Source organism: Arachis ipaensis, chromosome B9, assembly GCF_059453495.1.
Source record: "Arachis ipaensis isolate K30076 ecotype BB chromosome B9, ASM5945349v1, whole genome shotgun sequence".
NCBI classification, from domain to species: domain Eukaryota; kingdom Viridiplantae; phylum Streptophyta; class Magnoliopsida; order Fabales; family Fabaceae; genus Arachis; species Arachis ipaensis.
In genome coordinates this window covers 50058486-50130574 of record NC_142444.1, presented here as the reverse complement: position 1 = coordinate 50130574, position 72089 = coordinate 50058486, and the positions used below count along the sequence as shown (strand labels likewise).

The 72089-nt window shown below is 35.7% G+C and overlaps 5 protein-coding genes, 1 long non-coding RNA gene and 1 pseudogene across 13 annotated transcripts; 3 read left to right on the top strand and 4 right to left on the bottom strand.

Annotated features, from left to right (window-relative positions):
* The first annotated feature begins 6805 nt into the window (after positions 1 to 6805).
* MED32 (mediator of RNA polymerase II transcription subunit-like protein) lies at positions 6806 to 10579 on the top strand. 5 transcript variants are annotated; one of them, XM_021112786.2, is made up of 6 exons: positions 6854 to 7165; positions 7366 to 7631; positions 8015 to 8093; positions 8275 to 8434; positions 8523 to 8704; positions 9973 to 10579. In XM_021112786.2, exon 6 carries the CDS (start codon positions 9978 to 9980, stop codon positions 10410 to 10412), a length of 435 nt encoding a protein of 144 aa, XP_020968445.1. In that variant the 5' UTR covers positions 6854 to 7165; positions 7366 to 7631; positions 8015 to 8093; positions 8275 to 8434; positions 8523 to 8704; positions 9973 to 9977; the 3' UTR covers positions 10413 to 10579. The 5 variants fall into 5 exon arrangements, with proteins under 5 accessions (XP_088354506.1, XP_088354505.1, XP_020968445.1 ...); XM_088498377.1 differs by lacking the exon at positions 8275 to 8434; XM_088498379.1 differs by lacking the exons at positions 8015 to 8093; positions 8275 to 8434 and having other exon boundaries at positions 6853 to 7165.
* A 10431-nt stretch (positions 10580 to 21010) lies between these two features.
* LOC107618051 (extradiol ring-cleavage dioxygenase pseudogene) lies at positions 21011 to 22532 on the top strand (annotated as a pseudogene).
* Positions 22533 to 30532: 8000 nt separating this feature from the next.
* On the bottom strand, positions 30533 to 32881 carry LOC107615475 (protein FAR1-RELATED SEQUENCE 5-like). The gene has a single exon (XM_088497907.1). The coding sequence runs from the start codon at positions 32777 to 32779 to the stop codon at positions 30533 to 30535; it is 2247 nt and encodes a 748-aa protein (XP_088354033.1). The 5' UTR covers positions 32780 to 32881.
* A 3613-nt stretch (positions 32882 to 36494) lies between these two features.
* Positions 36495 to 39147, top strand: LOC110266572 (uncharacterized). Its single transcript, XR_015899933.1, has 2 exons — positions 36495 to 36913; positions 38345 to 39147. It is a non-coding gene; the product is annotated as an uncharacterized LOC110266572 (long non-coding RNA).
* A 3795-nt stretch (positions 39148 to 42942) lies between these two features.
* On the bottom strand, positions 42943 to 48630 carry LOC107618459 (autophagy-related protein 18h). 4 transcript variants are annotated; one of them, XR_015899406.1, is made up of 9 exons: positions 48074 to 48630; positions 46858 to 47301; positions 46127 to 46567; positions 45568 to 45813; positions 44501 to 45295; positions 44236 to 44411; positions 43997 to 44143; positions 43475 to 43906; positions 42943 to 43351 (listed from the first exon to the last, which is right to left on the bottom strand). XR_015899406.1 is itself a non-coding variant. In XM_016320544.3 (9 exons), the coding sequence occupies exons 1-9, from the start codon at positions 48230 to 48232 to the stop codon at positions 43347 to 43349; spliced, it is 2826 nt and encodes a 941-aa protein (XP_016176030.1). In that variant the 5' UTR covers positions 48233 to 48630; the 3' UTR covers positions 42943 to 43346. The 4 variants fall into 4 exon arrangements, 1 of the variants encoding a protein (XP_016176030.1); XR_002353213.2 differs by having other exon boundaries at positions 43475 to 43875; positions 43997 to 44124; XR_001615240.3 differs by having other exon boundaries at positions 43475 to 43851; positions 43997 to 44124.
* A 14573-nt stretch (positions 48631 to 63203) lies between these two features.
* Positions 63204 to 63754, bottom strand: LOC148544607 (uncharacterized). The gene is made up of 3 exons (XM_088498376.1): positions 63511 to 63754; positions 63358 to 63439; positions 63204 to 63246 (listed from the first exon to the last, which is right to left on the bottom strand). The coding sequence occupies exons 1-3, from the start codon at positions 63752 to 63754 to the stop codon at positions 63204 to 63206; spliced, it is 369 nt and encodes a 122-aa protein (XP_088354502.1).
* A 6936-nt stretch (positions 63755 to 70690) lies between these two features.
* Positions 70691 to 71241, bottom strand: LOC148544606 (uncharacterized). Its single transcript, XM_088498418.1, has 3 exons — positions 70998 to 71241; positions 70845 to 70926; positions 70691 to 70733 (listed from the first exon to the last, which is right to left on the bottom strand). The coding sequence occupies exons 1-3, from the start codon at positions 71239 to 71241 to the stop codon at positions 70691 to 70693; spliced, it is 369 nt and encodes a 122-aa protein (XP_088354544.1).
* Positions 71242 to 72089: the final 848 nt, after the last annotated feature.

The window sequence follows — 72089 nt, the reverse complement described above, 5'->3', positions numbered from 1 at the left end:
TCGGGGGACAGTCTAAGGACAATTCAGACTTGTCGGGTTGGCTGGATAACCGACAGATGAGCCTCATCAGCCATAGGACAGGCATGCATCATATGCATATTACTTGAATTACTTGCTTATGCTTTAATTGGGTGTGCCTAAATGTACTTGACATGTTAAATGTGTATTTGTTACCTGCAGTATTTGTAACCTTCTTGTGCTTGTCTTTATCTGTTTATCTGTTTGTGAAATGCATGATAGAGTTAGAGGTATAGAGGAATGGCAGAATGGGATTTAGATTTAAGGTTAAGTTAAGTTAGGCTTAAATATCCTTAGAAAACCACCTTTTATAGCTCCTGTTTAATACTTTAAGCTCTATAATCTGAGTGTCGGCATTCTAGGATTGCCTTTGGCATTCCCAGGACCTTATATATTATGTGTGTGGCACCTTTACCATACTGAGAACCTCTGGTTCTCATCCCATACTATGTTGTTGTTTTTCAGATGCAGGTTGAGAGGCATCTCGTTAGGCGTCTGGACCCTTGAAGCGAAGTGGTTACTAGGCTATTTTGTTGTACAGTGATGTATATGTATGTACTTAGCTTTCTCTCTGCATAATTTGTTCTTTTTTTATCCTCTTAGAGGTTTATGGAGAGGCAGGACTGTGTACATGTACTTTTGGGTTTCGGATATGTATGTATATAGTAAATATTCTCCGGCCAGTCTTGACTTCGCAGGCTGAGTTAAGAGCTTGTTATTTTGTATCTTTGGCACTCTATTCCTACTTCTGTTATCATATGTTCAATAGTTATGGTTTCCTTAGCACGCAAGTTAACTTATTTCTCGAGCGTTGCGCTTTTATTTCGCAATTTTTATTTCCTCTATCCTTCAAGGCTCCTAGCATATTATAATTCTTCTGCTATTATATATATACATTTTATTTTAGAGGTCGTAATACCACACCACCTATGTTTTATGACTTAAGCGTAAAGCTCTATGTGGTAGGGTGTTACATCGAGTCTAGTGCTTCGAATTCTTAAAAGTATGTTCATGAACAGTTATGTTATATTTATCATACAGTTATCCTAAATAGCATAAAAACACAACTCAGAGTATGTCCAGAAGCATAATTAGTCCATCCTTCAGGTTCTATAAGGACAAACTGCTATGATACCATAATGTAACACCTTACCACATAGAGCTTTATGCTTAAGTCGCAAATCAATGGTAGCGAAGCATTATTACACTTAGACTTAGAGATACATATATAATCATAGAAGGATAATATTAAAACTAGGAGCCCATAAAGAAAACTCGAACATTGTAAGTCGTTACAACACATGCATGTATTAAAGCCAATAAGCATCGTATATAAAAGCTGGAATATAACAACTAAGAAAATACATATTAGAGCTTATACACAATAGGTGCTAGTCTTGACCTGCGAAGAAAGGCCAGCTAAAATTTTACATCACTAGAGAAAATACAAAATAATAAACCTAACTCCCCAATAAAAGGCCTCTAAGAGGAATTAAAGTCATAAACAATACAACTGCAAAAGGGGGAGAAAACTCTAGTATCAAAATAAAATCCCCAAAAAGTAATCCTTTTTGCCTGAATTCTGCACTCTCACCGAGGTGCGTTGCGATCTGTATCTAAAATTAAGATAACAACAACGGGTTAGAACCTGAATGTTCGTAGTAGGGTAACAGTTCCAAATAATGACTACATAAGGAAACATGAACCTTCTAGGCAATCTTGATCTCCAAACTTAATAGGAATTCGAGCCTAGGGTCTTAACTAATCCGTACAGGGTGAACTTGCTAAGGTATGAGTAGTTTAAATATCGCTAGTTTCATCAATTCCCACTTCATCACCACAACTTCAGTCTCAAGTCTTTCAATGAGATCAAACACAAATAATAATTAATACAAAACAATTACAATCAGAGAACAATTATGGCAAGTAGCATAGTTAGCAGTTAAACAGATCATCAAATAGGCAAACTAAGTAATTATGCACATCCAAATAATTGCAAACAAATGCACATGATTCATGCCTGTCTTACTCGCTGTGAGCTCACATGTTGGTTAAACTGCCAGACCTGACACATCCGATAGCTAACCCGGAGATCGTCTTTCTGTCGTGCATCCCCAAGAGAAAAATATCTCATGCATATATAAACTGGTCTTGTAAGGAGAGTATCATGTCACCTTCTCTTAGAGGCTAGCTAATCTGGGTTGCATGCCCAGCCACCCTTACGAACAAAAAGAATGTGGACAGGACAAACCACCATCCCCACATCTCCACTGTAGCACTGAACAAGTGGGACAAAACCACCATCCTTGTCAGGTGCAGGTGTCTCATCAATCACGCAAGCGAGACAAAACTCTCATCCTTGCTAATTTAGTTATAAAATCACATTTATAATCATTCTCAATCCGTGAGCAGGACTATGGCACCATCCTCATTGTGGACGGAATGAACCACCATCTCTACAACATTAATATTTTCTTTAACAAGTTTTTTGGGGAATATTTCAATTTAAGTTCATTAATTCCATTCCCAATCCATTCAAGGTCTTAAAAATGGTTTTCAGACTCCATACGGAGGTCACAGGGGAGTACAGACTTACCAAAAAGGCTTAACAACTCAAATTTAGCGTTTTTTAAAAAATGTCTTCGTGCGCATGCACTGCTCTGTTCGCACACACATGCCTTTGCTTCTAATTAGTGCGCACACAGCACCCTATGCACACGCACACCAGCATAAATTTGATATTGTGCAAAATTTTAGCATTGACGTCCAAAATTCAAAAATTCATAACTTTAGGTACAAAAAATTCATAATTTTCTAGTTCCAAATGCCAAGTTATGGTCCTCCAAAATTGGGAAAAAATCCTCCATAGTGCAGAATTTTTTGCACCACTTAGGCAATCCCCAATTTTACTAATTTGCAACGATTATGTATCAACTTAGCTAAATTCAAGCCTAAATCATACTAGTTTCACCCTTAGTCTCTTCTAGCTCTTCACTCAATAATTCACCAAATATTAATCTTATCTCATTCCTTACACAATTTACCAACTAATATCAATGAAAGCTTAAATGTGCATTCATCAAAGTTCCATTCTCAATAAATTCGCAATTAAGTATCACCAATCTCATTCTCAACAATTTAAGCAATTAACCATTACAAAACTCACTCTCAATAATAGGCAAACATACAAATCAAGCATAAAATTCAACAATAGGCCATCCTAATTTCCACAATCAAAACAAAACAAATTCATTAAACCATCATCAACAATAATAATCCAACAATATCCTCATGTCAACTAGCCTAGAATTTCACATAGCATTACATAACGATTATCTGAAACCGAGACCCGTACCTTAGTTGACGACGGTCCCAACCTCTTGAGCCTTTCTCCTCGGCCAATCCAAGCCTAAGTTAATTCCTCACCAATCCAAGCTTTAACAAATGCTATTTAATCTAATTTTATTCAATTTATACAACGTTCATGCTAGGGTTTTACATAAATTAGAGAAAAATAGAGAGAAAGAGTTTTCTTACCTCATTCCACATGAACATGGGTTAAAAATCCTAGAATTTGAGCTTGAGTTTTTTCTAAAGTATCAAAATCACAATTTCAATCCCTCACACTCCCCAAAACATGAAAATAGTGAGAAATAGAGAAAATGAAAAGAAAATTCAATTGTAAAAAGATCTTGACAAGGGTTGATAGTTGAGGATCACTTTCCTTATTACTAACCACAACATGATAATTACAAAGAGCAAGTCCACTTTGTCATCCCCATCAAGGAGGAAAGTCAAATGAGTTTAATTAATTCTAATCCATAAGTCCGAATAAACTTACTGATTGAATTAGCAAAAAATTAGCGTCAATGAAAATATGACTAATTAAGATCTCCAAATTATCAATCAACTTGGACATTAGTAACTCAAGATCACCCAAGTTACTGACCCAAGCCATGGATACAAAAATCTACTCTAAAACTAAAAGGAGCATTTTATCAAACACTTAGGATGCATAAAAGTAAAACATGACAATTCGCAAGAATAATAAAATCTAAAACTATCAAAATAATAAAACAATAATAGCAACTAAAGCAAACATCAAAGGACATGAAGACATAAAATTGTATTAAATGGAAGTGAAATTCAATAATTATTGATAAACTAAAATAGACAAAATAAAAAAACTAACAAAAGAAACTAGGCAAACTGAGACAATAGAACAAGAAAATGTAAAGAGAACTATACAAGAACAAGAAGTAAAATCTATATTTAAGAAAAGGGGAGTGCTAGGTAAACAATGACCATCTTGAACAACATGAACAACCACCAATCAAATAAAAATACACCATATCTTAATTTAATGCTACTAATTAAATTTAAGATTAATTTACTATTTTAACCCTATTAATTCATATTGTTCACACATTGTTCAAAAATGTTGTTGGTTACCTATACTTTTCCTTAAGAAAATTTAACTTAAAACTACCCAAAATTCTAGAGAGAAGAGAGAGTTTCTTTCTCTAGAATTCTATCCTAAAATATGGTTCTAAACTATTCTATGACTACTTGGTTGATCCTCCCTTAGTCTTACCTTCAAATGCTTCAGAAATGAGTCGGATTGGGACAAAATTGGACCAGAAATCGCGAGCCACCTGTTTATTTAAGCAAATCACGTGTTGCAAATCATGCGTACGCATGAGGGATGCGTACACGCAAATTGGCAATTTTTCAAAAGATGCGTACGCACAAATGGGCAGATTTTCAAAATTTCATTTCTTCATAAATTTTCTACTTTTACAAGCTTTTTCTTCATTTCTTCAAATCATCCTTGTCTTCTAAGTCTAAAATCACTCAACAAATACATCAAGGTATCAAATGAATATACGCGAATTAAATTTAGCAATTCAAGGACCTAAAAAGCATGTTTTTAATCATTAAGTACAATTAGGAGAAATTCACAAAACTATGCTATTTCAATGAATAAATACAAGTTAAATTGATAAATTCCCTTCTTTTCAACCCAAAATTCACCATAAAATATGGTTTTATCAATCTCTCCTCTAATATCCATTAGATAGATTTTTTTTCCTTTGATTTTTCAATCCTTGATGCAAATCCTCATTGAAATTTTTATTTCCTACAACATAGTCAGAACCAAACTCATAGTCAAAATGGTGAGAATTCATAGTAAAAAAGAAAAACAAAAAAAATATTAAGAAACAAAGAGAACAAAATCCTAACTACTAACACAAATAAGCAAACAAACAAAAAGCAAACTATTCACAATATCAACATATAAACAATAACCAATAACAAGCACACATTGTAATTCTCCAACAATGACACCAAAAACTTGATGCAGGCCAGACGTAAATTTAGAATTTTCACAAAGAATTACTTTGTCGATAGTATAGTTCCAAACCAACAAATGACCCGAATAAAAGTTTTATTTGTTTGTCACGAAGTCAAACCAATAAAAATACCGAGAGTATTAGATCTTGGATCATCTCTCAAAGGAATTGCAGTAAGGTGCGCGTATTATCTCTTATGAGAATAAGGGGTTTGAAGAGCAAGGACAAGAAAATAAATTGCAAGAAAGTAAAGATAATGACTAAAGGAAGATAAATGCTAAAAAGACATTCCTAGTAAGAATTGAGAGTCAAGGCTTCCTATTCAAGTCAATGACCACAAACTTGGTGATTACCTAGAGTTAATTCTACTTCGTCATCTCCAACATCGGGAGAAAGTCAAATAGGCATAGTCAGTTTTAATCGAGGTCTTACTCGTAAATGGAAACAAGAACAACTAACAATCCTAAATTACCAATCAATATTGGACATCAACGACTCTCATATATCTAGCTACGACATGATAATTACAAGAGCGAACCCAATTAGTCAACCTCTAATGGTGAGATAAGTCAACCGGGCTTGATCAATCTCAATCCATAGGTCTTACTCATTAATGAAAATGAGATTATTAATTAAAATCTCTAAATTATCAATTAATTTGGACATTAGTGACTCAAGGTCACCTAAATCTTCAATTCCAAGCTAAGAGTGTAAAAATCTACTTTAAAGCTAAACCAAGTATTTTATCAAATACTTGGGGTGCATAAAAGAAAAATATCATAAAATTTCAAGAATTAATAAAATTTAAGACTAATAATTGTAAGAAGACAATGATAGCAACTCAATTAAACAACAAGAAAACATAAAACATCAAATTGTATTAAAAAAAATCAAAATTAACAAGAGTTCATAAAATTAAAAGTGGCAAAATAGAGAAATTAACAAATAAAATTAAGAAAATTAAGGTACTAGAATAAGAAACTATAAAGAGAAGTGAACTAGAATAAGAATCAAAACCTAAACTAAGGAAAAAAATTAAATCTAAAACTCTAATTTCTAGAGAGAAGAGAGAGTTTCTCGGTCTAGAATTCTAACCTAAAACATGGCATTAAAGCTATCCTAATGCTTCCCCCTTGATCTTACTTGAGTCTTGCATCATATACTTCAGAAATGAGTTGGATTAGGCCCAAGAGAGCCTTGAAATCGCGACCCATGTATTTACATAAGTAAATCACGTGTTGACAGTCATCAAAGTTTTGAAAATCGGACTGGACCGACCGTTTCACTTAGATTAATCGAAAATTGGTCAGTTAACCGATCCGGTTCACCTGTAAAACTGCCCTATAAAAGATTGGCGAAAAAACTGGCCGGTTAACCGACAAACCGACCGAATTTTAGCAAATACCGGTTTTCTCTCCAAGCCACGAAACGGCGTGGTTTTGGCCCTGGTTTAAAAAAAAAAAAGGGAAAAATAAGGCTTCAAGTAAAATAACGTTGCTGAGCCACTTTCCTCTTCGTAGAGACTCTCCTAGTCACCTCCGAACCCTAATTTTCTCTTCAACCTTCTTCCTACAAACGCCACCGTCACCTCCAACAACCGCCGGAGCGAAGCGTCACCGTCGCGGATCGAGGCAGCTCTCGCGGATCGAAGCGTCACCGTCACCGTCACCGAAGCATTGGCGCCGTCTGGTCGTCGGCGTGGCGTCGTGGTGGTCGTCGGCTTGTCGTCGTCACCGTCACCGTCACCGAAGCGTTGGTCGTCGTCTGGCTCTGGCCTTCTGTGCTCTCCCGCGGTGAGTACTTCAATCTTTTTAATTTTCAACTAATTTTGTTTATTTGGTGACAAAACTGTATGAATTGGGCAGATTTGAGTTCATGGGTTTTTGGTTTTTTCAATTAAATTTTTATTCAGTGAAGAATTTAGGGCAGATTTGAGTTCTGCAGAGTTCTTCTTCTGAGTTCTTGTTCTGTTTTTCAATTTTTGTTTATTCAGTGAAGAAAAGTAACGCTCCTCGCTCACCCATCTCCCACATCAGAGAAGAGACTTCACCCAAACCCTAGCAACCGCTCACCCTTACCTCGCCGAGTTACTCCCGTCGGCTAGAGGGTGCCGTCGCTGCCGGACTAGCCTCAACCGAGCCTCCCACTTCTTAGGTCGGCATCTCTCACGTGCAAAGAACCCACGGGCACGTTTGTTTTCTCGCCGGCGCTCTTCTCGGCGTTGCGGTGGTTCGTTCTCTCCTTGGCATCTTTCCCTCTGTAAGTTCACTCTCTCCGCCACGGTTTCACAGCTTCTTTAAATCATTTTTCTGAGTTAAATGTTTTCTCATTTTCTGACTGAGTTAATTTTGTTTTTGTTGATTAATCTTTTGAGTTAATTTTTTATTGTTATTAATTTTGCTGAGTTAATAGAGTTGATTGATGTTAATTTTCTGAGTTAGCAAGGGTCTGTTTTTGTTCTGAGTTAATAGGGATCTGTTTGTTTTGAGTTAACAGGGATCCGTTTTTGTTCTGAGTTAATAGAGTTGATTGTTGTTAATTTTCTGACTATTCTTTGTCTTCTCTAACTCATGGTATATTTGTTTCAACTGTATCCTACGATCCGTTATAACATCCTCCGCTTCATTCAATTGCGCTTCAAGCTCTTCAAATTTTTCTTTGCTGATTAATTGACGCTCTCTTTGCTTCGGCTGTCTGCATACAAAGAAAACATTGTTTATGGTACGTTGTCTCTCAAAAACAAAAAAAAAAATGCAATATTTTGAAATTCCTTTTGTTTCTAGGAATTTAGTGGCAATTGAATCGATTTAGTTTAGAAAAATTAAAACCTCTATATTTTACAGACATATGATGTACGTCTTGAAAAATTGTTTTTTTTTTTTTGGGGGGGGGGGGGATGCAGTAATGTCAAAAGAACATGCAGAGATAAATGATGGAATATGTGCATCCAGACTTCACATAGGCCTGAGAGCAAGAGAGAGGCCATCGTGTGTTATATACGCAAGCACAATTGTGCATCGCAAACTAATGCAAACTTGTGCGCAAAGAGAGAAGATAAAAATGTATAGTTACAAATTATTTAATATTCCAGACATAATAATTGATCTATCAAACCAATTCAAATTCTATTATTTTACAACTGCCCCACAGCTGCCTGCCTGCCTGCCCAAGTCCATAGTGTGGACAGTGCCTCATTCCCTTGCCTCACTCCCTTTGATCGTAGTCCGTTTCTTGCCGTCAGCCTCGCCTCTCAACTTCTGTCTCTCTCCGTCTCTCGCCATCCATCTCTCAGCCTCGCCGAGTCGTCATGTTGCCAGATCTGAAACCTACATGTACGTCTTTATCTATTTTAGATTCTCGATTTGGTGTTGATCTGTGATTTTATTTTGTTGAATTCAAATGTCCAGATGTGATTATTGCATCTAAAACACGACCTATTCCACTCTCATTTTATAGTTTAGTTTTTTGTTCTTGAATCCTTTTAAGGTTGGAAGTTGGTTTTGTAAGTAGCTTCATTCTTGTGCGCGATTGTGAATTTCAGTGAGTAATTGTTGGTTTATATTTGGTTTTGCGAGTATATCATCCGTAGGTTACAGAAATTCAACAATGTCAACTTAACATGTGTGGATGGGTACACTAAATACCAATTTTTGCTTCTTCACGCCATGTGCTTTCAAAAAGAATGATGAAGAACGTGTTGAATATACATACATATACAATGTTATGCAAATGTATGCATTGGTCATCATAAAAAAAGGCATGCATGAAAAAAAAGGTGGGAAACAAAATGAAGCCTGGCTTTTAGCATTATAGTAGGATAGGATAGGAGAAAAGCTTGGTCCCTCAGCTCATGAGTTAACTCTTTTGAGGTTGAATTAAATCCACTCGATTCTAATAGGGTGCGTTTGGAATCTAAAGAAGTTGGGATTGATTTGAATTGAATTCATTTTATTTTGTATATCAACATTGATGTTTGGAATAATTGTAAAATAATAAAATTTGAATTGGTTTTATTGATCAATTATGTTTGGAAGATTAAATAATTGTAATTATACGTTTTTATCTTCTCTCTTTGCGCACAAGTTTGCATTAGTTTGCGATGCACAATTGTGCTTGTGTACATAACATGCGATGGCCTCTCTCTTGCTCTTTGGCCTCTGTGAAGTCTGGATGCACATATTCCATCATTTATCTCTGCATGTTATTTTGACATTACTGCATCTCTCTCTCCCCGACAATTTTTCAAGATATACATCATATTTTTGTAAAGTATAGAGATTTTAATTTATCTAAACTAACTCAATTCAATTCCCACTAAATTCCTAGAAACAGAAGGAATTTCAAAATATAAATGATTTAATTCCTCCGAGATTTGTGAAATCAATTCTTTCCTTACTTTTAATAATTCCAAACACATGATTTGATTTAAATTAAATCATTTACACAATTCCGATCACATTCATGGGATATATTTATGGTCCTTAGATGGTGAAACCACCATATGGTGTTGAATTACAGAAATTCTTAATTGGCTAAATATCTGTAATCTCAAGAATGAAGAATCTTATCTTTCATACTTCTCTTTTTAAATCACAAATAGGAACAATGGACAACGTGGTTGATTCTCTAAACAATGCCTATCAAGATTTTATTGCTGCTGCGTCGACTGTGCTTGAAGCCAAAGAAAGTGCAGGTGCCCAGAAAACAACAGCAACTGATGTTGCTCTAGAGAACTTCAAGCAGAAGTGGGAATTATTTAGGGTGGCATGTGATCAAGCCGAGGAGTTTGTGGAGTCTTTGAAGCAGAGGATAGGATCAGAGTGTCTGGTAGACGAGGCGACAGGTGCAGGAAAACCCGGACAAGCTACCATGACTGGTCTTCCTCCCATCAGCGCAGTTCGGCTGGAACAAATGAGTAAAGCGGTCCGGTGGCTAGTGATTGAATTGCAGAATGGATCTGGAGCCGCTGCTGCTAATTCATCCCAATCCCATGCCTCAGCTCCTTTTGATGCCAGGTTCTCTGAAGATTCTGCTCCATAGCATCAAAGTAACTGTTACTGTATACACATGGTGTTTCTGTATTTCACTTGAACTTTAACTTAGGTTGCATTGATTTAGACTTTGTTTATGTATATAAAAATGGTAATGAATCTCCATTTTAGTTGTTAATGCTATTTCATGAACATCTATGATTGTTTAAAATAGGGGTGTTCATGGGCCAGATGAAACAAGGTTTGATGTGACCCAGACCCGGCTCGAAATATATACCGGGTCTATTTGTTAGACTCGAACCCGACTCTAGACCCGATGAAACCTACACACTTTCGGGCCACGATTATACCGGGTAAAAATCCAGGTAAAAACCGAACTCTTAACATTACGTTCTTGTAAGTTAGCATGTGAAAATATCCAAATGTCTAAGACTCCAACCATTATTTGGCATGGTAAAATTTACTTAGAAAAATATAACAAGAACCAACCTTTTCTTAAAATTAAAGCATAACCATAATCAATACTAATATTGTCTAATAACACCACATATTTAAATCAATACAAATAACACGGTAATATGCATTAGTCTAAAGTTTTATGCATTTTAAATATAAAACATTAACTTATAGTCTTATAATGACTAATAACAAAATATTAAGATTTACAATACTTAAATTCTACATAAAGATAGCCATCATCCATCACTAATAACACAAAATATTAATTGTGTGTGATGATCGGGCTATCGGACCGAGTTCGGATAACCCGAACTATGGCTTGGACACGACCCGAAATAATGACCGGATCTATTTTTGAGATCCTTACTTGGCCCTAGACCCGGTGAAATCATATCAAATTATCATATCAAATTAGTTCCTAAAAGGTTCGGGGCCGGACCGGGTCTTCGGGCCAGGCCGGACCATGAACACCCCTAGTTTAAAATTAGTCCCAATGTTATTCTGCTCATTGGATCATGTCCTTTTCTGCTTATGCTAATTCTTCCACCTTGGCTTTGTCAATGCCCTGGCTTTGTAATAAAGTAATCAATCGTAGGATTCCGGAGGAAAGTTCCAATTGTCCTTGAAATGAATCATGATTCCATTGCAAGTTGCAACGTTGGGGAGCTGAAAGTGTGGGAAACGTAATAGTGGGTGGTGAGGTTGTGAGAGATTTAGAGCTAAAGTATTGCTAGGGTGCACCACTAATGTCTAGGTGCACAAATAAAAAAATTGAACATTAATCAATTTCAGCAACTGAGTCTATCAATATTGTACTAGGTAGAGTTTGTCTTGAAATATTGAAAAATATTGAAGTTTGTTTTGAAATATTGAAATTGAGACGGGCGATTGAAACTCAGACTGAAACAAAAATTAGTCTCAAGACAATTTTAGTCCCTTCAATGGAGACACAAGAAACTAAAATTTTGTTAATATTTTTTTTCTAAAAAATGTCTTTATTCAACATTTTATATTACAAATCTATCTCTCACTGTCTTTTCACTTCACAACCCTCACCTCTCATCTCCAATCCCACTTCTCACCACTCACCTCCACCACCATACCTCTGCTATCATCGAATTTCACCATGACCACCAATAATAATGTTAAAAACAACAATCTCATAAACATATATCAAAATTAGATTCAACAATCTCGTAAACAAGAGTGAGATAAATAAAGAAAAGAGAAGAACAATGGGATAGAATTGGAGGTCTGAGATTCTGAATGAGAGGGAACAAAGGAAGAAGAAATCTTCACAGAAGAAGCTCGACGAGAAGAAAGAACCTCTCCAATTCGAAGAGATGGCAATAAGATTGCCGTTTTGGATGATGTCGTCAACGCTTTCAATTTATCATCCATGGAGGAAAAAGATCCCGAAAAAGGCTTCGGAAATCTTAAGGAAGAAGGGTATGGGGTATGATCCTTCTTCCTTGTGTTTTTCATCAACTTTATCTTTGAATTCCGGTGGTAGTGGTGGTGTTGTTTCCAATTTGAGAGGGAGGGAGGGAGAGAGAAAGAGAGAAAGCGAGGGGGAGGGGGATGAGTGAATTGGTAGGGTTAGGATTTAATTTAGTATGGATATTTTAGTATTGTCACTTATTTAAATTTCTATTTACAGAATATTGACATAACTCAGCCATCTACACAATATACTAAACATAATATTAAAACATAGTCTCTGTCTTTTAATTTTTTATTCTTAGTCTTTGTCTTTCTTCCAAATGCAGTCTTAAATTCAACTCGTTTATCAAGCATGACCAAATTCAACCAACTACATTAAGACATAGCCATTGTAGACTTGTAGTTTCCTTGGAATCAAAAGAAATCAATTTTTGTACTTCACCCTATACATTGCGGTACAAACTCAAGTTTATCTGGCTTTTTAACATATTTATCTAATTGTCCTTGAAATGTGATACTGATATGCAATGTTTCAACCAATAAATATATTTATCTCATTTTAATATAACAGGTAAATCAATCCTCATAGGTATTTGATATTCATCTATAAATTAGAATATATATAGATTTAAGAATATGGTAGTTAAAAAATATTTTAGTGTTGGTTAAAAATTTGGTTAAAATTTTTTTATTATGATTGGTCGATAGGTGAAACACTAAAAAATGAAAATCATAAGTGATTTATGAGAATATGAAGGAAAAAAGAAATCTTCATGAACGTTTTCTAAATTAAAAATTTGAGGAACGCAAATTGTAATTTTTTAGTTTAAAAAAACAAATTCGGTGGACTAAATGTTTTTTTTTTTTTTTTTTTTTTTTTTTTTTTTTTTAAAATGCAACAGGGGCAAATTGGTTTTTCGAAGACAATTCGCCGGAGGTGTAACGTTTCTAAGTTTTGGTTTTTTCAAAATACAACTCACCGAGTGCAAATTGGCAGGATGGAATTTGCCTTCTCAAATCAATCATATCCATGTAAATAATGAAATTACACCACTATTGTATAATTTACCTCACATGATTATATTTAAATTAAAAAGTGTAAAAATTGGAAAAAGCAAGCCGGTATAATTAATCTGGCCATGGATTTTTTACTCCTATTTTTTACAGGAGTATGATTCATCATCATTAAAATATTTATAAAATAAACCCCATGTTTTTATTTTTTAAAGAATTGATAATTAAACATTTGTCCTCTGTTTTTTTTTTGTTTTACACATTCTTCTTGTTTTTTTTAATCTAAGTTTCAAAGAGGAAAGTCCAAAGCTCTGCTAGGGCTTTTGCCCTTCTGCTTCCCATCAACGTCGCTCGTTCCTTGGTCTTCCCCTTCCACGATAGCTCGCTCTCTGATCTTCTCCTTGCGTCGTGGTCATTTTCTAATCCTTTCCATTCGCGGGATTGCTCGTTCTCCTCTGTGTCGTGCTTGTTCTCTGATCGTCGACACCGCAACACGCTGCCGCCGCCGCCGCTACACTCGGGTCCACCACTTCATTGTTTTCTGTCGCCTCTCTGTTCCTCTTCTTCACCAGCGACACTGATCTCTATCCTTCTCCCTCCACCTTTGCCTCTGCCACTTACTCCTTTAAGGTTCCATTTTGTTTTTATTTTTATTGTACTTTATTTTCTTTTCGATGAAAATTTTATGTGAATTTGAATGTTATTCATTTGCCAGAGTATTGAATGTTGTTTTGATTTCAAAAGAATTTGATAATAAACCAGTAAAAAGTTTCAAAATGGATTAGGAGTCCTTGATTATACTTGAATGATTGAATTTGATTGTTGTGATTTGGTTGGTAGTAACTCTTTTGATTTCTAATTGAATAAGGCTCCTACTTTTTTATGGAAGTAGGGCAATGATTGTGAAGAACTAAAATACAATACATGGTGTCTTGTATGATGGGGACATTTTGGTTAGTATGAGTTAACCAAACATTTTCCCTTATCAGTTAGTTTTACTTTCTATACTCAAATATTTCAGGCTTCAAAGTTCATGTTCTCTCTTTTCTTATTCTGTAGTTATGTTGCACCGGAGTATGCATGCACTGGAATGCTGACTGAGAAGAGTGATGTTTATAGCTTTGGGATACTTATTATGGAAATAATTACCGTAAGAAGTCCTGCTGATTATAGTAAACCCCAAGGAGAGGTTAGAGGCTATAACCAATAATAGTATACAGTTTTTATTTTAATTTTCTTACACTGTTCTATGCTGATTATTTTCTCTCTTTTTCTGTTTTTCTAACTAGAATTTGGTATATTTGCAGGTTAATTTAATTGAGTGGTTGAAAGCTATGGTTGACAATAGAAAATCAGAGGAACTCATTGATCTGAACCTTCTTGAAAATCCATCTTCAAAGGCTCTTAAGCTTTGCTCTGTTGGTTGCTCTTAAATGTATTGATCCAGATGCCATAAAGTGACCTAAAATCGGACACATAATCCACATGCTTGAGGCCGACGAGATCCTATTCGGTGATGTATGTTCTTTCCCTTTCTTGAACTCTGTATTATACATAACTGGAGAGCAAAAGTAAGATGATTCAGCATTGCTATAATTTGATTCTCATTTATCACTATTTTATCATTCTTTCTTGGAGGAACAGAGGACTGGAGGGGAATCATTGCGATCCCATGACAATTAACATCATGAACAAAAAGACTCTAGCAGAGATAGAAAGCGAATAGATGAAGAGATCACTGATCAAAGTGAAGATGATAATAGCAGTAAAAATCTTGTCCATCCCACAAGGTTGAGATGATAGTTGTTAAATGGTAAATGTAGCTATGTATTTATTATTTTTGGTTTTAGTAGTTTGCCTATATTAATTTCTATCTTAATCTGGACAACATGCAATGAGTGTATTTTTGCTGCATAATTTTCCCTCCCACCACAATTTGGGATTCATTGTATACTCGTTCATTATTACTAAAAAATAAAATTTTAATGTCGTCCTTCTGATTTATAAGACAAAAGTAGCTCAAGTGTTTTATAAAAAGTAATAATATTTTCAAGTTGCTCAAACTGTAGTATCAAACTACTGATGTCTCATTCTAATCCCAGCATAACTTATGGCCCCATCATAAATTAAGTGCTTGTCATTTTGTGAGTGTAGTTGTTATGAGCACTAAACCTCCCAATGTGAGAGATAAAAAAAAACCCACGGCAAGGTAAAAATTTTTACTATTTTTCAAATCAAAGCTACAAACAAGTCTCAAAAGTCAAAACTTATAAGCACTACTAAGCATACATGCAGAATTCTTGTACAAGAACATAAACGAATAAACTAAATGGTGAAATCAATGATACAATAGACGGCCGTTGCTTACGAACTTTTTGGCTAGAGAGCTCGGATTGCAATCACACCTCAAAGTTGAAGGACTATGAGTGAAGAACTCCAGGTAAACCAGAAAAGAATTTAACCATCCAATCATTCATTCGTTCAGGTTAATACACTAATTGTGATGCAGAAGGACTTTGCAAAAAGTGTTTGCTTGGGCCTCACACAAAGAAAAATGATCATAACCTACTTGATAAATACACAATGATGCATTATTCCTTTTTAGCTTCAAAAGCAGAACCGAAAGGGACAAATTTAGCTTGAGAAAAGATTGACACAATAATAATACCACAATGCAATATTTTACAAAAGTACTTACATGCTCACCAAGTTGCAACTGCTACAGAAGTTGCCTAATGCACATTTTAATTGTTGAATCCAGAAAGAAAGTAGATCATCGACTATAGCAATTATCTATTTCTTGATGCCCCTGGAAAATCTATTTGAGTTGGTATTCATATGAAATGATATGAGATAGAGTAGCTTCAAAAGGGAAAAAACTAAAAATCTATTTATAAGTGATTTACAAGTTTTGAAAAGGATAATAACTTTCTAAAGGGGAAAAACTAAAAATGTAACTAAACTTATACATCCTCAATCAGAGGCTTTAAAACTCAAGAAAGGGAGCGAATTGAGTTTATAGAACTTCTAAGATCATTCCTACTACTGAGTACCAATGCTATATCCTATGGTGCATGGAATATAAGTGATAGTTCGAAGAGTTACTTATAGAATGTTGAATATGGATAATCATGATAGTAAGTATACTTTCTTCCATCATCTTCTCTATAAGGAGGTGAAAGAATCTCTAGCACAGCACAAGGTGTTATTGCTGTGAAACAGTGCACATTTTCACCATGCTTTGGATATAAAATTGATGTCTCACATGGTGCAGTCATGACCTTATCAACAGCTAGCTCAGCCAGTCTAACGACAACAAAGATAAATTACAACAAAATCATTTTAAAACATGGATGCAGAATAGCAAATTTTATAAGCCACTAAATATGATATCATATTATTTAATAATGTTGATGAAAAGATCTCCTGAATGAGATATACAATTATGCAATTTTAAGTCCTCAACAGTAGTAGCAATTAGCCATAGGAAATTCTATAGGAAAATAATTAATCTCCCTAATACTCTTACTAATAATTCTTCCTAACTAACAGATTTAGAAAATCTTGAATGCTTTTTTTATATATATATTTACAAGGCATTGAATATCTTTACTTTTTCATTTAATATTTTTTTAAATTTAATATTAGAAGGACTATTAGGAGTACATGTTAGGAAGATGTATCATTACTCAGTGCTTTTTATATTTACATGCTCTCATACAAAAGTGTGGGACAAGACAAAAATGTGTTACAGCGATAAATTAGCAAAAAAAAATCTATTGTTCATAATATTGAGAATGCAATTCAACTGATCTATTAATTTTATATTTATTGTATTTTTGCTTTTATGGAAGAATTTTTGGTCATTTTTTATTTAATTGATCTGAATATATTTTATACTAAAGGCTTCCTCTTATTGAGTATATCAAAAAAGGAAATTGGAATAAGTATGAATTTGGCAGTGTATCTGCCTTTGATTTTGCTATTAATCGAAATTCTTTGTTCCCTTAATTGATTATATCACACAGTAGCAATAAGAAAAAGAGAGGTCAATGGACAGTTGGACCTGATAAAAGTGGCAGAGGGCTCCATCAATTTAGTATGAAAGGTTTTTTATCTATCTTCTTTGATTAATTTGTTCTTCAACAAATTGATTTCAATTAACAATAACCTAGCAATTAAATCAAAATATTTCTGAAGTTTAAACTAACAAGTTTTACAAAATACATCATGAGGTAAAATCAATCAAATCTCTTTCTTTAGTTATCCTTATTTTATTTTATTTTACCTAGTAAATCAGCATAATTGGAAACATTATTGACTTCCTAATGATACAATCTCTGAAATTTATTCCTAATCCAATGAGTTTCCTCATGCAAGACACCATGTATTGTATTTTAGTTTTTCATTGCCCTACTTCCACAATAAAGGTTAAACTTTAAACAAGAAAAAAGTAGGAACCTTATTCAATTAGAAATCAAAAGAGTTACTACCAACTAAATCACAACAATCAAATTCAATCATTCAAGCATAATCAAGGACTCCTAATCCATTTTGAAACTTTTCACTGGTTTATTATCAACTTCTTTTGAAATCAAAACAACATTCAATACTCTAGCAAACGAAGAACATTGAAATTCATATAAAATTTTCATAGAAAAAAATAAAGTACAATAAAAATAAAAACAAAATAGAACCTTAAAGGGGTAGGTCGCAGAGGCAGAGGTGGAGGGAGAACGATAGAAATCAGAGTCGCTGGTGAAGAAGAGGAACAGAGAGGCGACAGAAAACAATGAAGTAGTGGACCCGAGTGTAGCAGCGGCGGCGACAGCGTGTTGCGGCGTCAACGATCAGAGAACAAACACCATACAGGGGAGAACGAGCAATCCCGCTGATGGAGAGGATCAGAGAACGACCACGGCGCAGGGAGAGGATCAGAGAGCGAGCTACCGCGGGGGGGGGGGGAGGAATAAGGAACGAGCAACGTTGATGGGAAGCAGAGTGAGGGGAAAAAGCCCTAGCAGAGCTCTAAACTCCTCTTTGAAACTCAGATTAAAAGAAACAAGAGAAATGTGTAAAATAAAAAAAGGGCAAATATTTAATTATTAATTCTTTCAAAAATAAAAAATAGAGTTTATTTTGTAAATATTTTAGTGGTGGTGAATCATACTCCTATATAAAGTTAGGAGTAAGAAATTCGTGGCCAATAAATCTTACAATACCATTTACATATTAAAAGCAGAAACAAGTACAACCTCATCTCCTATGTACAAAATATTTGGGAAATTAGAAAAAGAAAAGTAGGGTATCATTTATGATGAAGAGTTCAAAAGAAAAACTATTAAAAAGCTAAATATCTAATAGTAGTATAACGCCACAACATATTATTTTTTGCTTATTATTTTTTCTATGCTGCATGATTAGTGTGTAACATACTAATTTAAAAGGGCCATGAATTCCTTGCTCCCACATTTTTGTAGGAGTATCATTAACCTTCATGAAAATAATTATAAAATATACCCTGTTTTTTTTTTGGAAAATATACTAATTAGAATTTGACCCCTCAAATTATTGGTTTTTAACTTTGTCCCCTTTCTCTTTCATTTTCAAATTCAAAGGCATTTAGAGAAGAGAGGTCTGCTAGGGTTTCCTCTCTTTATCAATTTCTGCTAGAATTTTCAATCCCTGTCTCTCTCTCTTCCTCTTCCCCTACTGCAAATCTGAATATCTTCCTATTCCCCCTCGCTGCTGAAACTTGTGCCCACCACCGCGCAACCTGCCCCTGCCGCGCAAGACGCCGCTGCCGCCGCGCAAGACGAGAAACTGAGAGAGACTAGAGTTCTTGGAGAGCATCAACAAGACTGAATAAATCTCCTTCCAAAATAGAGTTCTGAGTTTTCTCCTGAGTTTTTTTCTGCCGTCGCATCTGACTTTCTTCTATTTTGTTCTGTTGTGTTCTGTCAAACAACTTCCGATTTTTCTTCTGTTTTCTTCAAACCGAACCCTTAGTTTTGGATGTGCTCTAATTTTGAACCATTGCATAACCCAGTTTTAGGAAAGATGAAAAGGTACAGAACTACAGATTTTAAAATCTCTCAGTGTTGAACTCTTCATTTTAACGGATCCTGCTGTAAGTTTCTTCCTCACTATGGTTCACTTTTTGATTGGTTAGGACTTAATTAAATTGCATGAATTAATTTAATAGGATCACAGCTTTTCCCTTTGCTGTGTAAATAGATTGTGTTTGTTGTTTGTATATTGAATTAGTAGATTACTGCTAGAGTAGGAAGGGATTTGAGCTGATTTAACACGTCTAAGAATCTTAACAAGTCCTTATCTTCAAAATCTTCGTTGAAAATTGCTATGAGCTTGTTCTGTAATCTTTCTGTAAATCTTTATAGAAAAAAATAGAAAATGAGAAAAGATTCTAGTGATTTTGTTTGGAGGGAAATCTAGACCCTTCTAATCTGATAAGTTTGAGTATGTGCTGTTTAATGCTGCATACTCTTTGTGCTCTTTGAATAAGATGATTAAAGCTTCCACTTCCAATTTATTTTAAATCACAAAACTTTCCCATATCATTTATATATGTTTTTCTATCAAAGATAAGTTTTTAAGATAAATCATCATAAGTTAAATTGTGCTCACAGTCGTTTACCTTAACCGAAATTTTTCCTTTTACTCTAAATCTAAATACATTGGATTTAATTAGATATCATTATTGTTTCTTGTATTAGAGATGTATTACGAAATGAAGCAATCATACAACTTAAAATAATGTCTTATATATAGATGATAGTGGATCAAATTTGTTGATGTTCTACCAGAATATGGAAAAGTTTGAATATTGTGTTGCAATAAGTTTTTGAAAGAAGTTAGTTGATATTTAAAAACATTGCAACTTTTTCATGTGAGCTTGTTAGAAAATACTACGTGATTTCACATAATTTTGTGCCCAACAGACTCAAGGTTACCATGTGAAATTCTTAGTGTTTGTTTGGCTTTTGTTCTTGTTTTCTGTTTCTGCTTTCAGTTTTTAGGACTCTAGGAAGAAGTGGTAAAACATGAAACGAAAACAGAAAATACCATCTTGATAAATAGTGTATAGTTTCTGCTGAGTGAATGGTGAAAATGTTGCTTGACAAATGGTTTTTATCCCAAATGAAAAGCTACTTGTTCATCATGCATGATCTTGTTAACTAAAATAAATATTGCTAATTATGTTCTCTCCGTTCTCCTACTTATAACTACAGGATAAGCCAGCTTTCATATTGAGTACTCTTCTGTAAGGATTGTGACGAACCAATTCATTTAGCTGGCAGCCTTTCTACGAACCACCAGCGGTTTCTCGCTACTGGAATCCGGGTGGCTTTGTTTACACTTTTACTGTTGTTACTAGAATCATATCATGTAGTATTTTAGGTACACGGCAACATAAGTTTTTTTTATATGTCATAGTTTTAAATAAAAGTAGCTAAAAATACATATTTTAATTCTTAATTTTTTTATATTATAATTTTAAATGAGTTAATCAACTTTAAAATTTTTATTAGATTAGATAATTTTACTATTCAAATTACTTGTAAGTATTTAAATTTTTCTATTTTTTTATAAAATCTTTCTATTCTCTGGCATGGCCTCTAAAGATTCTCTCATCATTATAAGTTGAACCTTGCATCATCTAACCAACCATCCAACAAAGAAGAAAGAAGAAGAGAGCCATCATCAATCATGGCTTTGAGTTTGAAGGAAACTTTCTATATATCTCATGGATCACCCATGTTGGCCATTCATGATTCAATTGAGATAAGAAATGTGCTCAAATCATGGAAGAACATCTACCCTCAGACCCCCTCTGCCATTCTCATCATCTCTGCTCATTGGGACACTCGTGTTCCATCTGTCAACATTGTTGAGAGGAATGACACCATTCATGACTTTTATGGATTTCCTAAACCTTTCTACCAGGTTTCTTTCCTTTAGATTCATTAATTTCCTTCTTTGTCATCATTCTTATGCAAAGTTTCATTAGATTGAACTGGTTCAAATCGGATTAGTCAAAGTCTTAGTTATATAGTCTCTGGATGTCGGTGGGAAAGACCAAACAATCTTTTAAGTCTTGAATAGATTTAGAATAATCATTTGTTCTTTTTTCAGAAATGATTGAAAATTTGGTATCTTTTTATGATGGGGAATCTTAGTTCTTAATCTTAACCATGTTATGTTTTTGGCTCCCTTTGAAAGATACTACAAAGTAGAACAATTTTTTGCCATAGTTCTTGGTTAGCCATGAATTGATCTTAATCTTCTGTTGGTATATAGATTAAGTATCCAGCACCAGGAGCTCCGCAACTTGCAAGGAAGGTAAGAGATCTACTTCAAAAATCCGGCTTCAACGCGGTGGAAGAAGACAGAAGGAGGGGGCTAGATCATGGTGCTTGGGTTCCATTGATGTTGATGTACCCGGAAGCCAGCATTCCGGTTTGTCAGTTATCTGTTCAATCTCATAAGGATGGAAGTCATCACTATAACATGGGAAAAGCATTGTCCTCTCTTAAAGATGAAGGTATTCTTATAATTGGTTCTGGAAGTGCTGTTCATAATTTGAGAGAGTTAGTTAGAGATGGAAGCAGTGGTGTCTTTCCATGGGCTCAAGAATTTGATGATTGGTTGAAAACAACTATTCTTCAATGGAGGTACCCTTTTCTATGCAATTGTTTATATGTGAAGTTAATAACTTAAAATCAGAAGATAATTTGACATATTTGACTAAATTATTATCTAACGGTCTTAACTATCAACTTATTTTTGCAAATTTGTTACATTCATTGTTGAAGGTATCTTGATGCAAATTATGTCTAGATACATTGAATTATGAATTTACTAAATTTTGATATTTTAGATATGATGATATAAACCATTGGATAAGAAAGCACCGCAGCTGAAAAAGGCTCATCCATCGCCGGAGCACTTTTTTCCGCTCCATGTAGCCATTGGTGCCGCCGGTGGGAATCCGACGGCCAAAGTTGTTCACAGTAATATTGAAATGGGATGTCTCTCTTATTCATCTTACCAGTTTAATGAAGTTCCTGGCTCTTGCTCTCCTTAATAGTGTTGCTTGGGAACTGACTTATGTATGTGTGATTTAATTTAATGTGTAATAAATTGTGTTTGGATGGACTTTTTTCATTGTGTGTATTTTAATCCATGATATAATCTTACCTAATAGAATAAAATGCTATTGTTGTCGCTAATATTTTTTGTTTTATCTAATTTAATTTATACAGTTATTACCTAGTGAGATAAGATTTCGGTGTTGTTAACGTTATCTCACGCAAGTTTGATAAAGAAATCTTCTTATTTGTTTTCTTCTCCTTGTTATGTACTGTTGTTGATATTTTGACATGTATTTTTCTTTACTCATTAGAAGAAGCTAAATAGAAGTTTTTCATTTTTGCACAAATAATAATTCCAATACATAAGGCTACCATAATGTTCAAAACCGAAGTCTCCTGGGTCATGTGACTGGTTTCATCGTTATTTACGGAAATAAAATATATAGGTTATGAATAATTTACATTAACCGATAAAGTAAAGGAAATTAGTAATATAGAATTGTAATATATAGAAAGATAAATTAGTGTAAAAACTAATGAAACATAGCTTAGTAATTTGTCTTTCAAAAAAAATATTAAAAATATCTAAAAAGATAATTCTCTATTCCCAAATGTCTTCATGCTCTGCTTCCACCTTGGTCCTATATTACCAAACATTTTCTTGTATTACGAGACACAAATCGTTGTACTCTTCTAAAACCAGATCCACGGCAAGTCTCATTCGTGTGGAGTCATTAATCTGCTTAGAGCACCAACAATATAATTCTAATTAGAAGTGTGTTGAAAAAATTATGTTAAAAATACTTTGTTATAAATATGACCTGAATATTGAAGTCATCTTATAAAGTACATTCTCTCATCCAATTGGTCACCCAAACTCCGCTATCATTCCTAAGATATAAAGCATTCCACAAATAGTTATTATATCCATATAAGATATAAACTATTGAACGAGTAATGATATTTAAAAGAAAAAATTAAATATTAGACTTACGATCTATTTTTTTGAGTGGGTAGGCCAAAAGGTGTGATAGGCCAAAAGGTGGAGCAATCTATAACTTTAGACTTATCATCATTAAAAATATGATCATCTAACATCGCTTCTAAATAAGTTGCCTGTACAAGAGTAAATTCATGACACAAAAAAAGTGAATTGTAAATGAGTACTAGTTACAACAAATGGTTATTTAAATTGTTAAGTTGTTAAGTGATTCTAGATCATTGAGTACTAATTTAGAACAAATAATTACCACTTTAATTGCGTTCTTTTTGCGTTATTGATGTTTTCCGACACAAGACAGTGAATCCAATATGATTAGGCGACGACTCGTAAAGTCAACAATAACCAAATACTAACGTAGTTCCTCACAGGTAGGGATAAACACCTGCGATAAACCTTAAACCATTACAAACACTAAAAAAAATATAATAGTACACTAGTGGAAAACAAATTGGTCACTCGTACCCTAACGACGTGGCTAATTTTCAGTGACATATATGCTCCAAGGAAATCAAAGATAACCTCTGCCGGTATATATTTGTCGCTTAAAGCATATCGCTGCATACAAATAAATATTGTTAAATGAAAATATGTTTTCAATTTAACAACTATTTTTGAACTGCTAATTAAATTATACAATTTACTCGTGTGAGTACATAGCATGGTTTAGTCTAGAAAAAAGAACTTTTTTTAAATTAGTATATCCATTCAAACTATTAGACAAAGATATTAACTAATAATTTAAAAATATTATAGGCATAACTTTACTGCAAAATGTGTAGGCATGAACCAGCAAATTGGATCTTCATTCCTACGTCGAAATACACGTATCATCATAAGTGCCACCAGGTTTATAACCTACAATATGTTAAAATTATATGTAAAACATGTTTATAGGTAAATAGAGGCTTAAAAATATAATTACAAGAAAAAGAATAATATGCATTTACTCGTGATTCGACACATCTCTTTGGCACAAGACATCTAAATGTACTTCTGTAACCTTTTTAATCTGAGATTACCAACTCTTCAGAACTGCCAAAGTCATAAGATGGTTAGCTGAGAGAATCATAGAATTTTTAAACCATTATATATTACACATAATTATAAAATACATGTACGGATCTAACGTATCCGAAAAAATATAGGCTGCAACAGCAGCTTGAGAATCGGTTAACATCATCGAAGGTGTAGGCTCAAATGCAACAAGTGTCCACCACTGCAATTAAAAAAAAAACTTGTTTCAAGATTACACTAAAAAATAAAGAAATAAAAAAAATGTAAAAGAAAGAAGAAACAAAGATAAGGTTACCTTTGGCAGTACAGCTCCTACTCTAGCATGTGGTTGTCCATTAGGGGGAGTTGTTGCTTCACGAGTAATATCTGAGTGGAATAACTTTTTGGGTTTAATTGGTATGATACTAGTAAGATCACTAGTTTTTGTACTTTCTGAAGATTGCACAACTACAGTAGGATCCAATATGAAACTACTATTTATGGAAGTTATTTGTTGTGCCATGATCACATCAATTTCTTGGTGTAGAACATGAATGAGCGACTCTAAGTTTTTTATCCTTTTTGTTATATCGTTAAACATACTCTTGACCTCCATATTTTTCATTGGAATAATCTTTTACTACTCACTCAGATAGTATTTTGTCTTGTACGGTACCATATAACCCCTTAGGATGAATATATAGCAAATTCGGTGATAAAAGATAAGAAAAGATAAAAATAATACAAATTTTAAAATATTTTATTTCTATCTTTTTTTTAGAAAAAAAGTTATCTAATTAGAGTAAGAAGATAAGAAGTTAAGAATAATAAGATTATATAAAATAATCTAATTTTATCTTTTTTAAAAAGTTAATATTTAAAAAATAATCAAAAATTTATTATTATTTAAATACAAGATAAAGGGATAGTAATTTATGCCGTGGAAAGTTGTTAAATTTTGGATAAATTTTTATTTTTAATTTAAAGTTAAATGACTAATTATTGGTTATCATATTTAAATTATTAAAATAGAATTAGTTGTGTGAAACATAATCTTATTCTTATATATAAATACTCAAGCATAGAATACTATTAACTATCTCTACTAAAGCTGAAATTACAATCTAGTAGAGTAATGAAAGAAAAAGTAGTAGATGATCACATTGGATCTTCTTCGATGAAAATTACAGAAAATTCTCCGTTGAAACAAATACTACATGCAATAGAGATAATATATCTAACTCATGATAAATTACAATATTATTTATGTATACCAATACTAAATTTCTTTTTTATAATGTAGTCTTTATCCAAGAGAGTTGATGAGATGGAGAAAGCAATGTGGATGGCGAAGAATTCACTTAATAAATTAACCGCCTTTCAATGTAAAACTGATGAGAAGCGTGAGAAATTCGACAATACGGACCTATATGAGATGAAGAATAAATCTTGTGGTGATGTAACAAAGAAAAACTCTTGCCCGTTGCAAGTAAAGTCCGAACCTTGTGTGTTTATGGATTTATCCGATGAGAATAAGGACGTTATGATTTTGCACAATCTGCCACCATCGTTTTACAAAGAGACGCAAACATGCCTGAATGGAGAAGAAAAATCGAAGCCAAAGTCAAGGTTCGGTATACAAAGAAATAGCAAAACTAATAAAACTGTGCAAGAACTTCCGAGTACGTTTGTAAGGCAAAAGGACAAATTGGCAAGAGTCAATAATCCACCGTCTATCCAAAATATGACATTTGCACGACCAGCTAAAATGCCAAAAATTGAGCACAAAGGTCAACTATCAAGCAAGATGGCAGAAACTAGAGTACGTAAAGGGCCTTTAACTTTCACCATAGACAAAGCACGGTTAATGACCTCTGCGAAAAAAAAAAGGCTTTCAAGAACACTTCTATCCCAAAGGTATTTGATTTAGTTAAAAATAATTTATTTGCATAGTATTCAAATACGTATGTTGTGGATAACCTTTATGTTTTGTACAGAATCTTAACTGCTCATTCAAACCACCTTAAGATATGAGGTTGAGTGAGGATTTGGTCAATATGGCTATGTACATCTTTGCTGCTGATAATGATATACCGTGAGCATTTTTTTTTATCTTTTATCTTTAATTTTAGTTCTCTCTGTAGCTAACGTGTTGGCTTTGTGTTAGAGAGGATTTGGTTCATATTCATGATACAACTGCAACTAGAGAAGATCTGTTCTGTCTCGTACTTGGAAAGCAAGTGTCTGAACTGGTAATAAAGCTGATGGCATTGAAGATAACATCAAATATTAGCATGACCAAATTAAAAAATGTTTGGTCCCTTCCACCATCATTTGCGGTAAGTCAAAATCTTGATTTTCTCATTTTAACTAAGTAAAATAAATAATCATTGTGCTCAAACATTCCTAGGATGACGTGTCGTTACATATGGAGGATCATGACCTACTGGAAAAATATGCACATTATATGCCACCAACTAGTGACCTTCAATTTGTAAGTTCTCATTAATTATAGGAATATTTTTATTATAATAAAAAGTACTCAAAAATTTTACTTATACATATTACATCTTATTTGTTATACAGATATATGTCCCAATCAAGGAGAATGATCACTGGTATCTAATGGTAATGAGCATTCCTAACAAAATACTTTATCATTTAGACTCTCACTGTAAGATTGAAGATGATGAACCACGCAAGCATCATATTAAAAATATAGTAAGTTCTCTTACTATAGAAATAAAGCTAATAATAACATTACTTTGAATAATAAAGCACACTATTCTTATTACAGGGAGTGGCTCTTTCTGAAATAATATTTTCAGAGAAGTATGCAAAATATGGTATACAAGAAATAGTGAGTTTCGAGGATTGGGAAGTCCGTAGTGCATTAGGTATTCCTAGGTGCACAAATAGGTAATTATTCAAATTGTCGGTTATTTAATTTAATATATATATATATATATATTGTGTTTTCGACTTCCTTATGTTGTATTGCATGATACGTTTTCACACAGCAATGATTTAGCTGTATGGGTTATGCAATGGATGGATGTGCAACAGGAATTCACTCCTGTGATCCCTCCAAAGGTAACTTTTAACATAGACAGTTTCGCTCTTTAAATACACTAATACATGTTTTAACATTTAGTAAAATAAATTACAGCTGCATGAGGAAAGGAGTAGAATGTATCTAGTATTGGATTTCGTCACCGGAGATTGGAATAAGATACGAGCAGATGTTAACGAGAGGTTTCAATTATGGTGGCTTATGATACGCCCATAACATCTTTACTTAAATTGGGAAGAATTATTTATGTCTTCTTGTTAGACTTACTAAAATAGACGAATTTATTTATTAACTATTTTTTATTCCTATTGTTTTGTATCGCCTTTTCGTTATCCTACTAAGAACCTATAATTCTGAATAAAACTCAGAATCATCAGTGCTAATTTTATCTTTTTTGTTCAATTTTTCTATGATGAGCTCTTCTTCATTAAAATAAAAAAATAAACTGTATAATATATATTTCACAACTAAAACAACAAAATTACTTGAATTATTGAGATTTAGATAATAATGATTCGTTCACTAATCATGCTCATTATTCGGTTATATGGTTCTTGTTTTCTGATGACCTAATTATAAAATTAAAAGTAGTGTAAGAATTCTATTAAAAAATATATAAAATTCTAATTAAAAGTACTCAAAATTTTTTCATACTTAACAAAAAAAAAAAGAGAGCTGTTTCCCTCCTTATTTTGCAAATTATATATAACAAACTAATAAAATCTTACACTTGAAAATTACTTGAATTATTGAGATTTAGATAATAATGATTCGTTCACTAATCATCGGTTATATGGTTCTTGTTTTCTGATGACCTAATTATAAAATCAAAAGTAGTGTAAGAATTCTATTAAAAAAATTTATAAAATCCTAATTAAAAGTACTCAAAATTTTTTCATACTTAACAGAAAAAAAGAGCTTTTTCCCTCCTTATTTTGCAAATTATATATAACAAACTAATAAAATCTTAGACTTGAAAATTAAATTTTACAAATATTATATTATATTTACACCAAAACGGCAATTGAGGAGCAGATGGCAATGATGAGGCGCATGCTTGAACTAGAAGAGAAGGTGCAAGAACTCAGCAAGAGACCAGAAATGCCTCCAGAAAAAGAGTTGATTCTTAATAATGCTCTAAATAGAGTCAATATTCTTGAAGAAGAGTTAGACATGGCCAAAACGGTATAGTATAAAATCCCACCATTTTATTATAACTTTAATTAATTTATGAAAATCATGATTTAAATGTTCAATAATTTATAATAAGATATTTAAATCTTTGGATCCTTTTAGTCGCTTGAAGCAGCACATCTTCGACTAGTAGGACTCCAAGCCTACATTGACAAAAAGAAGAAAAAGACACTGGTAGGTCATCTGAAGTATGACCATTGAATAATTTGAGATGCATATTGATATAAATTATACATAAGTTCACAAACTTTTTTTTTCTTCCTTTTAACATGCATAAGCTTTGATTTGTGATTGCAGTTCCACTGGTGAGGAAACAAGCGTATGTTTTACCTAACCTCAAAATATTATTACTAGTTTGTGTTGATATGATTGGTGGCGTTTCCATCTTCAGCCCTATTAGATGTCATTATTGAATTCACTTTGGTATAAATTTGATCAATGTGTAATGCACTGTGTCATCCCTCCAATGTATGTGTATTAAATTATATATGCTGTATAAGTGAATAAAACTATGCTTGGTTTTTTTGTATAACCAAGTTACCAACTAATTTCCTAATTTAATCTATGCAAAGAGAGATCCAGAGGAACAAACGCTTTTCATTTTCAACTGATAAAGGCAAATCACATTAAACACAACTATAGAAAAAAGTGTGACACAGCAAACTTGTGTTTAATTCGGCAAAGAAGCCAAAATGGCTATACACACATTACAAAATTTCCTTAGTTAAGTCAAATCCATCATCAAGTATAAATCAATATTTAGAGTTTACATGTGCAAGGGGTCAGCATTTAGCAATCCTCAGAAACACCATGGTATGAAAAACTTGGTCGTGCAGATCCTCTTTCAGCAACAACACTCACCAGCAGAACTTCTTCTTCTGCTAAATAACATCATCAAAATGAAGGAAATAAGGAAATAGAACTATCAGAAAAATAATGTGGAAAATGAAACTATATGACACCACTGTGTTCTAAGAAGATTTTAGACAACCCACCCTTAGCCTAGCTTCTTCTTGGCTGTGAATGTAAGCTAGCAGTTCTTTTTGCCTCATTAGAGCTTCATACAGAGCCTAATACATAGTGCAAGAGCATTACTTAGGTGAGGAGACCAGGGGCCAAAAAAGTAGTATTCATCAAATCGACAACCATATCACTATGACATTTTCAAAATGCATACGAACATAAATAGCTAGATTACAAAGAAAAAAAGATGATGATGACAATGATGACTTCGCACGAAGAGAACAAATTCACAATGGCAAGTATGCAATAAGCAATTCAGATAAGTCCCGATTTAAGTCACAGTAAGGAAATGAAAACCTAAAAAGAATAAAAGCTTTCGCAACATACTTGGCATTACTTGAATATTAGTATAACCACAAATAAATATTCACCATACTTCCTTGAGAATAATCCGGCACCTGTATGCTCCACAGCAAAGAATCTAGCATAATATAGGCTGCATAGCAAGTATATTGCAGTAAAATAAAGGTTAAACTCCAAGTCTTCTAACTTTGGTCCCTAATCTTGATATCCACTATCAGAAGAAGAAAAGCCAAGCAGGACTTCAAACTTTGGTTCATAATAGTAAATAACAATAGTCTAACATGTAAGAAACACAATATTTGAATAGATCAATGTGACAAAGAACACAACAAATACCAAACCTAAATAGAATAAAATTAGAGAATACCAGAAACTTAAACCATTAACTATACCTTATTACAACACTTCATTGCTATTGTACGAAGCATTCTCATCATATACCTACAATATCAGCAATATAATATTATTAGTACTAGCTAATAAGCAGCAATTAAAACTTAGTCATACCTCATTGGTAAAAATACTTACCAATGAGTCATCTTCAATGTTCATGTGATCATCCGAGTCATTATCAAATGTGTCATTTCCATGGCCTTCTGACTGTGAGATGCCACAACGAACACGACAAGTTGTTCGATTGTGGCCCTCCATACCACACTGTCCACATCGATGTTTTCTTTTATTAGACTGTGAAGCCCCCCTTTTGTCCTATATTTTCTTGGGTCCCTTGGCATGCTATATCCGAGATCATTGGTTGCGAGCCCAGCTCCAAAAGCATCCACTTGCACACCATCTCTTACACTATCTGCATCATTGACCAACTCTTTTTGTGCAGCATCTTCCTCCTTAAATTGTTTCAACAAATTCATAGCCATTTCCCGTGTAAAGATAAATCTCTCGTTATCTCGGCAAGCAAAGTTGGCTAGTTGTCTAAACCAATCCATCAAACAACTGTATTGACTTAGCATCAAAGAATCCCAATGAAGCCCGACCGCATTTTGCAAACCTACTTTGGCAGTCTTGGTCCACCGAGGCAAGACTAATGACCTTGGTAACTCCTCTATATCTTCATGCACCAAGACGCAAACTATGTGTTCACAAGGTATGCCAAATGATTCCATTCTCATACATAAACAATTGAATTCCATCTCAATGTCACAACAGAATACACGCCACATCTCATTTGGCATTCGGTCCAAACCGACAGAGTAAATCACATAAGAGCCAGTTTGCCTCATATTTATTACCTTCATTGATGCAGCCCGTACAAGGATTGGTTGGAACATATGAAATATTGATAGGGTGTAAACATTGGCAGCACTCCTCTTTAACTGTTGAAAACAAGTTTGCATACTGGGTCTCCCATTCACAGAGGCGAGGTCAGCCTGGACCTCTTTCCACCTTATATGGTCGACACAAGGATTAAAGTGTTGAATGAACTCAACAAGATTGTACCTTGAGTTGACATACTTTGCAATGATCGAGTTTAATCCCTCGCACCGAGAAGTAGTCCGAAAACCAGCAAAAAACTTCCCTCTTATATGTGCAGTTGCCCATGAATGTCTCTTTTTATGCATATCTAGGACCCAATTCTTGTTTTCGATACCAAATCCCTCAACCATTTCAAACCACTTTTGACGAAATACATCAATTTCATAGTCACCTAGCATACAATTTTTAAACATGGAGGTAAACAGGGGCTTGCCAATGTTACTTGTTGCATTGCGAATCAGATGCCATGCACATAATCTATGATGTGCATTAGGAAACTCTTTTTCAATGGTGAACTTCATTGATAGATCACCATCCGTGATCACCGAAACAGGTGCTTTCCCATTCATTGCCACCTTCAGTTGTTGTAGCAACCACCTATATGTGTCTTTTTCCTCATCACAAATTAAAGCAGCAGCAAAGATAATTGTTTGATTGTGATGATTGACACCAAAAAATACCACCAGTGGACACATATATTTATTCTTCCTATAGGTAGCATCAAAAGCCAGCACATCGCCAAATAATGAGTAGTTTGCCCTACTGAGACCATCGCACCAGAATAAATTACGCAAAGTTCCATCGGCATCCATGTGATGATTAAAATAGAGAGAAGGGTCATTTGTTGCTTGATCTTCTAGATACTTCAAAGCTTCATATGCATCACCGGGTAATTGGCGCCTCTGCTTTGCTATTTTATTGTACATGTCCCTTTGCATGAAAGAGAGATACTCGTAGCCACCTGTCTGATTTGCTAATGCCCGATATATCTGCCTAACACTAATCCCACCCTTTTTCATGTTAACCATGTGGCCAATATCAGCCTCAAACATGAATCTATGCCCAGGGAGCAATCCAGTCAACCGAGGATCCAGAAGCGGATGATTGTGTTTATCAGAAAAATAAGAAATAAACCAACGACCACTAGGTGCATCTACACGAATCTCCATCATTGCACTGCAGCCACACCTTGTCTCGGGTGTATGTTTTCTCTTAAGGTTTCCAATGCCATAATTATTTTGTGGTTTAAATCCTTCACGATGACATACAAAATTCTTCAACTTAAGTGCGCCCGCATGACTCTTCCTAGTCCTGTTCTTCCGAGCACTAAAGCTTTTTGTCCTTGCATATCTATTGTAGAACTCAAATGCAATGTTGACATCAGAAAAGTGAAAATGACATACATCTTCATCCCTGATGTTCCAAAATTCAATCATCCCAATGTCTTCAAGTGAGTCAATGTTATACCCTTCATCGAAGCCGTGATAATCAAACATTGGTTCCACATTTGTGTCCTCATCCATATAATCCACGTCAACTTCCTCATGTTTTTCTTCCTCCTACTCATATTCATCATATGATGTATGCTCACTATGAACCCCTTCATGAGAAAATTCTTGACCCATAACTTTCTAAATACCAATACACAATTCACAATCTTTTAAAATTGAAATCAATCCAATAGTGTCAATCTTAGGAATCATGAAATTGGACACAAGTTTCATTTATTGTATTAAGGGAAAATGAAGAAGCGTGAATCCAAAATCTAATGGTGAAACTATAAGAGTAAAAACAGAAAGACAAGAACAGTTGGCAATGCCAGCTATGCATGCGGTGGGTGCAAAGGACAAAAAAATATTAAATAGTATATATCCTCTATCTATCAACCTATCTATATTTCTGATCACATGTCACAAAATCCCCGCCGCTCGCAGCCACTGAAGAACACATTATTTCCCCTTTGAGAACCCCGCAAAGTTTGCTTGGCTGCCACCTTAATCCATAGAAACAGATTGCTCGCAAGATTAGATATGCATATGCCCTTCGATGAAATTACCCTATTTTAAACACACTGCTTTCTTTGAGTTGATTGATTGTAGCCCCTCTTCCCTAGCCCTTCACTACATTCACTTTGGACAACTAGGCAATCCTTTCAAGTTGCGCAACATACGTGGCATCCACCTTCTCTGCTAATATATAATTAACTATCAAGAATTAAAAATTAAAAAATAACAACTAGCCCCTCTTTCCCACTTAGGCGCTAATAGTGTTTGCAGATTTGATCTTAAAAGGGGAAGGAAGTGCTCATGTGTTCCTGGATACAAAGTGATTGGTCTTATGGGTGTGAATCCATATTTGCTACCACATCTAATGAAAGTAAGGTAACTTTCTTGGAACTGGGCCAAGTTGAATAAATAATATAAAATAATGGTGAGGTCAATTATACTACAAAGAGAAAAGATTTCATTCCATCATTACATTAACACCACCTGTTTTTTTTTTTTTTTTTTTGCTTTAAGCTTTTTAGCAAGTAACAACCCTTTTCTTCATGTTCTGAGTGAGATCAAAGTGCTAATAAGAGGAAAAAGCAGTGTTATTTTCAAAAGAAAGAAGAAAAACTCAAAAAGGTGGTTGTGGCAATTCATCAAGTACAAAATGTGCATGATGAGATAGATGATGTGTTTAATTTTCTCTTTCTCTATTGGGAAAGGCACTTTCCTGTGCCAGCTACTGCATCAGCACACAGAAGAGGTTTTGGCAATTTGTATAGAGTGGTGTCAAATTTACAGAGAGAGAGGTACTCAAATCCATAGAACATGGATGTGAGGAAATTTATTTATTAAAAGTATTGTGTTTGGAATCTTAGGGTTCTTAATTGCTAATGACTTGGAACAACATGACAACTATTTTGGACAAACCATGTTTAGTGGCGCCATTAAATACAACAACATTACAAGCCTTATAATAATTAATAACTATTCATTATTTTAATCCTTTCATTCAAACTGTAAAATCTGCATATGTTTTAAGTTTTCAAACTTGTATCATGTCATTAAGATACAAGGTCAGAGGACCATTTTGTGACACTTGATTTTCTCTATAAATATACGTTTGGATTTAGCTAGCTTGTTTGTAACTATACATTTTAAGAATACTGGACCAAGTTAAATGAATAATATAAAACAATGGTGAGGTCAATTTTACATTAATCTATATATATGCTTACAAGTTACAAGAACATAAGAAAAACACCTACTTGTAACATAGGATGGTAGTGAAGTCACAAGATATGGAAGATGTGATATGTTTAAGAACTAATAACTAGAGTACAAATGAACTAGATATGTCACATATATGGTATACAATAAATCAAGTGCTACTTCATCCTAACCTTTTGATGTTATCAAATAGTGATCTGCTAGAGTGAAGACTCAAAGAATCCAGATGAAGTATGATTGGCCCTGATTCATCACCTTTATCCGGGATACAAATAATGATCAAGCTCCAATGAAGACTGAATACATGTAACATTAGAAGAAAAAGAATCCAGAAATGAGAGAATGCACAAGAGAGATTAAAATATAACAATAAAAAGCTAAAACGAGGATAATTTTTCAAGCTCTCTGCATGTTAAGAGTTGAATCATTACAAGGCAAGAAAAAGCTACCTGGTGATGGGGAAATCAATCTCCAAATATTGAAACTAAAACAGCTTCACAAAACATAACATTAGAGTTAAACCTACAAGAGAAGCACATCTAATATCTACATAAAACACACATGAAAACAATGACATGCAACCAAATAGGGTAATATAGTAACAAAAGCAATTTAAAATTTACCAATTGCCCCAATTTTGTGCTCCCGACAGATATCTATCATATCTTTCATGGAATTGAAAACCTCAGATATCTGTCACCCATTAAAGGAGGCAAATGATGAGAAAGCTTGATTAGATAATAATAATAATAATAAACTTATATAAAAAACTCTAAGTAGATTTAAGTAGTGTACCTGCAAACATCTTACATATCTTTTGGAAAAACCTAAATCATTTAGAGATTGCAACTCCAGACTCTTTGCAAGTTGACGGCCAGCAGCCAAAACCCTAATGCAAAACAAATTGTAAGAAGCGTTAGTGCACTCCTATCTGTTGCCACACTTCATGAAAGAGAATTTGACAAACATATATCACAAACTAGTCAATTAAAATGGAGGACAAGGACAGTTTTCTATATGCTATCCTTTCTATAGTTGCCTATCTGACGGTCAGTCTACTCTAGCCTCTAGCCAAGAAAGAAATGCATCATTGCATCTATCTCCAAATCCTCAGATAGCACGCCATCAAGAGACATAATTTTTTAGGAGGACGATTCACGAAAATATGGAATTCAGTGAGGAATATACGACGATAATAGCAAATTAATCACCAAGATTTAATTGGGGAAGGCTGCAAAAGTAAGGAGACAAGGAAACAGATTATCAGCAAAGCATTTGCTATGCAGCCGAAAAATTGGAGAACATACAGAAGCAGGGGGCGGCGGTGGTGGCGGCGGCAGCGGAGGCGTGGCGCGGCAGCGGAAGCAGGGCGCGGCGGCGGAAGCAGGTCGCGAAAATTTACAGCAGAGGAAGAGGATGAGAATGGTAGGGATTGAAGTTGGATAAAAACCCTAACTGCTTCTCTTCTCTGAATGCCCTTGTATCTGAAATAAAAAAGAAAGGGGAGGGCAGCGTTAGGGTTTTCCAAGAACTCTAAGGGAAGGGGAGAGTGAGGGCAGAGTTAGGGAAGGAAAAAAAAGGCTTCAATCTGGTTGATGCTCTCCAAGAACTCTAATCTCTCTCAGTTTTTTGTACCCAAAAAAAGGGAAAGGAAGAAATGTTAAAAATCAATAATTTGAGGGGTCAAAATCTAATTAGTAAATTTTTCAAAAAAAATGGGGTATATTTTATAATTATTTTGATGTAGGTTAATGATACTCCTACAAAAATGTGGGAGTAACAAATCCATGGCCATTTAAAAGAATGAGTCCGAAAATGAATTTTTTAATATGTCCTGGATTCCTTACTCCTATATTTTTGTAGGTTTATCATTAACCATCATTAAAATAATTACAAAATATACCCCTTTTTTTTTTTGAAAAATTTACTAATCAGATTTTGACCTTCAAATTATTAGTTTTTAACTTTTTTTCTTTTTCCTTTCATTTTCAGATTCAAAGGCATTCAGAGAAGAGAGACCTACTAGGATTTTTCTCTTTTTATCAATTTCTGCTAGGGTTTTCAATCCTTGTCTTTCTCTCTTCCTCTTCCCCTGCTGCAAATCTCAATATCTATTCCAATAGTTTCTGGTAAGCCTGATAGATTTGGACCATTACAACCATATTGCTGATAGCGCTCTTTTCATTTTTCGTCCCATCATCTGGTCACCCGCCGAATGATGGCAACTAGGCCTGAAAGTCTTTCTCTCCGAACTTGCTTTTGTCCAAGGCTTCTAAACCTTCGATGAGATGAAGGAACGTATTCGGATCTGACCTTCTTAGTATATAACTACACCTCAAACCAAGCATATCCTCGCTGCCGCAACCTCCACCTGCCGCCGCGCAACATACCGCCGCTGCGCTGCCGCCGCCGCGCAAGACGCTGCCTCAACACTTGGAGGTTAGTTAATCATTATTTTTTTCTCAATAGTCAAGAAATTTAATTATGCTTGCAATAAAAACTTAGAAATCTATTCAGTATTTTCACTGAAAATAATTTTATTTGTATATGTATCTGGTCACTACTTCTATGGTAAATACTAAATAGAGCAGCACTATCTAATCTAGTGTAGTAGATGTAGATCAACTCAAACTTTTATGAACAGAAAATAAAAGAAAGTTGTGGAGGCACGTGAAGTGCCATGAACTTCTGTGTATGTGCTGTGGCCAATGGCAATGAAGGGTGTCTTTTGGATGCTTGGTTTTCTAGCTGCATAAACGGGTAATTATTGGAGAAAGAGAACTGTTATGCGTGACAATGTAAAATTGACCTCACCATTGTTTTATATTATTCATTTAACGTTTTATTATAATGCTGTTGAATGGTCCTTGTTGCTAAAACATTATTATACTTTACTACTATTACTGTTGTAACCTGTAAGTGATTAATCTTTGTTGAATGAGACTTGATTAGTAAGCTGAGTTAATTGGAATTTCTAAGGGGGGACAAAATCTAAGATTGCAGTAGCTTAGGCATGGTGGATGAACTCAATAAACTATTTATACTCAAATTGGTTTGGAATTTTGGTTTGGTTCGAGAAATCAATTCATTTTAAAATGTAATCAAACTAAACCATTTGGTTTGGTTGCTATTCAATTAGATCATATGATTAGCCATACCAAAACAGTTAGATCATATGATCAAAATGTGCTTTTCATCTTTGATCTTTTTTATTCGTTTGTTATTCCCGAAACTTACAAATTGTGAGACAGATCAGTCCCTTCTTTTGGTATTTTTTGGCTGTTTGGAGTGAGGACTAAATTGTGCCCTTTTGTTAGTTTAGGGACTGTCTCGCAATAAGTTTAAGGACAAACAAACTAATAAACAATGAGCAAGAACTAAAGTGGCTACTCGAAGAAATATTAAGGACTAATTTAGGGCTTTATTCTCTACATTTTCAATGGTGCAAAAATTGGCCTGATTAAACCATCTACTACTTTATACCTTCTCACATAGCTTACCTGTGAAGCCAATAAGAGATAGCTTCTGCATGAAGAATATTCAATCATTGCAATATGTAGTGGGGAATGCTGAGAAATAAAACAACAATAGTAAGTTCAACAGAAGAAGATTCTTAATGAGATTGAAGTTCCCTGCTAAAATATAAACTTTCAGAGAGAATGGAATTCTCACTATCATTGCTTTCAAATAACTTGTTAAGAAACCTGATGTAAAAAGTGATATGGATGGCTGCAACTAACAAATTTTTGTTATCTGTTTTCAAAAATGAAAATATCTGTTTCGTGTAAATTTATATATTCCCAGCATGTAAATTTATATATCCCTTGAGAAGGAAATAACTGTATATATATGCTTTGATGCTTGCTTCAGAGACGTGGGAATGGGACATGATGAAATGAGGGGATTATTCCCTATTGCTTTTGAATATTCAGCGAGAATGCTGTTCACAGAGGCATCTTCCAGTGCTCATATGTTGCATGCCATGAACTGTGCGCCAAAGTAGCATATATTATTGTTTTGTTATTGTTGGATTCCTGAAGAAGAAAATGACGTTACTAGTAACTGAAGGACTTAAAAATCTTATATGAATGTAAATTCCTTTATATTTGTTGAAGTGTGCTATTTATTTGAGCCTCTAATCATGAACACTTTTTTTCTTGCTTAGAGAAAGTTCACACAAAATAATTGATTTATGCAAAATGAAATGAGGTTGCAGATAAGCAGAGAAGGTAGTGCTCAGATATAGGCATCACAGTTGGTGCAATAGTTGGAAGTTGTTTATGAGGTTCAAGGTCCTTGAGAATGTGAAATGGACACTCTCGTGGAGAGTGGGAGTCTTGCTGCGACTACTTCCGAAGAAGTGGTTAGGAATTGGTAAAGAAACCTGATATCGATGTCACTGAGATGTCCATTTGATCAGTATAATGGATGGAATGTACAATGTATGTTAGCTGTGTTCTGGTTTGAATTATGTTATTGACTCACTGCTTGTAGTGTATAATTTGTGCTCTATGCTTTCCTTTTGTTTGAGTACTTCATATGTTCAGTAGGAAATGTGTGATTCAGTGTAAGATAGAAAGATGTTCATATTTGAGTTGCTCTTGTAACACAACCATGACTAAACACTTCATTGCTTATTTCTATGAAAATAAGGCAAGTAATTTTATGTTTAACAAGAATGAAGAATCACTTCTTATACTCATTTAGATTCCGTTCAGTTGCTGCATATTTGGTGTTGCACAGAACGTTCTCTGTTGTCTTTTATGCATTAAAATACTAGTAGAAAATAATTAAGATTGCTGATTTTTCCTTACAATTATTATATTGATCAACTAAATGTATGGCGAAAAAATGCAATTCTTTTTAGAGTATAATTATAATATATTTTTATTTATCTAACATAAAAGAATTTCTTAATTAAAAAAAAATGTTTGAGAATACCTTATTTACCTGTTGAAGGTTTAAGTGTTGAAAATTATGACTAAACAAAAAGTTAAGAGAATGACACTTTACACTCAAACGTTTCTTCCCTTTTAATTTCTTTTATTTATGACACTGTACACTCAAAATTTTCTTTTTTGAACTTTGCCATTGTTCATTTTTTGGATTAACATAGATCAATTATATCCTATAAATTCAGGATATGTTTGAATTTTGTTTTTGTTCATTTTTTGGATTAAGTTATATTGTATTTATCATACTCAGCAATAATTAGTTATGGGAATATATAGGTTATAAATAATTTATATTAACCGATAAAGTAAAGAAAATTAGTAATATAGAATTGTAATATATAAAAGGATAAATTAGTGTAAAAACAAATGAAACATAGCTTAGTACTTTGTCTTTCAAAGAAAATATTAAAAATATCTAAAAAGATAATTCCTCTTCTCAAATGTCTTCATGCTCTGCTTCCACCTTGGTCCTATATTTCCAAGCATTTTCTTGTATTACGAGACATAAATCGTTGTATTCCTCTAAAACCAGATCCACGACAAGTCTCATTCGTATGGAGTCGTTAATCTGCTTAGAGCACCAACAATATAATTCTAATTAGAAGTGTGTTGGAAAAATTATGTTAAAAATACTTTCTTATAAAATATGACATGAATATTGAAGTCATCTTGTAAAGTACATTCTCTCATCCAACCAGTCACCCAAACTCTGCTATCATTCCTGTGATAAAAAGTATTCAACAAATAGTTATTATATACATATAAGATATAATCTATTGAACGAGTTATGATAAAACATTATTATACTTTACTGCTATTACTGCTGTAACCTGTGATATGTTTAAGAACTAATAACCAGAGCACAAATGAACTAGATATGTCACATATATGGTATACAATAAATCAAGTGCTACTTCATCCTAACCTTTTGATGTTATCAAATAGTGATCTGCTAGAGTGAAGACTCAAAGAATCCAGATGAAGTATGATTGGCCCTGATTCATCACCTTTATCCGGAATACAAATAATGATCAAGTTTCAATGAAGACTGAATACATGAAACATTAGAAGAAAAAGAATCCAGAAATGAGAGAATGGACAAGAGAGATTAAAATATAACAATAAAAATGACCCTACTGCCAATATAAAATTGAGCATGAAGTGTATTTATAGGAGCACAGAAAACATAACTATAAAAATTTACAGTTAAATAACCCATTCTTCATTTGTTTTTTTTACCAGTTTTTCTTCTCCCACTATTTCTTCTAATATGAAAATCTTATAAGGTAGAAGAGACTTAAAATATATCAAAAAAAAAATTAACTACAGATCATATCAGCCCCTTATTTTAGTCGGACAAGCCACAATTGTAGTTTCAAGTCAATGTAAAATGAGGTGACACTATAGCCCAAGTATTAAATATATTTCTTGACCTTAGAGGGCTTTTCCTATCACAAGAATTGTATTTTCTTCCGATAATAACCTAAAACAACAAAGCAAAACAGAACTTCCTCGCAGTCAAGAATTTAATAACTTACAAAATAAAGTTTCACTACTAAGGAAAAAACTTACTCCTCGTGTACTGGAATCAAAACATAGGCCTTCTGAAATATATTTACTCCCTTCCACCACCTTCTGAATTTGACAAAGAATGTTGCTCTGTCACTTTGCTATAACATTGAATGGAAAAATGAATTAGAGTACATACTAAAAATTAACACTCCAAAATGCCTAAGTTGCTAGGTTAAGGCACGTGGATGCAGTTTGTCTCTTATACAAAAAAGCCTTTAGGCTTGAAATGCAGACAATACCCAAGCCACCTCCCTCATGCTGAAATTTAACTGTTAATTGGCCACAACACATACATAGAAGTTGATGGCACTTCACGTGCCTCCACAACTTTCTTTTCTTTTCTGTTCATAAAAGTTTGAGTTGATTTACATCTACTACACTAGATTAGATAGTGCTGCTCTATTTAGTATTTACCATAGAGGTAGTGACCAGATACATATACAAATAAAATTATTTTCAGTAAAAATACTGAATAGATTTCTAAATTTTTATTGCAAGCATAATTAAATTTCTTGACTATTGAGAAAAAAATAATGATTAACTAACCTCTAATTGTTGAGGCAGCGTCTTGCGCGGCGACGGCAGGTTGCGCAGCGGCAGGCGGAGGTTGCGGCAGCGAGGATATGCTTGGTTTGAGATGTAGTTATATATTAAGAAGGTCAGATCCGAATACGTTCCTTCACCTCATCGAAGGTTTAGAAGCCTTGGACAAAAGCAAGTTCGGAGAGAAAGACTTTCAGGCCTAGTTGCCATCATTTGGCGGGTGACCAGATGATGGGACGAAAAACGAAAAGAGCGCTATCGGCAATATGGTTGTAATGTTTCAAATCTATGACGCTTACCAGAAACTATTGGAATAGATATTGAGATTTGCAGCAGGGGAAGAGGAAGAGAGAAAGACAGGGATTGAAAATCTTAGCAAAAATTGATAAAGAGAGGAAAACCCTAGTAGACCTCTCTTCTCTAAATGCATTTGAATCTGAAAATGAAAGAAAAAGGAAAAAAAAGTTAAAAATCAATAATTTGAGGGATCAAAATTTAATTAGTAAATTTTTCAAAAAAAAAAAAAAACAAGATATATTTTATAATTATTTTAATTGTGGTTAACGATAAACCTACAAAAATATAGGAGTAAGGAATCCATACCTTTTTTAATAATATAATTTTTAATAATATGGGATAAAATAAATCTGTGTCTCCAATTTTTTATTTAGTTGCACAATAATCTTCAAAAACTAGACTTAGGGCCCGTTTGGGAAACTCTAGAAGTAGCTTTTTTTAACTTTTAACTTATGAAAAGTAGTAGTATTAATGTCGGGTGCAATTTTTAAAACCAAATTGCAACTTTTTAAGAAGCTATTTTGGAGCTTATAGAGAAGTTAAAAAAAATGACTTCTCTCATAATACTTCTACTTTTCATTACATTTCTTTAAAATAAGCACTTTTAGAGTTAAAAATCCAAACACAAAATAACTTATTTATAAGTTACTTTTAACAGAGTCATTTATTATTTAAGTTATTTTATTAAAAAGAGCTTAATTAAGTTAGTTACCCAAACTGGACCTTACTCATTTATGTTTTAACTTTTTTAAAAGAAATCACAGATCGGATCAGCCAACTTACATTTTTAAAAATTAAAAAATTAACATTAAATTAGACTATCCGAGACAATTTAATTAATATTAATTTAAGAAAAAAATTTCATATCAAACAAAAATATCCAAACTTCCAACAACGTATTATATTTAATCAATATAAAAAAATTAGCCTTTGATTTCTTGCAAATAGTTTTTGGGAACTATAATTAATTAAAAGAGAAATTATCAAACTAAGTAAATTTTTGAAAAAAAAAAAAAGTATCTGCAACCAATATTTTAAATTCTTAAAACGTAAGAGAGTATGACCAAAAGAAAATATAAATAATCTGGATACATAAACACATGAGAGAACAAAGTAATAAGCTATTTCATTATCAGCGTTCTCTTCATTTTTTTTTTCCAATTCTATTTCGTTTCTCTTTTCCCTGTCCCTTAACCCACATGCTACGCATTATGGAGAAAGAATATGATACAAACATACAAAGAACGAATCCAGCAAGTCCAGAACCCACAAACATAATTCGTAGGAATCAATTTCAATATACAATATTTACATAAAAATTAACAAGGTCAGAAGAATCATGGTCCTGGGAAGGAACATTGTTAGTGAATAACATTAAATTCCTTGAATCATTGGTCAGTAGCATTTAAGTTGCGGCAGGAAATCGCCTGCATTTGTCCATTAAATTCTTTTACACCACCAATTTACAAATTGAAGGGAGGAAGGCACTTGCAAAGAAGCATTCATCAACCTGCACCGCACATATTTCATAGTTTTAAGGTAAACATGAATGAACAAGATAAGCAGTTGCAGCAGTTATAGCTAAGCCAAGTAACTTGATGAAATCAAAAGATGAACTGTTTCAGATACATACCTTCCTCAGAGAAGTCAAATACATCACCAAGCATGTCATCATTATCACCATCATCATCACATTTTTCCCTATGACAGGGACAGCTACAATCCACATCAGTAGCAACTTCCGCTGATTCTTTACAGTCAACTGATGCTTTACAATAGCCCTCATGAAAAAATTTCTCAAAGTCTAGGGAATGACATATTGGTTCCTCAAGAATGACATTCCTATTCAAATCACAACCACTCGAATCGAAACTGCCAGTGGCTTTTCCATGTTTTGATGATTCAAACGCTGTAGTTGTATTATCAGCAAAATGTGTGGTAGCTGCTGAATCACTATGATTCTTAAAAGTTTCCATGCTTCGAAGTTGTGATGCCAATGCAAGTCCCTCTCTGTTCTTGCAATGAATCTCATTACTAGACAAGTCAATCGATGAAGAAAAATATGCTGGAAAGCATGAGAATGGTCAATAAACAAGAATAATGAGTTACACGGGCCACTCAAGAATAATGAGTTAAACGTGATTGCTAATCTTACCATCATTTGCCTTTTCGGCTAAGCCAGATACTGCAGACTTTGAATGAGAACCTGCAGTATCTTCGGACAAATTCTCTTCAGCTACATGCAAATCAGATGAAGAGCTAGAGCAGTTACCCATAATCCCTCTGCCAAAAGTTTCATATACTGATAGAATGAGAATGGAAAATTATGTTTTTTTATCAAAAGAAAAAGACTTATATAACCAGTTAAAGGAAAGGAAGATAAATGATTATTACCTGTCAACCCAAGTAGACTGAATTCTATCGAAATAGTTGAATACAGGCAATAAATCCTTCTGTCTTATTTCAAGCTCATTAACAAAAACATTCTCTATTTGAATCTCTCCGTTGGTAGTAAGTTCAGCTAACTTTGGCTCTCCAGCATCCAAAGGACTTATGACAAAGAATGACACCTGAAAATTGTGGGGAAAAAATTTATTCCAGTGAGTGAACCAATTGAGAAAGCTGACGAGCAGTAGTCAGAAAAAACCATAATGAATACCTCAGATTTCTGCCAAACTGGTATCCTCCCCGAGCTTAACTGTACCTCTGCATTTGAGAAGTGACATTGCTCAGCTAGTTTTATCGAACTATTGTTCCTGACACCGTTATCCTCATAATCTGAACTCTCCAAGATTAATCCTTCAGCTTCCAGTCCACCAAGTGTATTCCCCAGTATAGAAACCTCTTTTTCAGGCCAATCATATCTCCTGCAAACATCCCACCATTGAATAGGTTCAACGTTTACTCGCAAATCCTCTTCTTGTATATGCACTGAAGGAACTGTAGCTGTTCTTGCAGCAGTTTCACCTGGCTCAGCCACGGAGGATGGTAGTAGTTTATATTGAATTAAGTGACCAGACTGGGTATAAACCAATAAGTGCTCCAGAGAATGAATTTTTGGGTATGAATCACTTGAAGCAAAAGGTATAGAATTATGAAAGATAGCAGAAACAGCACCAGATGGAACCAATTCTTTCCCTGCAGCAGATGATGCAGCATTACTAACTGTATTGAGCCATCCAGCATGATTATTTTTTATTCTGCTAACTATAGAGAGAACAACAGAAGTTGGGGGTGCCAGGCAAAGCTGTTGCTGGTTTACTGTGAAATGCGGAGTGAACCACCATGGAAGAGATAAAACTGGCAAAATAACAGGTCCTTCTGGTTCCTGATTATGTATCTTCAGAACTGTCTCACCACCAAATGGAGCAAGAACAAAAATATGACAGGTTCCCTTGGAGGAAATAATGGCAACCCACTGGCTGTAATGGCTAAAACAAATATCTTGTATAACCTGTATAATATTCTCAAAGAGTAAAAACCATGACAAGCAATATAAACAGAAGGATTTAATTTTGATCTGTTTGGTTTACACTATCATCCAATTATATATTGCTAGATCAAAAAAGAATTTTGAATATCAAGAACACTATCTAGGAAGTCCAACTCATTAATGATATGTCAACACATGCTCAAACGTAGCATAAGATTTTCGAATAACAATGGGTCATAGTCAATTTCTAGACGCAAAAGGCCTTAAAAGAAACACTGAGGATAGAAGCATACAGCTGATGTCATGCCTCGGTGTAGCTTGTATAAGTGCACATGTGAACACCTCCAGTCACTGCTTTGAGATCCTGATCCATTCCTTGGGTAGGATGGCATAATCCTAAACACATTAATGTTGTTGCCATGAATCGAGGCAGTAACTAGAAGTGTCCCACTTGGGTCAAAACATAAGGCAGATATTGGACTAGTATGAGCTCTAAATTGTGCCACAACATCTGTAGAAACAAAGTCTTTGACAACAACCTGCAATAGATGAGTAATACAAATCAAGAAGCATATAGAATGAATGCTTTCCGGTTTCCACTGACATAAGCTAACAACTTAAAGAAGGGGGAGTAGAGATAAGAGACTTCTGTAAAATACTCAGTACTATTAACTACCTTAGAAACTCTTTCCTCTATGGCTAAGCTGTGAACCAATAGATGATCTCATGATAATCTTATTACAGATGCCAATATTACTTTAAAGAAGAAAACATCTAGTCAGCAGTCCACCACATTGCAAAAGAAAATTAGATTATAACTTGCTAAGTTGTCACCGAAAAAGGAATACTCACCAACCCTGCAGTATCTGTTTCTGTAGAATTTGATGTAAACCGACTACTTTTCCAGCTTGAATTTGGTGAAACAGGAGAATTTGATCCATCAGGTATAAGATCTTCATAGTATTTGGATAATGTTTTATACCCTCTATCACTAAGATTGATGAGCCCAGCAGTTAAGTGCTTGCTAGCTTCCATGGCATATCGGGCAACTAGGTTTCCACTACTGGGTGATGTTGATGGGCTGACAGATGGTGGAGTAAGACTCTGAGGGCTTAGGCGACCTGCATTTGGTACCAATGGGTGGTTGGTAGCATAAGCAAACCAGCGGGGTCCTACAGCCATTGGACCATAGCCAATATTAACCCCAACCATTCCTTGGCCTCCTAACTGGGGTACTGGGTAGGTGAGGACACTGAATTTATTCTCAAGAGTAAGAGCATCTAAACAGTATATCTGCCGGCAAAATAGAAAAATAGAAATCAAATTAGACAGGCGATTGATATGGCAATATAAGATTAAGTTACTATATATTACATTAAATTCACATCTATAGAACAAGTAAATGATCCACTAGGTGATAAGAAATCTCTGTATTTTGCAACCTAGTAATTTTCAAATATAGCCAAAGAAAATAGGTAAAATCTCCAAAATCTACCAAGAACTATAATAAAGTCAATTTTTTCAATTAGCTAAAATGAATAATTCCAAACTTATGTGCTGAATTCCTCGAGTCAAAAACTTACTTGAGTAGCAAGACCCACAGCCACTATTTTAGGGCTGCACCTAACCATGCAGATAGTCGAACGAAATCTAAGAACATGGACATAGGTGTGGGACCTTAATGAGTAAAATTGAAGAGTTCTAGCTGAGCTTGCTATATTTTCAGCTTGAGCTTCAATGTGGCCATCTCTGACATTTTGCACTGTACCAGGGGTCTTTAACTTATCACATGTAACGACCAACAGCAGAGGGTGTGCTGCTCCAAGTCCTTCAGAAACCTCCAATTTTGCAGGGACAGGCTTCATCTGTAAGAATGATACTGGATAATCACGCTTTGAGACAAGTTCCCTGATGTCAGAGGCATCTTCCACGTCAAGAACTTGGAAGCCATTTGTATATCCGACTAAGAGAACATGTCTGAAAGATGATGGACATGGTTCCAGCTTGTCAAAGCATGCCCAAAGGATCTGCATGACAAACATAGCAGTAAAACCTCTGTCCCCATGGTTCATACATGAAAATGTGCAATTATGAAGCTTGCCATAGCGTAGCATGGAGCCATGGATCAAAGTATAATTCAATTCCATTCCCATAAATTGGGGTCAGTAAGTAGACCCTTTGGTAGCACTTCTCATGGTTGTTCTTAATTCAGACAGGTATTAAATACTCTATTCTTCCCTGTAAGGCTTAGCAGCATTAGTATTTAGTTCAACTACTTACAATATCAAACAACTTCAGCATCACACAAATATCTCTTTTGTTAAACTCTTTTTGGTTTAATAATCCAATATTCCAAAGCAGAGTACCCCACCCATCTTTACTTCACCCATACGAAACAAAACCATGAAAATAAGAAATGTAAAGATTGAAATTAGCTGAAAAAATTGAGTCATGGACATGAAAACAAGAAATGTAAAGATTTTTGAAGTCTAAATATAAATTTCAAACGTAACGTAGCACAATGCACACTATCTCATTGATTATCATAGAAAAGAACTGCATTTCCATTAAAAGAAGGCCGTTCACCACTTTCCACTAACATTCTTAACGAAGAACGATCAAAACCTAACATTCATAATTCTCACTACTCATTCAAAAAACAGCATTTCACAATTTCAAAAACACAAAACAACAACAACAACAAACAACACGGACTTAAGAAGAGTACCATCCACGCAAGCATATATATATATATATATAAGTAAATAATAAATGAACAAAGAGAAAATTGTTTGCTACCTGGTCCTTGAGGTTGTCCTCGTCGCCGGAGATTGAGGCGGCGACAGAGGCGCCGGCGGAGCGGACGCCGGAGGAAGCGGTCTTAATGCAAGAGGATATGAACTTGAAGGAAGAAGCAACGCTTTTGCTGTTCTTGTCCTTTCCATGGCTCTTCTTCATAATAACGAAGGAGGTGATTTTCCACCGGCCACCGGAGAGTCACCGGGAATTTCGTCCCCGCCGACGAGCGTCGCGGAACGTCAGCGATCGGATATAGCATAAGAATTAGTGTTTTAGGTGGGCGAAGATTGGACGTTTGGCGCGGCGGAAGAGGCTCCGGCTATGGGTTTGAGGGAGTTTTGACCTGTTAAGGGAGTAGACGGTTCCGTTGTGAAGTGAGTTTGTGTTTTGTTGGGTTTGCTTGTGTGCTGTGTTCCGTTTAAGTCACACACAGTTGAGCTTGCTTGTTGCTAATTGCAAAAGCTATTATTTTCTTCTAATGACACTCAAGCCCCACCACTTTCACTCAAATGTCTTACATGTTCCCATGAAAAACAAATTTCGTAAAAGATAGTATTGTGTTCAACAACCCTCCAAAAGCTTCTTAACAGAAAATCATTTATCATTTGTAAATATCAACGAAACACTAATTAAAGTTCTCAGTTTTATCTTATGGGAGATTTTGTATCCATTATCAATGTAAAAATATTTTACAAAGGCATAAATTATAGTGTATATCAGTAATTAAAATAATTATTTTTGACATATAGTTCATGAATAGCCATTTTAATAAATTAATTTAATTTCACTTATATTGTAATTGTTTTGTTGACCATTCAAATAATAGATGAAAAAATACCATTACTTTTTCTGTTGCATTAGTACAAAAATTAAATATTTATTTAAAAAAGAAATAGTAATATAGTTATAATAATATATTTATATGTATAGATACTAAATGAATATTGTTAGATGATCTGATAAATTTGACTAAACTATTTAAATTAATATTATCCATATATTATTCTAACTATATTTTTATGAGTAGTCGACAAAAAAAAATATCTTTTAAGAATACATAAAGACTCTAAAAATTTTACTTATTATTCCGTCGTATTTATAGTCAAATTTTAATTTATATATAAATCCAAAGACAAATAATTTTATCATCAAATTTAATTTTGACGAAAGTATGTTACCATCGAATTTTTTTATTCTGACACTAATTGTATAACTATTATCATTAGATTAATTTATCTCTAAAGAGCTCTAGATTAACGAACTAGATTGATGTTATCTCGAATTTTCTTTTATTATAAATTCGAGAGTAATACATAGCTTATTTAAAAAAAATGAAATTAATTAATTATCATTGAATTGATCCCATTGTAAATCCAACGACAATATTATTATTTTTAAAATTAAATTTAATTCAATATATTAATATTTCATTATCTTGTTATCAAAATTTATATTTAAATCATTATTAAACAAAATAAAAAATTAATAGTATTTTTGTTATAACAATAAATTAAAATATGAATAATACACACAAAAACGTATGAAATCTATAAAAGGTCAAAATATACAAAATTAGTAAATACATCTAAATGACAATAATAAAATATATATAATTTTCATTATAGACGAAACATAATAATGTTTACCCATTAAGATCATTTGACTAGATGGGCTATCTGGTGTCGTCCTCTAATGTTTATGCATGTGATGAATTTGCATGTAGGGAATCTGCTAGTAGCGCATCAGTTTGCGGAGGGGATGAAAGAGGCAGAGTAGTCCACTGGATCCATGTAGAGCAGGTTATTAGAAATTGTCAGGAACAGCTATTGTGAAGCAAGTTCTGATCTGTGAGTGACCAAAGTAGATTGTGATATGGTTGCACCCTGTCTCAACTCAGATCCCAGCTACCCATTAACATCATCATCATCAAATTTCTCTTCTTCATTATCCCTTTTTACCCCTTTCATCGCTTCTTTTATTGGTGGCATAATATTTTCGATATTAATAACATGACTTTAAACTTCTTTTATGAAATTTAGGCAGAATTTTTTTCTTAAATTAAAGGCTCCACCAAACAACTTTTTTATTTTTCATAAAATTAACAATTTCAATAACAATTTTAAACAAATATTCAATCAAACATCTCATCTTAATTATTATAGTGCGCATTCCTTAATTACTCTGGAATTTTCAACAAACAAAAAATTGAGAAGAAACCACTAAATATTCTTTTCTCACCTTCGTCCTGCAAATCTATTCAAAAAAAAAAAAATTAAACCTAGCATAACGTGCAAACTTTAACAAATTTAAATATAGCTATAGAAAATCAATCTTAACTCCAAGCAAAAAATAAAAGACAACTGCATAAATAAACTACAAATTGCACTCCAATTGATCCAAAAGAAATAATCAAAATCCTAAAATTTATATCAAATTAAACAAAATTATTTAATATCGTTCAATCTAAATTATAAATCAATAAAAAACTTGTGTTAAACACAAAAAGATTAGGTTATGCATTGAAAGGTACTAGGCTCAAGTAAGAGGGGGAATAGAAAAAGAAAGAGTTCAAAAAAGAATAGAGAGTGCGAGCAGAGAAGAGAAAGAAGGTTCTGATTGAATCTAAAGTATATTGGTAAAGTGAGTTCCAAAATCAACAATAATAGCTCAGCTCTTGCTACTCATAGCAGAGGAGTTACAGTTGTCACAAGCTATACTAACCACTAACTAACTAATTGACATGTGCTTAATTACAACCAACTAGCTAACAGATTGATCACAAGCTAACTAATTCTGTTTGCACTAATTCAGCATCAGCTAGTGTATCTATCATGATCCTGTTATTTGGCTATTCTTCAACATCAAAGCTATTGTATATATCATGGCCCCTGCTATTTGGATGTTCTGTTTTCACTTTCACATTCTGAATCTTAAGAGAGTGCATTGGTTCTTTACCATGACTGCTACTCTGAACTTCTTTATGACCCTCTCTTCTAAGCCCGCTTTCATCAGTGGATGTCTCCAAGATTTCAACCATTAGTTCTGTCCTGAACTCAAGAAAGGCACCACTGGGAAGAGGTTTTGTCAACACATCAGCTAGTTGCACAGTCCCAGAAACATGACTTACTTGAATAATTCCTTTTGTAACATAGTCTCTTGCAAAATGGAGATCCGTTTCAAAATATTTTGACTTAGAATGCATGATTGGATTAGCAACAAGCAACACATCACTTAAATTGTCACAGTAGACTGATGGAGCTGTTGAGAGTTCTGCTCTTAGTTCACCCATAAGGTTCTTAATCCAAATTAGTTCGGCAACTAAGTCAGCCATCGCCCTGTACTATGTTTCAGTACTAGACTTGGCAACAACACCCTGATTCTTTGAGCTCTACGAAACTAGATTGCTCTCAAGAAAGACACAAAAACCTCCAGTGAACTTCCTATCATCTGGGTCCTCTGCCCAGTCAGAATCACTATAAGCTTTGATAGTTTGCACCTTTGTTTTGTGTAAGTGTAAACCAAAGCTGAGTGTTCCCTGCACATACCTCAGAATTCTTTCTACTAACTTCCAGTGCTCTTCCAAGGGATTTTGCATAAACTGAGTATGCTAGTTCTGGACGAGTGACTGTGAGGTATTGTAGACTTCCCACAACTGATCTGTAGAGTTTAGAATTCTTGAATGGGGAGCTTCCAAAAGCAGAAAATCGAACTAAGGAAGGTAAGGGTGTATGACAAGGCTTACAATGTTCCATTTCAGCTTTCTTGAGCAGATCTCTGGTATATTTCTCTTGTGAGAGTAATAGACCTCCATTAGCAGTCTTGGTGGCTTGAATCCCAAAGAAATAGTGAAGCTCGCCCATGTCTTTCAACGCAAATTTGTCATTCAGCTGCTTAATGACCTGAGAAATTGCTTCATTTGAGTTTCCAGTGATGATTATATCTACATATACCAGGACAAATAGTGATGAGCCATTTTTGAACCTGGTGAAGACAAAGATGTCAGACTTTGTTGAATGAAAACCAAGGTGCTGGAGAGCTAGTGATAGCTTATAGTACTAGGCCCGTGGTGCCTGTTTCAGACTATAAATGGCCTTGGTGAGTTTGCACACTAGAGTTCCATCTCTAATTTTATAACCCTTTAGTTGTTTCATATATACATCTTCGACCAAATCACCATGTAGAAACGCGTTATCCACATCAAGCTGTATGATTCTCCAATTCCTTGACAGTGCTAAAGTGAGGACAATGCGAATTGAGGTTGGTTTCATCACTGGGTTGTATGTCTCAGTGAAATCACACCCAGGCCTCTGAGAGAAACCCTGAGCTACTAGGCGAGCCTTGTAGGGATACTTCCATCAGGGTTATATTTAACTCGAAAAACCCAACAACTACCAACAGCTTCTCTGCCTTGAGGGAGAGGAACCAATTTCCAGGTTTGATTTTGCATAAGTGCAGCGTATTCAGCATCCATCGCAGCTTTCCACTTAGGTTTGGACAAGGCATCATTGACAGTCCTTAGTTCAATGCTAGCTAGAGGATCTTGGCTTTATGACCCAATTCTTGCTCCTTGTGATCATGGGGTGAACATTATGATATGATGCTGTCGAGACTGAGTGATCATCATCAAAGGGAAGAACAATCTCCAAGTCTGAGATAGGAATTGGAATGGGTGTGGCTGATGGTGCTGTAGGTACTGGTGAAGGTAAGGTAGGAGAGGTGGCTGTGATAGACAAAGAAGGAGATATGGACTCTGGAATACTTTGTACAGTAGGTACAGGTGAGGGCAGGGGAAGGGGTGTGGCTGTGATGCTTGGTGCAGGATGTGGCGACCTTGATTCTGTAATGTTAGGTGAGGGTTGAGACATGTTCCTGTTTAGTAATGGAATGGTTGGAGTTGAGTGATAGTCAGAAGACAAATCAAACTTGGTTGTTGTGGGGGGTTTTCAAAATTTTGAAAGGGAATTTCTGTTCATCAAAGATCACATTGCTTGATATCACTATCTTCCCTTCTACAGTGGGGCACTTGTAGCCTTTGTGCACTACAATATAGCCTAGAAAGGTACATGGTGCTGATCTGAACTCTAGCTTGTGCCTATTATATGGTCGCAGGTGTGGAAAATACAAACATCCAAAGACCCGAAGGCTTGTTTAATCAAATTTCTTCTCAAATAACTTTTCAAATGGTGACTAGTCTTGCAATACTGATGTTGGTAACCTGTTTATTAAGTGAACTACTATCATGAAGGCCTCTCCCTAGTACTTAATTGGCATGCCTACACCTGCTAGTATAGCTAAGCCCTTTTCAACTATATGCTTATATTTTCTCTTAGCACTGCCGTTTTGTTGATGTTCATGAGGACAGGAAAATCTGTGTAGTACACCTTGTACCTGTAAATCCTTAGCCAACCTCAAGAATTCAGTAGCATTGTCAGATTGAAGCATTTTAATTTTTGTGTTCAATTGCAACTCAACCATTTGTTGGAAACAATTAAAAACTGATTTTATTTGAGATCGAGTTTTAATGAGGTAGAACCAAGTGTATTTACTATAAACATCAATGAAAATGACAAAGTAATAGTTTCCATTTAAGTAAGGTATAGGGGCAGGACCCCAGATGTCTGTGTATATGAGTTGCAGGGGATCAGTATATAAGGTATTTAAGGGGGAGGGGGGTAAGGGAGTGCATGAGACTTTCCAATACGGAAGGAAGCACAAGGATTTTTATTTAATGAAGCAACAATATTACAAGATTTCAACATATAGAAAACAACATTATTTGCTGGATAACCTAATCTATTGTGCCACAAGAGAAATTGATAAACAATGGACACATTTGAGGCAAAAGCAGCTGGTTTATTTGATGAAGTGAAAGATGGAGTAAAATTGAGGAACTTGTACATTCCCTTGTTAACTTTTCCATGTATAACAATCTCTTTAGTTTACTGAGATTTCACACAGCAGCCATTAGAATGAAATTCAAAATAGACACCATTGGCACAGTAGAATTTATATATACTAAGTAAGTTCTTAGTGATATCAGGCACATGTAGTAATTTGTTTAACAAAAATTCTCTATTGCTCAAATCAGTTTTAAAGAAAGACTTTCCAACAAGGTTGATATGCATACCTGATCCGTTGCCTATGATTACTTGGTCTGCACCTTCATACTTCTCCCTTTCAATTAGATTTTGCTGGTTTGAGGTCATATGGTATGTAGCACCTGAGTTTGGAAACCAACCTTAATATTGTAATGTTGCAGGTGTGGCCAATACATTGCTCAAGTTGGCTTATGATGCTTACAGAGTCTGTGATTTTGTGCCTTCATATTAAGTTCTGGAGCTTACTGGTGGATCATACCTATACCAGCATGTCTTGACAGTGTATCCAGACTTGTCACACACTTGGCAAATAGGCCTATCATCATTGAACATTCTTGAACCATTATACTGTTGCTGCCTTTCATTGTTGAACATTCTTGCCCCTTCAGCACCACCAAAACTTGGATTATTGTAAGCCCGAGTTCTAAATCTGGAATTGTTGACACCAGATTGACCATTACTATAGAAGTTTCTATCACATCTCATCTGTCTACCACCACCCTTGCTTCTGTGACCTCCTCTGAAACCTCCTTTGAAGCCACTTCTTGAGTTAAAGCTCTGAGAGTAACCTGGTGAACTTTGTACTACATTTTCTTGTATAAACGATTCTGGTTTTTGGAACCTCTCCAACATACTTTCATGAGTTAATAGCAAAGTCTCTAATTTTCCAACCGAGATGCTCACTGGCCTTGCCACTACTGAGGTGATTACTGAGCTATACTCTTCTGTTAACCCATTCAGAATAGCATTTACATGATCACTCTCACGCATTGGTTCTTCTACTGAAGCTAAAGCATCAATTGTTCCTTTTAATGCTGACACATACTCATTTACTAAGTTTCCTATCTTGATACTGCTCAACCTATGTTTCAGCTGCATTATTTTTGCTCTGATTTGTGAAGAAAAGTGACATTCTAACCTTTTTCAAACCTCATATGTAAGACCCAGAACTTTTGAAAAGTCTTATTATGATCAAGTCTCAAATCATATAGTTATTTATAGCCTTAATTTCGGAAATCATTTTATTAAAGATGATTAAGGCAAGTTTTGATTTATTGAATTTGAGATAAGTTATGGTTATTATCCAATTTTACAATTATTGGATTATTTTCTATATTTAAATCATATAGTTGGTAGTTGTGAAATAATAAGGATTTTTATATGATTCGGATTAAATAATTAATATTTTAAATATTAATACTGTTACTTTGGAAAATAAAGGGTTTAATTATATTATTTCTAATTATTTTGATTTGGACATTTTATTGAAAATAAAGTGTGAGATTGATGAGTAAATAGTATTTTTATATATTATTATTGTTGGGTTAGAATTTATTTCTAATTACTATATTATCCTTATTTTTTAAGTAAAATTACTAAAATGCCCTTAACCCTAATTTTTGAAAATGAACCCTAACCCTGAAAAATCCTACCCGGTTACCCGGTTCCCCTGAACCCAACACACACACGCACTTAACACTACAGCAGCAACAGCTGCTACCAGAAGAAACAAAAGAGAGAAAAGGGCCAGGAGGAAACAGGGAACGCAGAGGAAAGCAGGGGAGGAAGAGAGGCGCGGGCTGGCGCCGGCGGGCCTCACCGTCACCACCGAGCTGCTCGCCGCTCGCTGCCATCACGGGGACCAGAACCGAGTAAGGGGGAAGAAGCCACGCGGTAGAGGAGAGAAGAAGGGGAGCTCACGGCATCGCCGCCACCCATGGAGCCGCGGGCTGCGCCCAGTCGCCGTCGGGGTCACCGCGTCTTCGTCCCGTTCCTGGAGCCAGCAGTTGCGCCTCTGTCACGCAAGGAGGAGCGCGACCCACCGCGCAGAGCTGCGTCGCCGTGTGCTATCGCCGTCGCCTTGGATTGATGCCGCCGTCGAGCTTCGAGGAGAGAGAAGGAGGTTGCGGGGAGGATGAGGCGCGATGGTGGTTTGTTCTGCCACCCCTACTGCCATCGCCGTCAGGAACGGCCACCAGAGCCGCCACGAAGGATAGCGAGAGGCAGAGAGTTCGCGGTGGGGGAAGGGCCAGGCGCCGTTGTGCTATGGAGCAGAGTCAGCCGCGCCGGCGCTGTTAGAGGTCTCACCGCCGCTGGAAAAGGGTTCAGGCCGCCGTAGGTGTTGCTGTCGGAGGGGTAAGCTGCGCCTCTGTGTTTCTGACCGCCGGGAGTGGTTATGTGGCTTCCGGGATCACCGCCGGAGCTCCAGGCTGAGTTTCTGCCACTTGAGACCCTGCTGCCGTCGCTGGAAAAGTTTGCCGGTAAGGGTTTTAATTGTGGTTTCTGTCCTTTTTGAATTCCGAGGATATTATAGTCACTGCGTGTTGGTTCCAGTTGTCGTGATCGGAATTTGTCGCCGCTGCCGCTTGAGGTGGCTGCTGAGTTACCGCTGAACCGGCTCAGAGACCGCCGCTGTTTCGGTTCAGCCGTTCCTTCTTCGGTTCGGTAAGCGTTTCGATTTGAAAGCCCTTTCGTTACTGTTCTGTAATCTCACGCTGAGGTTTATGGCGTTAATTGCTATAAGATTGAGTTTCGGTTGTTGTATGTTGCGATTAGAGTTGTTGAGACTGTTGCAAAAGTGGCTTGGAGCTGAGGTTTTGGTTGCCGTCAGTTCGGGTTGAGGCGGAAAGGACTCTGTGAGGCGTTTGGGTTATGGAATTGCGTTTTGAGGTAGGGGCGCTTTCCGAAAACTATATTTTGTATATTGAAATTATTACATATGGGTACTGATGTGAGGATGTGTATTTGGTGATTGTATCAGTCCTATGTATTGTTTGGTTGTTTTGTATGATTATGGGTGTTTGTTTGACTCGACTGTTGTGTGGCTTTGTGAAACGAAATGCTTTTGAAATTGATTCTTTTAAAACTTTGAGATCGAGTTTAATCCGTTGGGAATTGATTTGAGTTGAGTTGATTTTCTTGAGAATATGAAAAAGAGAATACACGCTTGAATTCAGCCTGGCTTGCTTTAAATGATCTGGTTATTGATAAATGATTGTTACTGAGCCGTTTCTTTGAAACTTTAGAAATGAGTTTATTCAGCTGATAATGATTTGATTCTTGAAAAGGTTTTCTTGAAATATGGAATTGAGATGATTGTTGGATTTTGGCTTGCCTTGGACTGATTTTGAAATTTGGACTATTGAAAAGGATTGTGAGATGGTTTAATTGGGACCCGAACCGGGTGGCAAAGTCCAAGTTTTAGGGGAGGTGCTGTCGAAATTTCTATAAAATCCGAGTCTTTATTGAAATGTTGTCGGGCAAATGATGAGTTAAAGACTTCTACTATTTTATTTGAATTATCAAGAAAAGGATGATTCATGCTTTCGAAATGAGTTAGTAAAGAGGAAATTTTGATTTAGTCTTGCTTCTTAAGAAAGGCATTGTATCTCTTTCAGGAGAAAGTTATTTAGATGAAACTTGTGTTTTAAAGCTGTTTGAATGTGAAAAGGGTTTATGCCTTTGAATTTGACTTGGGGGTTTCAATTAAAGAAGTTTTAATGATTTTGAAAGGACCTGAAAGTCTATTGACGAGTTTCATTTTGAAATGTTTTGAGAAAGGTTTTAAGTACTCTTTGAATTTTGAATTCTGGCAAGACTAAGGCAATTTTGAACAGTTGAAATGCTTTAGAATTTATCATGGGGGTTGAAGTTGGTTTTGCCTAAGTAAAGGAACTGGCTTTGAAAGAAGTAAATGATTACGTGACTCGGTTTGGCTTAGATCCTATTTTATTACTCAAATCGGAAAGTCAAGATTTTAACGATTTTAAATGAATTTGGCGAAATGAGTTATGTTATTCTCCCCTAAATACTTGGGACTCTGCCAAGGAACTTTTGTTATAAAATCTCATTGTTGGATGGATGATTTTGAATCTTTCAAATAAATCTTTAACTTGTCATGCTTATGAAAGTTTGGAAAGAGGATGCCGAGAGTGGCATTGTTTTCAAAGGGGAATTTACCTTGAGTAAAAGTGGCTTATGAGCCTGAGATGATTTGAGAAATGAGAACTTTAAAGCCAAGGCTGAAAAGAGTTGAAACTCGATTTCAAAGTGAAATGAATTGAGAAAAATGATTTATGGCTTAAGTGCCGATTTTATGAATTTAATGATGTTGAATGGTGGAAGTGCTATTTTATTGTGAGCCGGAATGGCTGTGTATGATTTATGAATATTGGCTGGTTCTGGATTGAACTGTGAGCCGGAATGGCTATGTATGATATTGATTTATGGCTGATTGCCGAATGAGTTATGGGCCGTATGGCTGACTATGAATTATGAATTTAAGCCGGATGCTTGAAATGAATGTTGTATGTGAGTGTGGTTGTGTTTTCTCTCTGGTTGTAAGGGTGACAGGGCACCGATACCCTCTAATGGCGATAGAGCGCAGATACCCTCTAATGGCAACAGGGCGCAGATACCCTCTAATGGCGACAAGGCGCAGATACCCTCTAATGATAATAATGCGCAACAGAGAGACTGTGTCCGGGTTAGCTACCGAACACGTCGGGTTGGCTTCGTAACCGACAGATGATATCATCAGCCACTAGGGACAAGCATGCATCATATGCATCTATGTGACATTGTTTGGGTGTGCATATTGTACTTGGTTTGCCTTTGTGACTACTTGTAATTAACTGCTAATTGTTCTACTTGCAATAACTGTTTGTTTGTGCTTGCATATTCCTATTTGTGTTTGCTACTGGGACTCTGTTGGGCTGTGGTGATTGGTTGTTGGTTGGATTTGTTTGGGCCTAGGGCCGTGGTTGGAATGAGATGAATCGATGGTTAATTTCGGTTTTGTGTTTCTGGTTTGGAATAAAATATGAAAGGCTATTTTGATTCCGCATAGATAAACCGTTTTGAAAGGCTTTTGAGTTTTTGAGAATTGAACGGTTTTATTGTAAACCGTTGTTTTTGAAAAGGAGGCATAAGACGGTTATTAATCACTAGTACGGTTTATCTTCACGTATCCTATTATAGTAATTCCCAAAAACCCTCTACTGAGAACCCTTTCGAGGATGATGTTCTCACCCCCCTACATTTTCCCCTTTCAGGATATGGGCGCAGAAGTTACGAAGAGTTTATTTGTTGTTGTTGAGATGCTCTGTATTGTTCTAGTTATGGTTTATTGTACCCTCGCCTCTATCTTGATATATTCTGTAAGAGGGATAGGAATTGTATTGGGTAATGCTTGTAATATTATTTATATATATATATATATATATATATGGATGTACTCTTTATGAATTTTGTAAGTTGGATGGTATCTATGGATGTACGTTATCGAACGAAAGTATTTTTGGGAGCAGTATTGCGGTTTAAAGTTTTAAACATGCTCATATTTTAGTATTAAATAGTATAAGTGTCGTTGTAATGTCCGAGCTATCAGAGTTGCGCAGCCGGAAGCGTGAGCTTTGGTAGTTAGGGTGTTACATCATACGAATAAATGCATCCTACCATTCGAGTGGTGAACGACTTGGTCATTGAAGCAAGAAACCAAGATTTAAGAAGCGCATCTTGCCTCCTCCATGCAGCAAACTCTAGCGTTACATTTTCTGATTCATCAAGCCTCAGCGGGATTCCTTCTCTGGTAATGTGGTGAAGCAAATTGTGGCTCTCAATAGTTGATTCAGCCTGGTCTTTCTACTGCAAGAAGTTGTCATCGTCGAGTTTCATTGAAATTGGGAAAGAGGTAAAATTTGGAGCTGTGTTCAACTGATTCATTGAGTGTTCAGATCTCTGACTTTCGCTTGCCATTGAATTGAATGAAAGAAAGCTCTGATACCATGAAAGGTACCAGGCTCAAGCAAGAGAGGGAGTAGGAAATAGTTCAAGAAAGAAGAAAGAGTGCGAGCAGAGAAAAACAAGAAGGTTCTTGTTGAATTTGAAGTATATTAGTAAAGTGAGTTCTAAAATCAACAATAATAGCTTAGCTCTAACTATTTATAGTAGAGGAGTTACAACTGTCACAAGCTACACTAACCACTAACTAACTAATTGACATATACTTAATTACAACCAACTAACTAATAGATTGATCACAAACTAACTAATTCTGTTTGTCCTAATTCAGCATCAACTAGTATATCTATCATGACCCCTGCTGTTTGACTATTCTTCAATATCAAAACTATTGTATCTATCATGCATGTTATAATTTAACCTTAATTTTGTTAAGTAAAAATTTTTTATGTAACACCCTAACTACCAAAGCTCGCACTTCCGGCTGCGCGACTCTGATAGCTTGGACATTACGACGACACTTATACTATGTAATACTAAAATATGAGCCTGTTTGAAACTTTAAACCGCAATACCGCTCCCAAAGATACTTTCGTTCGATAACGTACATCCATAAATACCATTCAACTTACAACAACTCATAAAGAGTACATCCATATATATACATAAATATATATAAATAATATTACAAACATAATCCAATACAATTCCTATCCCTCTTACAGATTATATCAAGATAAAGGCGAGGGTACAATAAACCATAACTAAAATAATATATAGCATCACAACAACAATTAAATAAGCTCTTCGTAACTTCTGCGCCCATATCATGAAAGGGGAAAAATGTAGGGGGGTGAGAACATCATCCTCGAAAGGGTTCTCAGTAGGGGGTTTTTGGGAATTACTGTAATAGGATACATGAAGATAATCGCACCAGTGATTAATAACCGTCTTATGCCTCTTTTCAAAAACAACGGTTTACAATAAAAGAGGAATCGGAAATCTTTTCTGAAAGAGGAACAGTTCAATTCTCAAAAACTCAAAAGCCTTTCAAAACGGTTTATCTATGCTGAACCAAAGTAGCCTTTCATATTTTATTCCAAACCAGAAACACAAAACCGAAATCAACCATCAGTTCATCTTATTCCAACCACGGCCCTAGGCCCAAACAATCCAACCAGCAACCAATCACCACAATCCAACAGTGTCCCAGATGCAAACACAGATAGGAAGTTCAAGCACAAACAAACAGTTATTACAAGTAAAACAGTTAGCAATTAATCACATAGGCAAACCAAGTATAATATGCACACCCAACCAATGTCACACAAATGCATATGATGCATGCCTGTCCCTAGTGGCTGATGATATCATCTGTCGGTTATAGAGCCAACCCGACAAGTCCTGGTAGCTAACCATTGGACTGTCCCTCTGTCGTGCATCCCCAACTCGAGTTATACTCATCATAAACTTGATCATAATCATGATCCATATCCATCACCCTCACTGGTGAATATTTATCCATCACCATCACTGGTGAATATTTATGGGGGCGAGCTCATCCGGGCCTTTCACAGTGCCCGGCCACACTTACGACATTGGGTTAACAGAGATTCGAGTCTCAACCTGGAGCACATGGTGGCTAGCCATTGCTACTACCCAGGGAAACCCTCATCTCCAATAGTGGAAGTGCAACATCACAACTTATCAATATCTCAGCATAAATGCTTTCATTCTCAATCATGGATCAACATCCATCTCAGCCATTCGGCTCACGGTTCAATCCAGAACCAATCAATATGTATAATCATACACAGCCATTCCGGCTCACAACAAAACAACACTTCCACATTCAAAATAATCAAATTCATGAAACCGGCATTTAAGCCATAAATCATTTTCTCAATTCATTTCACTTTGAAATCAAATTTCAACTCTTTTCAGCCTTGGCTTTAAAGATCTCATTTCTCAAATCATCTCAGGCTCACAAGCCACTTTTACTCAAAGTGAGTTCCCTTTTTAAAACAAAGCCACTCTCGGCATTCTCTTTCTAAAACTTCCAAAACCATGGCAAGTTAAGGATTTATTTCAAAGTATCCAAAATCACCCACCCAGCGGTGGAATTTCATAACAAAAGTTTTTCGGCAGAGTCCCAAGTCTTTAGGGGAAGGTCAACTTACATCAATTCCTTAAAATTCATTGAAACTCTTAAAATCATAGATTCTCGGTTCAAGTAAATAAAATTGAATTTATTATGAAGCCGAACCATACAAAATCACAAGTTCCAACCCGGTCCAAAAATCAACTCATTTGAAACGGAACCGGTTCATTTGAATCAAACCACTTTCAGATTTCTTTTTGGAACCCATTTTTCCAACTCTTCCAAAATGCCTCAAACTTGATTACTCAATCAAAAGTCTATGTTCCTTTAAAAATCACTAAAAACTCCTTTTTATATTGAAATCAATATTAGAGCATCATTATTTCCTTCAGTGATTCAAACAGTAAAAATAGTTCAGTTCTAAGTAAGCCGAACTCAACGTATAAGGTTCATCAAATAAATTAGGCTGGAAAGCATAAATATCCTCTTAATAAATCAAATAATACAATTTCTCAAATCCAAACCTTTTAAATAACCTTTCAAACAAGACTAAGATTCTATAGAAATTTCGGCAGCACCTCCCCTAAAACTTGGACTTTTGCCACCCGGTTCGGGTCCCAACTAAACCGTTCCTCATTCCTTTTCAACAGCTCAAAACCAGAAACCAATTCAAAGCAAGCTAAATTCCAACAGTCGCCTCAGTGGCATATCTCGAGAAAACCATTTCAAAGTCAACTCAATATCAACCGATTTAATTCATTTCCAAAGCTTTAAAGAATCGGTTCAACAATAAATAATTTATCAAAACCAAATCAATTAAAGCAACCCAGGCTGAATTTCAAGGGTATTCTATCTTTCACATCATCAAAATAATCAATTCAATTCAAATCAATCCTCAACGGATTAAACTCAGATTTCAAATATTTAAAGAATCAGCTTCAAAACATTACATTTCACAAAGCCGCACAACAACTCAGCCAAACCAACATTCATAAACATTCGAGTCAATCAAATAATACATAATGCCGATACAATCACTAAATACACCATATCTCACATCAGTATCCATATGTAATAATTCCAATAATAAACTATAGTTTTCGGAAAGCGCCCCTACCTCAAAACGCAAATCTATAACCCAAAGGTCTCACAGAGTCCTTTCCGCCTCAACCCGAAATCAAAGGCAGCTTCAAAGCACAGCCCCACACATTTCCGCAGCAGCACAAACAGCTCTAATTTGCGACAAGCAACCTCAGTTACTAAATCTTAAGAACATTAATATCGTAAAGGCTTTAACACACGTACGTGACACTAACGCAGGATTTCGAAACATAATTACTCACCGAAACAACAAAATGAAGCAGCTGCGATTCCGGACCGACCCGGCAATAGCTCCGGTAGCGGCCAAAAGCTCCGGTAGGTCAACTATAATAACCACGCAGCATCAAAATCTTCTCGAAACCCAAAATGACAGAAACCACAAATGAAACCCTTACCGGCAACTTTTCCGGCGACGGCAGAAGTAGCCAGAACCTCTAGCAGTGGTTCCGGTGGCCTCAGAACTCCGGCAGCGGCGCTGTCAGACTCCGATGGTGTTTCAGGGTAGCTCCGGTGGCAGAAAAGTTTTCCGGCGACCATACACAGCAGACCCCCAACCACAGCAGCAGCTAGGAGACCGGCGGCCATGGCGGAAGATTCTGACGGCACGGCAGCAAGGGTGGTGGAACCACCCTCCATCATCGCGCGACCTCTCTCTCTTTTGGGCTCTCTCTTCTGTGACGGGAAGGGCAGCGACAGTCTGGCTCCTCATGCGTGGCGGTCCGGCGCGGTGCCAGATGGCAGAGGCGATAGGGAGCTCTGGGGTTCAGTGGGCAGATCTGGCGGCGGGAGGAGGCACGAACGACGGCGGCGACAGCAGCACCTCCCTCCACCCCGCGCGTGTGCTCTCTGTTCATGAGCCGCCAAGGACGGCGACGGAGGGGACCCCAGCAGCGACAACGACGCGGCTTCAAGGTGGCGGCGGGAACCTCGAAGGCGTTCAGTCCTCACCGCGATGGCAAGCTCGTGGCGGGAGTGGCGGCGGCTTCTCCTGGACGACCGTGGCGGCGCGATCCTCTCCCTCTCGTGTCTGTTTGCTCGCTCACTCGCCCTCCCTGATGCAACACGGCGGCGCGGCGGCAGTGACACCCGCCGGCGCCGTGCTTCCACTTCTCCACTCGGCCAACAATGTCTCGTGGGTGTGGGTCGTGTGTTTGTTCAGTATGTGGGCTGACTAATGAAAACTGAGAGTGGGGGTATGAGAGGGGATGTGGGTGGCGGCGGTGACAAGCTTTCCTTCCATTTCCAAGGGTGTGTGCTGCGCAGAAGGAGGATGAAGGAAGGCTGGTAACTGCGCAGCGTGAATGAGAATTGTTTTTGGGGATAGGTGTGGCAAAATTAGGGTTAGGGGCATTATGGTAATTTTACCTAAAATTGGGAATAATATAGTAATTGAAACCCAATTTAAACTCAACAATAATATCTATAAAAATACTATTTGCTCATCAATTGCACAAATGATTTTCCATAAAATGTCCCAATCAAAATAATTAGAAATAATATAATTAAACCCCTTTATTTTTCCAAAGTAGCAGTATTAATATTTAAAATATTACTTATCTAATCCAAATCATATAAAATCCTTATTGTTTCATAACTATTAGCCTTATACCTGAAATATAGAAAATAATCCAATAATTATAAAATTGGATAATAATCATAACTTATCTCAAATCCAATAAATCAAAACTTGCCTTAATTATCTTTAATAAAATAATCTCTGAAATTAAGGCTATAAATAACTGTAAGATTTGAGGCTTGATCATAATAAGACTTTTCAAATATTCTGGGTCTTACATTCTACCCACCTTATAAAAATTTTCGCCCTCGAAAATTGATACAAAATAAAAGAAATTCCATAACAGTTCACCCTTGAACACATTTAAGGAAGAAGCAAAAATATCTCAAAATATAATCATATATACGATTTTCAAATACTTTGATTGTCATAAGCATAAGGATGTAAAGGTAGGAGTGTGATTGCAAAGCAAACGTTACAAGGTAGGCTCAATGCAAAAGATAACATGGGTCAATCATGTGATAGTAGGGCAAGGCATCAAAGGCTATAAAACAGGACAGAGTTAAAACAAGGTGCTCAATATCCGCACACTAATCTCATATCAACCTCAAAGTTTCAACTTTCCAACTCCATCAAGCACTTTACAAACCCCAAATTTGATTACAAGCCTGACAACCACAAACCCGTTCGCAAGGAACAAAACGCTCACAACTCATAACGTTGCACACCTACCGCTTCAACTTCCGTATACCCATCACGTCTTAAAGAACTAACGTATCGCGTTACTACGTCTACAAGTCGCACGTGATATCAAAACAATTCTCGAGTCTACTCAGAAGAATATGAGATCTTAGAAAGGAGAGACGGATGTCAAAGACAATAGTCATAGATTTGAAAGAATATATCCAATCCCAGGTAAACATGGATGTTCAAGCCATAAAGTTTGCTAGACATAATTCAATTGACAACTTCAAAGATAACCCTTAGATCAAAGAAGTTCAATAAGATCAACAAGAAGATAACCAGCGCATCAGCTTGAAACAAACTCAAACTGAGTCGATGAAGTATGAGGTTTACAAAAGAGAATATCTCAAACCCAAGGCAAAGCTCACAAAACTCAAGGGCATGATTAAAAATACTTCTGAATACATTGTTCTTAAAAGAATCGAAAACTTGCAGGAAAATCACCTCGCAGTCTAAAAGAAAGGTTAATTAACAACATCCTTCCAGAGAGTAATAAAAGCATAATCGTGGCTTTGCTTTAATGCAAGTTCATGTTGAAATAGATTTTGTCGAGTTCTAAAAACAAGGTGCACACGGGTTTGGCTAAAAGCTAAAATATTTCTTCAAATATTTTAGAAAGATAATTAGATGCACAACTTAACCAAAGCAGTTCATAAAACTCGGGAGAGAAATCAAAGGCTCGTTCAAAAATTCTCAAAGTTCATATTCAAACAAGCGTGTATAACATTCATAGCAAGGATGAAAGAGAAAATTAAACTTCTTTTAGAAAAAAAATTCCAAGGTAAAAATTTGCACACAATCTGGTAAGGAAATAAGTGGTGTGTTACAAACAAACCGGTTTCCACTAAACAAGGAAGCTTTCCAAAACTTCATTTAAAATGGCGCATGCCAACTTTAAATTAATTTCGTCAAAATTGGACAATGGTTTTAATCTCAATCAAACAACAGAAAATAAATCCCGTTTAATATTTCGTCAAAGAGAATTCGAGACTTCTTTAAAAGGTTCAAAACAAGACTCCAAAAGTGTTCTTAAAATCACCATCTCAGGAGAACATTCAAGAAGTTTAAGAGGTACTAAAAAGGAGTCAAGCCTTGCAAGAAAGGATCTTAAACCAAGATAGTTCAAACAAGATTCACTTGGCATGAGTCATTAAACAAGCTTTCAAATTGATTCAAAAGAATACAAAAGTTATAGGAAAAGACAACCCAATCATTAGTAATTTCTCAAGGATAAACCTTTGACTAAAAACTCTTGTAGAGATAATAAGAGAATAAACGATGCACTAATTTAAAACGAATCAAACTGACTCATATAAGAATGAGATTCACCAGAGAAGAAAAACTAAGATCAATGGTAATGTTCACAAAATGTAAAAGATTAGTTAAAAATAAAGTCAAGTATGACATTCATAGAGATGAAAGGTTTAATAGAGAATTTAGTCCGTTCATAGGAAGAAAGCTATGAGTCCAACATTTTCAAAAGAACAACAATGGCATAAACCATGTAGTATGCTAAATCAAACTCCAATCAAAATGAATTAAGTGAAGTTTACCACACGAAACTCAACCTAAGTAAAAGCGAAAAATTCTTTCTTTCCGGGATCTTGAAGAATAACCAAATACATAATCAAATGAAGATGTCCATTGGAACTATAGTAAAGTTTCTAGAAAGTCAACTTGTATTTTAAGTATGTGCAGTTCTATAAACCAGTAAAAGTACAGTCGAGGTATTAGGAGTAAATAATTGTTAAACTGTATAAGAAATCTTCAAAGTTCATATATAGATAAGTATGTATCCAATCAACAGCAATTTTTATAAAAATCTCAAAATTAGCTGTAATCACTGTCAAATAAGAGAAAAACTGAATCAACAAGTTCTCTAAGAATGAACACAGAACCCGAAGTTAAAAGTCACAACACATTAAGAGAAGTTCAAGACTATATCAAAGAATACTTGAATCAAGAAGAACTCAAACAGAGGAAGACAGGTGCAACAAGGACCGCAAACAAGCATATGCAATTAAGATCAAACAAGAATGCATATGAACGGAAAAATATGGCTGGAAAAATCAAACTACCTTTCAAAAGAATTAGAAAACCAGAACTTCAAGTTAGGACATGAAAGAACAGGTTGACTCGAACAGAATTCAAGACACAACTGAATAGCCTCGAGAAATAGTTTCTAACGTTCCCAAAACCCGCGATTCGCTTTACTCAAAACTCGGATTTCATCTATGATAACCCACTAGTGCTTTCATATACATAATTCACTAGTATTAAGCCGGCCAAACTTAATAGCAAGAATTATGCAATGCAAGACTAACAGCGTTAATCAATAGACCGTCATGTGCATAAAGCTCTAATTCTCGTCTTTCGACAAGACCTAATACATGACAAACACTCAGAGTATGCAACCGAAGCATAGTCAGTCCATTCCTCAGGCTCTACAGGAAGAACTGCTCTGATACCATAATGTAACACCCTAACTACCAAAGCTCGCACTTCCGGCTGCGCGACTCTGATAGCTTGGACATTACGACGACACTTATACTATTTAATACTAAAATATGAGCCTGTTTGAAACTTTAAACCGCAATACCGCTCCCAAAGATACTTTCGTTTGATAACGTACATCCATAAATACCATTCAACTTACAACAACTCATAAAGAGTACATCCATATATATACATAAATATATATAAATAATATTACAAACATAATCCAATACAATTCCTATCCCTCTTACAGATTATATCAAGATAAAGGCGAGGGTACAATAAACCATAACTAAAATAATATAGAGCATCACAACAACAATTAAATAAGCTCTTCGTAACTTCTGCGCCCATATCATGAAAGGGGAAAAATGTAGGGGGGGTGAGAACATCATCCTCGAAAGGGTTCTCAGTAGGGGGTTTTTGGGAATTACTGTAATAGGATACATGAAGATAATCGCACCAGTGATTAATAACCGTCTTATGCCTCTTTTCAAAAACAACGGTTTACAATAAAAGAGGAATCGGAAATCTTTTCTGAAAGAGGAACAGTTCAATTCTCAAAAACTCAAAAGCCTTTCAAAACGGTTTATCTATGCTGAACCAAAGTAGCCTTTCATATTTTATTCCAAACCAGAAACACAAAACCGAAATCAACCATCAGTTCATCTTATTCCAACCACGGCCCTAGGCCCAAACAATCCAACCAGCAACCAATCACCACAATCCAACAGTGTCCCAGATGCAAACACAGATAGGAAGTTCAAGCACAAACAAACAGTTATTACAAGTAAAACAGTTAGCAATTAATCACATAGGCAAACCAAGTATAATATGCACACCCAACCAATGTCACACAAATGCATATGATGCATGCCTGTCCCTAGTGGCTGATGATATCATCTGTCGGTTATAGAGCCAACCCGACAAGTCCTGGTAGCTAACCATTGGACTGTCCCTCTGTCGTGCATCCCCAACTCGAGTTATACTCATCATAAACTTGATCATAATCATGATCCATATCCATCACCCTCACTGGTGAATATTTATCCATCACCATCACTGGTGAATATTTATGGGGGCGAGCTCATCCGGGCCTTTCACAGTGCCCGGCCACACTTACGACATTGGGTTAACAGAGATTCGAGTCTCAACCTGGAGCACATGGTGGCTAGCCATTGCTACTACCCAGGGAAACCCTCATCTCCAATAGTGGAAGTGCAACATCACAACTTATCAATATCTCAGCATAAATGCTTTCATTCTCAATCATGGATCAACATCCATCTCAGCCATTCGGCTCACGGTTCAATCCAGAACCAATCAATATGTATAATCATACACAGCCATTCCGGCTCACAACAAAACAACACTTCCACATTCAAAATAATCAAATTCATGAAACCGGCATTTAAGCCATAAATCATTTTCTCAATTCATTTCACTTTGAAATCAAATTTCAACTCTTTTCAGCCTTGGCTTTAAAGATCTCATTTCTCAAATCATCTCAGGCTCACAAGCCACTTTTACTCAAAGTGAGTTCCCTTTTTAAAACAAAGCCACTCTCGGCATTCTCTTTCTAAAACTTCCAAAACCATGGCAAGTTAAGGATTTATTTCAAAGTATCCAAAATCACCCACCCAGCGGTGGAATTTCATAACAAAAGTTTTTCGGCAGAGTCCCAAGTCTTTAGGGGAAGGTCAACTTACATCAATTCCTTAAAATTCATTGAAACTCTTAAAATCATAGATTCTCGGTTCAAGTAAATAAAATTGAATTTATTATGAAGCCGAACCATACAAAATCACAAGTTCCAACCCGGTCCAAAAATCAACTCATTTGAAACGGAACCGGTTCATTTGAATCAAACCACTTTCAGATTTCTTTTTGGAACCCATTTTTCCAACTCTTCCAAAATGCCTCAAACTTGATTACTCAATCAAAAGTCTATGTTCCTTTAAAAATCACTAAAAACTCCTTTTTATATTGAAATCAATATTAGAGCATCATTATTTCCTTCAGTGATTCAAACAGTAAAAATAGTTCAGTTCTAAGTAAGCCGAACTCAACGTATAAGGTTCATCAAATAAATTAGGCTGGAAAGCATAAATATCCTCTTAATAAATCAAATAATACAATTTCTCAAATCCAAACCTTTTAAATAACCTTTCAAACAAGACTAAGATTCTATAGAAATTTCGGCAGCACCTCCCCTAAAACTTGGACTTTTGCCACCCGGTTCGGGTCCCAACTAAACCGTTCCTCATTCCTTTTCAACAGCTCAAAACCAGAAACCAATTCAAAGCAAGCTAAATTCCAACAGTCGCCTCAGTGGCATATCTCGAGAAAACCATTTCAAAGTCAACTCAATATCAACCGATTTAATTCATTTCCAAAGCTTTAAAGAATCGGTTCAACAATAAATAATTTATCAAAACCAAATCAATTAAAGCAACCCAGGCTGAATTTCAAGGGTATTCTATCTTTCACATCATCAAAATAATCAATTCAATTCAAATCAATCCTCAACGGATTAAACTCAGATTTCAAATATTTAAAGAATCAGCTTCAAAACATTACATTTCACAAAGCCGCACAACAACTCAGCCAAACCAACATTCATAAACATTCGAGTCAATCAAATAATACATAATGCCGATACAATCACTAAATACACCATATCTCACATCAGTATCCATATGTAATAATTCCAATAATAAACTATAGTTTTCGGAAAGCGCCCCTACCTCAAAACGCAAATCTATAACCCAAAGGTCTCACAGAGTCCTTTCCGCCTCAACCCGAAATCAAAGGCAGCTTCAAAGCACAGCCCCACACATTTCCGCAGCAGCACAAACAGCTCTAATTTGCGACAAGCAACCTCAGTTACTAAATCTTAAGAACATTAATATCGTAAAGGCTTTAACACACGTACGTGACACTAACGCAGGATTTCGAAACATAATTACTCACCGAAACAACAAAATGAAGCAGCTGCGATTCCGGACCGACCCGGCAACAGCTCCGGTAGCGGCCAAAAGCTCCGGTAGGTCAACTATAATAACCACGCAGCATCAAAATCTTCTCGAAACCCAAAATGACAGAAACCACAAATGAAACCCTTACCGGCAACTTTTCCGGCGACGGCAGAAGTAGCCAGAACCTCTAGCAGTGGTTCCGGTGGCCTCAGAACTCCGGCAGCGGCGCTGTCAGACTCCGATGGTGTTTCAGGGTAGCTCCGGTGGCAGAAAAGTTTTCCGGCGACCATACACAGCAGACCCCCAACCACAGCAGCAGCTAGGAGACCGGCGGCCATGGCGGAAGATTCTGACGGCACGGCAGCAAGGGTGGTGGAACCACCCTCCATCATCGCGCGACCTCTCTCTCTTTTGGGCTCTCTCTTCTGTGACGGGAAGGGCAGCGACAGTCTGGCTCCTCATGCGTGGCGGTCCGGCGCGGTGCCAGATGGCAGAGGCGATAGGGAGCTCTGGGGTTCAGTGGGCAGATCTGGCGGCGGGAGGAGGCACGAACGACGGCGGCGACAGCAGCACCTCCCTCCACCCCGCGCGTGTGCTCTCTGTTCATGAGCCGCCAAGGACGGCGACGGAGGGGACCCCAGCAGCGACAACGACGCGGCTTCAAGGTGGCGGCGGGAACCTCGAAGGCGTTCAGTCCTCACCGCGATGGCAAGCTCGTGGCGGGAGTGGCGGCGGCTTCTCCTGGACGACCGTGGCGGCGCGATCCTCTCCCTCTCGTGTCTGTTTGCTCGCTCACTCGCCCTCCCTGATGCAACACGGCGGCGCGGCGGCAGTGACACCCGCCGGCGCCGTGCTTCCACTTCTCCACTCGGCCAACAATGTCTCGTGGGTGTGGGTCGTGTGTTTGTTCAGTATGTGGGCTGACTAATGAAAACTGAGAGTGGGGGTATGAGAGGGGATGTGGGTGGCGGCGGTGACAAGCTTTCCTTCCATTTCCAAGGGTGTGTGCTGCGCAGAAGGAGGATGAAGGAAGGCTGGTAACTGCGCAGCGTGAATGAGAATTGTTTTTGGGGATAGGTGTGGCAAAATTAGGGTTAGGGGCATTATGGTAATTTTACCTAAAATTGGGAATAATATAGTAATTGAAACCCAATTTAAACCCAACAATAATATCTATAAAAATACTATTTGCTCATCAATTGCACAAATGATTTTCCATAAAATGTCCCAATCAAAATAA

Bases quoted from the DNA above. Each gene is read 5' to 3' on its own strand.
- MED32 (XM_088498380.1), top strand. From the start codon at position 9,978: ATGGACAACGTGGTTGATTCTCTAAACAATGCCTATCAAGATTTTATT.
- LOC107615475 (XM_088497907.1), bottom strand. From the start codon at position 32,779: ATGGATGAGGACACAAATGTGGAACCAATGTTTGATTATCACGGCTTC.
- LOC107618459 (XM_016320544.3), bottom strand. From the start codon at position 48,232: ATGAAGAAGAGCCATGGAAAGGACAAGAACAGCAAAAGCGTTGCTTCT. The intron at 45,814-46,126 runs GTGAGTATTCCT...CATCTATTGCAG, and splicing joins AAACAGATACTGCAGGGTTG to GTTGTTGTCAAAGACTTTGT. The intron at 43,907-43,996 runs GTAAGATTAGCA...CATGCTTTCCAG, and splicing joins AGCCGAAAAGGCAAATGATG to CATATTTTTCTTCATCGATT.
- LOC148544607 (XM_088498376.1), bottom strand. From the start codon at position 63,754: ATGATGGAGGGTGGTTCCACCACCCTTGCTGCCGTGCCGTCAGAATCT. The intron at 63,440-63,510 runs GTAAGGGTTTCA...TGGTTATTATAG, and splicing joins CGTCGCCGGAAAAGTTGCCG to TTGACCTACCGGAGCTTTTG. The intron at 63,247-63,357 runs GTGAGTAATTAT...GTCGCAAATTAG, and splicing joins TGCTTCATTTTGTTGTTTCG to AGCTGTTTGTGCTGCTGCGG.
- LOC148544606 (XM_088498418.1), bottom strand. From the start codon at position 71,241: ATGATGGAGGGTGGTTCCACCACCCTTGCTGCCGTGCCGTCAGAATCT. The intron at 70,927-70,997 runs GTAAGGGTTTCA...TGGTTATTATAG, and splicing joins CGTCGCCGGAAAAGTTGCCG to TTGACCTACCGGAGCTTTTG. The intron at 70,734-70,844 runs GTGAGTAATTAT...GTCGCAAATTAG, and splicing joins TGCTTCATTTTGTTGTTTCG to AGCTGTTTGTGCTGCTGCGG.